Source organism: Saccopteryx leptura, chromosome 2 (assembly GCF_036850995.1).
Source record: "Saccopteryx leptura isolate mSacLep1 chromosome 2, mSacLep1_pri_phased_curated, whole genome shotgun sequence".
Lineage (NCBI taxonomy): Eukaryota > Metazoa > Chordata > Mammalia > Chiroptera > Emballonuridae > Saccopteryx > Saccopteryx leptura.
Genome location: NC_089504.1, coordinates 176899669 through 176971757, shown reverse-complemented (window position 1 = coordinate 176971757; position 72089 = coordinate 176899669).

Below are 72089 nucleotides of genomic sequence, written 5' to 3'. Positions count from 1 at the left end.
ATGGCGACACCCAGGATGGGCAGAGCATCGCCCCCGGGTGGGCAGAGCATCGCCCCATGGTGGGCGTGCCGGGTGGATCCTGGTTGGGCGCATGCGGAAGTCTGTCTGACTGTCTCTCCCTGTTTCCAGCTTCAAAAAAAGGAAAAAAAAAAAAAAAAGGAATAGCAAGTATAAAAAAGAATCAGTTGGAGATGACAAATATAATATCAAAAATAAAGACAACAATGAAAGGAATTAAAAACAGGATAGATAGAGCTGAGGATCAAATCAGTGACTTGGAGGACAACTGGAATGAAGGCATGAAAGCACAGAAGAAAAAAGAAGAAACTCAAAAAGTCTGAGGAAACTCTTAGAGAGCTCTGTGACAACATGAAGAGAAATAACATCCACATCATAGGGGTTCCTGAAGAAGAAGAGAAAGAACAAGGGATAGAGGCTTTGTTCAATCATATCATAACTGAAAACTTCCCTAAATTAATGTAGGAGAAACTCTCACAAGTTCAAGAAGCACAGAGGACTTCATTAAAGAGAACCCCAAAGAAACCTACACCAACACACATCATAATTAAAATACCAAAGCTAAGCAATTAAGAGAAAATATTAAAAGCTGCAAGAGAAAAAAAAAAGCTATCACCTACAAAGGAGCCCCCATAAGGATGACATCCGACTTCTCAACAGAAACACTGGAAGTCAGAAGGGAATGGCAAGAAATATTCAAAGTAATGCAGAACAAGAACCTACAACCAAGACTACTTTATCCAGCAAGGCTATCATTTAAAATTGAAGGAGAAATAAAAAGCTTCCCAGACGAAAAACAACTCAAGGAATTCATTACAACCAAACCAATGCTGCAGGAAATGTTAAGGGGCCTGTTGTAAACAGATCAAATTGGGAAAAGAATATAGCAAAAAAGAAATACAGCTTTAAAGAATAAAAAGGAAATAAACAACTACATATCAATAGTAACCATAAATGTAAATGGATTAAATGATCCAATCAAAAGACATAAGGTAGCTGCATGGATAAGAAAACAGGACCCGTACATATGCTGTCTACAAGAGACACATCTTAGAACAAAAGATACACATAGATTGAAGGTAAAAGGATGGAAAAAAACATTTCATGCAAATGGAAATGAAAAAAAGCTGGAGCAGCAATACTTATATCAGACAAATTGGACTTTAAAACAAAGGATATAGTAAGAGATAAAGAAGTCCACTATGTAATGATAAAGGGAGTAATCCAACAGGAAGATATAACTATTATAAATATCTATGCACCTAATATAGGAGCACCTAAATATATAAAGCAGACTCTGGTGGATTTAAAGCGCAAGATCAACACCAATATTATAATAGTAGGGGATTTTAATACCCCACTGACATCACTAGATAGATCCTCAAGAAAGAAAATTAACAAAGAAACAGCAGAATTATTGGACACACTAGATCAACTCGATTTAATAGATATCTTCAGAACCTTTCACCCTAAAGCAGCAGAATATACATTCTTTTCAAGTGCTCATGGTACATTCTCTAGGATAGACCACATGTTAGGGCACAAAAGTGCTCTCAACAAATTTAAGAAGATTGAAATCATATCAAGCACTTTCTCCGATAACATAGGCATGAAACTAGAAATGAACCACAAAAGAAAAGGTAAAAAATTCTCAAACACATGGAAACTAAATAGCAGGTTGTTAAATAATGAATGGATTAAAAATGCGATCAAAGAAGAAATAAAAATATTCCTAAAACAAATGACAATGAGCATATAACAACTCAAAATTTATGGGACACAGCAAAAGCAGTACTGAGAGGGAAGTTCATAGCACTACAGGCACACTTTAAGAAGCTAGAAAAAGCTCAAATAAACAACTTAACCCTGCATCTAAAAGAACTAGAAAAAGAACAGCAAGTAAAGCCCAAATGAAGTAGAAGGAAGGAAATAATAAAGATCAATGCAGAAATAAATGACATAGAGGCTAAAGAAACAATACAGAGGATCAATGAAACTAGGAGCTGGTTCTTTGAAAAGGTAAACAAGATTGATGAACCTTTAACTAGACTCATCAAGAAAAAGAGAGAGAGGACTCAAATAAATAAAATTTGAAATGAGAGGGGAGAAATAACAACTGACACAACAGAGATACAAAATATTGTAAGAAAATACTATGAAGAACTGTATGCCAAAAACTAGACAACTTAGATAAATGGACAAATTCCTTGAAACATACAATCTTCCAAAAATCAATCTGGAAGAATCAGATAACCTAAACAGACCGATTACACCAAATGAGATCAAAATGGTTATCAAAAAACTCCCAACAAAGAAAAGTCCAGCGCCTGATGGCTTCACAACTGAATTCTACCAACTATTCAAAGAAGAACTAACTCCTATCCTTCTCAAACTATTTCAAAAAATTCAAGAGGAAGGAAGATTTCTAAGCTCCTTTTATGTGGCGAGCATAATTCTGATTCCAAAACCAGGCAATGACAACACAAAGAAAGGAAATTATAGGCCAATATCTCTGATGAATATAGATGCTAAAATCCTCAACAAAATATTAGCAAACCAGATCCAACAATACATGAAAAAAATCATACACCATAATCAAGTGGGATTTATTCTAAGAAGGCAAGCCTGGTACAATATTCGTAAATCAATCAATGTGATTCATCACATAAACAAAAAGGAGAAAAACCATATGATAATTTCAATAGATGCAGAAAAAGCATTTGATAAAATCCAGCACCCATTCATGATCAAAACTCTCAGCAAAGTGGGAATACAGGGAACATACCTCAACATGATAAAAGCCATCTATGACAAACCCACCACCAACATCATACTCAATGGGCAAAAATTAAAAGCAATACCCTTAAGATCAGGAACAAGGCAGGGGTGCCCCCTTTCACCACTCTTATTTAACATAGTTCTGGAAGTCCTAGCCACAGCAATCAGACAAGAAGAAGAAATAAAAGGTATTCAAGTTGGGAAAGAAGAAGTAAAACTATCATTATTTGCAGATGATATGATATTGTATATAGAAAACCCTATAGTGTCAGTCAAAAAACTACTGGACTGGATAAATGAATTCAGCAAAGTGGCAGGATATAAAATCAATACTCAGAAATCAGAGGCATTTTTATACGCCAACAATGAACAGTCAGAAAGAGAAATTAAGAAAACAATCCCCTTCACACTTACAACCAAAAAAATAAAGTACCTAGGAATAAACTTAACCAAAGATACTAAAGACTTGTACTCGGAAAATTACAAAGCATTGATAAAAGAAATCAAGGAAGATACAAACAAGTGGAAGCATATACCGTGCTCATGGTTAGGAAGAATAAACATCATTAAAATGTCAATATTACCCAAAGCAATCTATAAATTCAATGCAATACCAATTAAAATACCAATGACATACTTCAAAGATATAGATCACATATTCCAAAAATTTATATGGAACCAAAAAAGAAAACGAATAGCCTCAGCAATCTTAAAAAGAAGAATAAAGTGGGAGGTATCACACTTCCTGATATCAAGTTATACTACAAGGCCATTATACTCAAAACAGCCTGGCACTGGCATAAGAATAGCATATAGATCAATGGAACAGAACTGAGAACCCAGAAATAAACCCACAGCTCTATGGACAACTGGTATTTGACAAAGGAGGTAAGGAAATACAATGGAGTAAAGACAGCCTCTTTAACAAATGGTTTTGGGAAAATTGGACAGCTACCTGCAAAAAAATGAAACTACATCACCAGCTTACACCACTCACAAAAATAAACTCAAAATGGATAAAAGACTTTAATGTAGGCCTTGAAACCATAAGCATCTTAGAAGAAAACATAATCAGTAAGCTCTCAGACATCTCTCGGAGCAATATATTTGCTGATTTATCTCCACGGGCAAGTGAAATAAAAGACCGGATAAACAAATGGGACTATATCAAACTAAAAAGCTTTTGCACAGCTAAAGACAACAAGAACAAAATAAAAAGACAAACTACACAATGGGAAAACATATTTGACAATATGTCTGATAAGGGGTTAATAACCAAAATTTATAAAGAACTTGTAAATCTCAACACCAGGAAGACAAACAATACAATCCCAAAATGGGCAAAATAAATGAATAGACACTTCTCCAAAGAGGACATACAGATGGCCAATAGGCATATGAAAAAAGCTCAACATCACTAATCATTAGATAAATGCAAATTAAAACCACAATGAGATATCACCTCACACCAGCCAGAATGGCGCTCATCAACAAAACAACACAGAATAAGTGCTGGCAAGGATGTGGAGAAAAGGGAACCCTCTTGCACTGCTGGTGGGAATGCAGACTGGTGCAGCGACTGTGGAAAACAGTATGGAGATTCCTCAAAAAACTAAAAATCAAACTGCCTTTTGACCCAGCTATCCCACTTTTAGGAATATATCCCAAGAACACCATAGAACGGCTCCAAAAGGAGAAATGCATCCCCATGATTGTGTCAGCATTGTTCACAATAGCGAAGATCTGGAAACAGCCCAAGTGTCCATCAGAGGACGAGTGGATAAATAAAGCTTTGGTACATATATACTATGGAATACTACTCAGCCATAAGAAATGATGACATCGGATCATTTACAATAACATGGATGGACCTTGATAACATTATATGGAGTAAAATAAGTAAATCAGAAAAAAACTAAGAACTATATGAATCCATACATAGATGGGACATAAAAATGAGACTCAGAGACATGAACAAGAATGTGATGGCAACAGGGGTGGTGAGGTGGGGGGTGGGGGGTGGGGGCGAGGAAGGAGAGAGGGGTGGGGGGAGGGGAGGGGCACAAAGAAAACCAGATAGAAGGTGACAGAAGACAATTTGACTTTGGGGGAGGGGTATACAGCCCAATCAAATGTCAAAATAAGCTGGAGATGTTTTCTCTCAACATATGTACCCTGATTTATCGATGTCACTGCATTAAATTTAATAAATAAAAAAAAGAAGAAAAGAAAAATAGAAGAAAAAAAAGAATATTTTTGTCGGACTCCATACTTCAAAATTTTCTACAAAGCTATAGTAATCAATGCTGTGCAGTACTTGCATAAGAACCAATAAATATTTATGTAAATGAAACAGAATTGAAAACCCAGAAATTAATCCCTACATCTATTATCAATTAATTTTTACAAGTGTGCCAAGACAATTCAATGCAAAAAAAAAAAAAAAAAGCTTTTTTCACAAATAGGGTGGTGAAACTGGATATCTACATGCACAAGAATAAAGCTGGACTGCTACCTCATAACCATATAAGAATTAATTGAAATGAATCAAAGGCTAAATGCAAGAGTTGAAACTATAAAATCCTTAGAAGAAATCATAGGCACATATTTTTGTGATCTTAGATTAGGCAATGGTTTCTTATATATGACAACGCACAAGTAACCAAAGAAAATAGACAGATTGTACTTCTTCAAACATAAAAATTTCTGTGCTTTGAAGGACACCATCAAGAAAGTGAAAAGACAACCTATACATTGATAGAAAATATTTTTAAATTATGTATCTGATTAGAAGCTTTTATCCTGTATATATAAAATAGTCTACAACTCAATAATAAAAAGTAAAAAGTGGGCAAGTAATTTGAATATCTGTTTCTGAATAGAATATTATCAAGTGCACAATAGTTACATAAAAATATGCTCAACATCATTGGTCATTTGGGAAATGCAAATCAGAACCACAATGAGACACCATTTTATACTCACTGGAATAGCTGTAATAAAACTAAAAACAAACAAAGAAACAGAAAATAAGTGTTAGGGAGGATATAGAGAAATTGGAACCTTTAACATTGCTAATGGTAATATAAAATGGTGCAGCCACTGTGGTGGTTCCTCAAAGTAGAAAACATTGAATTACCATGTAAGCTCGCAATTTCACTCTTAGATATATAAAAGAACTGAAAACATGTCCACACAAAATTTGTACATGAATTTTCATAGCAACACTATACAAAAAGTGGAAACATTCCAAATGTCTTTCAAATGATGAATAGATTTTTAAAATGTATAGCCACACAATGGAATATTATGTGGCCATAAAAAAGAATGAAGCTCTGAAATATTCTACAACATGAAAGTACTTTGAAACTTATGCCAAGCAAAAGAAGCTGCACATAAAGGTCACATGTTGTATGATTCCATTTATGTGAAATATCCAGAATAGACAAAGACAAATGTAGTTACTAAAGGCTGAAGGGAAGAAAGAATGAGGAGTGAGGGCTAATAGGTATGGGGTTTCTTTTGTTGGTGATGAAAATGTTCTGAAATTACAAAATGGTGATGGCTGCACAGCTTTGTAAGTCTACTAAAGTCCACTGAATTGTACACTTTAAAAGAATGAGTCTTATTGTGCATAGATTCTATCTCAATAAAAAAAATAATTAATGCTAGTTTGCATCGAACTATGTTACCATGATATAATTGAGATGTGGCTAATGTAATTTTATTTTATATAATTTGCATATTAGGCATATTTCTTGTGCTTTTTTTTTTTTTTTTTTTTTTTTTTTTTTGCTTTTATAAAAAAATACAATTAACCCTTTGAGGAGTGAGCTTTTTTCATGCTTGCTGATCCCTGGGAGTGTTTTTTTTTTTCCAAATAATAAAATTAGTACCAGTTACAGTTTTATTAACTTAAAATCATTTTTGCTTGATAACCAATTTATGGAAACAGGAAGAACATACATTTGCCTTTTTTTTAATGTTGCCTTACACATTTTTAAAATAAAAATGTTTGTTATGCAATTTTCATGTACCTCTCACCGGTAAATAAAGAAGTGTTATTAGCAGAATATCAAATATGTACTTGCATATGATGATATTCTTAGGACAACTTATAGGCATTTTTATTTATTCCTTATGTTTAAAATTTTTTCAAACTGGTATTCCTCAAAACATGGATGCAGGCAAAGTGGTTGTTACAATCAATGCACATCACCCTGTGTCCCTCCGTTTAAAGACATACATGTACAATCATACTCTGGATGATCAGGAGGCATGAGGATGTACATGAACGTTCATACTACTCAAAGGATTAAAAATCATTGGCATGCCTGACCTGTGGTGGCACAGTGGATAAAGCATCAACCTGGAAATGCTGAGGTCGCCGGTTCAAAACCCTGGGCTTGCCTGGTCAAGGCACATATGGGAGTTGATGCTTCCAGCTCCTCCCGCTTCTCTCCCTCTGTCTCTCCCTCTCTTCTCTAAAATGAATAAATAAAAAATAAAAAAAAAAAACAAAAAACAACGGCCTGATTCGATCAGTTTTTAAAAAAAAAAAAAATAAATAAATAAATAAAAATCATTGGCATTATTATTCTATACAGGGGTTCCTTCGGTTACAACAGTCTTGACATACTACATTTTGAGTTTACAATGCTCACTGCCATAAAAATTTAAAAAATTGTGATGTGAGTGTTTAGGCTTATGCCATTAGTGTTGTACTTATAGACTACTTTGTCCTCTGCTGAGGACCTCATTCATCTGGAGAAGCAGCTGATTGAAGAGGGGAGAGATACAAACCCCATAACCCAAGAAATTTACTACCAAGTGTTTGGCAGAAGGTTTTTCTATGGTAGGGGTTGGGTTGGCAAAAATTTCAGGCTGAGGACCCCAGCGATGACAGATTCAGTAAGGTCTACAAAGCTGTTATGGACGCCTTGTAATGCTATAAGTAGATTTTGGAAGAGAAGAACTCATCAACCTTCCAGACTAACCTAGAACAATTCTTTAAGAAAGTAGAGAGGCCTGCAACAGACCCTGTACCCTCTACATCAGCTACTTCTCCAGATGAAACACCTGTAGTACAGGTAGAATCATCTCCAGCATCTCCTGCATATTCCTTAGGCAATCCCAATTCATCTGACCCAGTATCCCCAGCACCTTCTGCAGGTTCTTCTGCCTCTCCAGCTTCCTCCTCTCAGTAGGTTACTCCCGTCTTGTAATGCCCTCTCCAGTGTGCAAGCCAATCACAGGAATAAAGGTAAGAAATTTTTTACACTAATTTTTTTGTTATTTTTTCTGTTATTACAGTACAGTGTATAGTACAGTATATTTATATCCTTTTCTTTTTTCTGTGGCTTCATTGTGTTTTTATGTTCTAGATTATGATTTTACAACTGTGTTAGGATAGGTAAGTGACTTAGGCTCAGATGTGTTTTGACTTACACCAAAATTTGGGTTACGTCACTGTCGTAGGGACAGAACTGTGTTGGAACCCAATGACCCCCTGTAGTTCTCACATTAAAAAAGGTATAAGAAAACCTCAATAGGCTATCTGAAACAGACAAAACTGATAAAACAATATGTAGCAGCTAATGGAAATTATAAAAGATATAAAGCAAAAATCTTTATAGAATATTACTGGTGTTTGGGGATAGTGTTTTCTATATATGCATGTGTGTGCATGTCTGTGCCAAGGGTATATGTGTGTGTAAATGGTCATGAATAAAAGATGGCTTTCTCTTCAATTTGAAGGATGTATATGACTAGAGATTTATCAGCAGCATGTTAACTGGTGGGTTAGTTCCAAAATAGAAGATCCTTTGGTGCTGTTTTGTTTTGTTTTTAATATGAGATTAATCAGTTTCCCAATATGTGCCACTTTCATAGGAGTCCATAAGGTAATGAAAAATTAAAGGTACAGAGTCATATTGCTAAAATTTTATATTGAATTGCCTAGTTTTAATAAGAAAGTCTTTTTATTTTGCTTTAAAATTTTCTTCTAAATAATATAATGATTAATATATTCACAGCAATTATTTCTATATTTTACCCACCTACACAATGCTCATTTTTTAAAAATCAGATAACTTGAGTTTATAGAAGATTCTCTTTAAATTAATCATTCTTTATTTTCAGCATCAAGTGTAAGTAAAGAAATATGACTCATTTTTAGTTATTTTAGTTCTGGAAAGGATACTATTTATGTAGTTAATGGAAAATTTCAATGTTTTCACAAATTTTTATCAATAAGTTATTATTGAATTTTTAATAACATGTTTCTTTATTCTGTACAATTATAGTCAAGCTCCATTTTTAATTAAATTATTCTTATTCATGTTAAAATTTTGGGACAAGGTCATGTGGGTTTCTAATATTTATTGTGGATAAATGTTTTTATTCTTCTTTCTGTTGGAGAAGGTAATCAAGAGAAGTTGACTCTCAAATTGAACTCAGGCAATTAAAAGCTTCTGATTCTAGTCTCTGTCCTTGGAATGCATGCATGCTCTGCCCATCATTTCCACAATGGGGGCTGTTGAAAGGCACAGCCTTTAGAAAGAAGGTGTTGTTGAGACCATCTAGAGTGGTGTTTCCCAACGTGGGGCCCACGCCCCACAGGGGGGCAATTCGAAATTCGATAGTTAAGGGGAGCAATTTGAAAATGGACTCAACACAACTTTAACTCTTTCACCCGGGCCATTTAAATGCAATGCTAGATATCGGTGCCAAATTTAACAAAAAATGCAATTCTTAAATAATTGCGGTAAATAATTATTAAGTATAATTTCATTTGACGATACCAAAATATCAACTGGGTGATTGGCGTCCTCAATTAAACTTCGTCCTGGGTTCACCGCGGAGCATGCTGTCTGCTGCGGGGAACCCCGGACGTTTTAAAAACCCCGCGGACGTTTTAAAAACTTGCTAAACAATGCAGTTATTCTCACCTAATTGGCCCATCGCAATTTCTGTAGTGTTTCACATCATTCAGTTGGTGTTAATTTGAAATAAGTGTCAGTCAAAACTGTTGTAAAAGCTCGTTGATTTAATAAATATGCATATATATATTGTATAGATATAATTGGTAAGTATTTGATTTTATTTTTATCAATATTAAACTCTTTATTAAGTACTCCTTGCATCAGGGCTAGAAAGCACTAATATTTTATAAATATTATTGGGGCTATAATAGTGCATGCACAACAATTTTAATTTTAGAAGCATAACTTTCCAGAAAATTTTGTCAAGTGGAAAAAATACAGATACCTTTTGATTTGCGGTGGTAGTGTAGTAAATGTGTTATATACATTTAAATAAATGTGAATTTTTAGTATACGTTTACTCTATGTCACATTGAATATATTTTAACAAATATTTTAATATTAGTTTTTAATTGATCTTATTTTTATTTCTTATAGCCCATAGTAAAATGAGTGGTGCAAGCAAGAAAAAAACTCGTCAATATTTGGAGGAATATTTAAAAATTTGGGTTCATACCCGCTGTTCACGATGAGCGGATTCCTTTTTGTCTTTTATGCCAGCAATGCTTACCAACAAATCAATGAAATGAGGTCATCTTGAGGCGCATTTGAAGGTGAAACATAGTGCTCATATTAATTCAGATTTGAGTTACTTTAAAACTTTAAAGAAAAATTTTGAAAAAAGAACAACATTAAAGTCTATTTACTGCTCATACTTCAACTAATAATCATGTTCTTGAGGCTAGTTATCAAATTTCTTTATTCATCGCTAAAACTGGAGAAAATCACACTATAGGAGAGAATTTAATAAAACCGTCAATATCAGCATTTCTTAAACGGTTCTTGAAAAAGATGACAAAGATGTAAAAGCTATGCCACTCAGTGACAATACTGTTAGCAGAAGAATAGACGAAATGAGTGAGGATATTGCAAAACAACTTATTGAAAAGCTGAAAACAAGAAAATTCTCCTTGCAAATGGATGAATCAACTTTGAGAGACAGTGAGGCAGTATTGATAACTTACGTAAGATATATTGATAAAGGACATTTTGCTGAAGAAATGTTGTTCTGTAAAAGATTAGAAAGCACCACTACCTCCAAAGATATATATAATAAGCTAAAAAACTACTTAGATGTCAATGATATACCAATGAAAAATATAACATCTTGTGCTGCAGATGGTGCTCCCAATATGATGGGCAAGAAAAATGGCTGCTTAAAATTGATGAAAGATGCAAATTCAGAAATGGTTCTTATGCATTGTGTTATTCATAGGGAAAACTTGGTAGCTAAAAACATCTCGCCTGTTCTGAATGAAGTATTACATACAGTAATAAAGTGTGTTAATGCTATTAAAGCTAGTGCCAAATGTGAGCATCTTTTCAAACTATTTTGTGAAGAACAAAATGAAGACCATGTGAGACTTTTACTTCATACTGAAGTAAGATGGCTATCTAAAGGAAACTGTTTGAAAAGATTTATGGAACTGTTTGATACTCTTAGTGATTTTTTAAGCGACAAACCTGAAATGAAGTATCTGTTAACAATAGATGGTAAGGCATTTGTGAGTTATTTAGCCGATATCTTTGAAAAACTAAATATATTAAATAAGCAACTTCAAGGAACAAATAAAACTCTTGTCAATGCAAAAGCGAAGATATTTGGTTTCATTACCAATATTGAGTTATGTCAGAAACATATTAACAACAAAAACTTTAAACAGTTTCATTGGCTCCAAAAATGTGAAGTAACTGATACCGCTTTACTTGTTATTGTCAATCATTTGAATATTCTATCGGCTGATTTAAAAGAAAGATTTTCTGATTTAAAACAAATTGATTTCCCAACATGGATGATGCAGCCAATGTTAGTGGATTTGTCTGATATATCAAATATGCAGTATCAAGAACAACTCGCAGAATTGCAAAATGATGAGTCAGTTAAAGCTTTATTTAATATCAAAGGAGCGATGGCATGGCTTTGTGAGGAAACAGAAATCAAATACCCAAATTCAACCAAATGTGCAAGAAAACTATTGCTACCATTTCCATCTTCATTTTTAGCTGAATGTGGATTTAGTGCTGTAAATGATTTACTGGTAAAAAAAAGAAATCAGCTGGATATAACACAACGTGGAGACTTGAGACTAAAGCTAACCAAATTGGAACCTAATATAAAATCTCTGTGCAGCAAGCAGCAAGCGCAAGGATCACACTAAATTAAAATAATAAATTAATATAGAAAAATCTGTATTAAAATTATTTGGAATTTAAATTTCTGGTTTTCATTATATGTTTTGAAATTTTACTTACTGTGTTTTGTTAACAATTTCATAGTGATTTCTTCCTAGAACCTATCATTTATGTTTATTAAGTGAACAAATCAATTTTTTAATGTTACAAATTATGTATGTTACATAGGTGGGGACATAAAAATTTTAGAAAGGTTAAGGTGGGGCATGGCACAAAAAAGGTTGGGAAACACTGATCTAGAGGGTATACAGGACTAAACTCAGTTAAGACTTGGATGAACTTTTAAGATTCTGGAGGGCTGATGTAAAGATCTACTTGTCCTGCTGTCGCCCAAGACAAGCCTTGTAGCAAGTTCCCTTGCTCACTATATTTGCCCCCTACCAATCTGGACTGGTCTGCCTGTTGCTTTGGTCTCTCACTGCCCTGTGAGTGAGGGTCACTTCAGATTACAGTCGGGAAGCCCCCAAGGAGATTACAAGGCAACGATGTCTACTTCAACCATGTGATTATTCCTACTGTTGTCTCTTTTGAAAGCTCTGTTTGCCTGTTCCAATGCTCTGTGCTGCCTACATTTGCTCTTAGAGAAATTTCTGGTTATTATAGAGGATTAAAACCAATTAAAGTGCATAATTCATTCAGAAAAAAAGTGAAGTAAAACTTGCATCTTTATTTTTACCAAAACAATAAGGTTTGATTTTAGTCATTCCTTGTGTTATTTTTATTATATTGTGCTTGTCTTTGGTTCAGGCATCCTTTGTGATTGAATATAAAATTAATGAGAAATAAATGACCATTATCTTTGGTGAAAAAAGTGGGGAAAAAACACAGACATGAAGTAAATTAAAGTGGGAGAAAGGAAGATTGAAAGACAAACTAGGATTGGTTTTTATTCACTTGAAAAAGAAAAGTGAAAAAATCTCATAATCTTTGCTCTGAATTAAAAATAAAAAATGTACATAGGAAATGGAATATATTAATGTGTGCTGAACTTATAATGGATTCCCATAAGTTTTTTGGGCAGCTAATAGATACCTTGACACCCAACATTTCACCACCATGTGTGAAGGTGAGGATGGGTCTCTAATGGGTTTCATAAGCTTTATTATTTGATCAAAACCTATTATAGGTCATGAATCATGGGTATTTATATTTTGTCTTATTTGTGTAACAGCTAAAGCTTTTTAGGAGTAAAAGACAAGTCAGGAAGTGAGGTGGGAGGAATGAACCAGCAGAGCACAGAACATGTTTAGCGCAGTAAAATATTCTGTGTGATATTATAATGATGGATATATGTCACTATACATTTGTCCAAACCCAGAGAATGTACAACATCAAGAGTGAACCCTAATGTAAACTATGGACTTTGAGTAACTGTGATGTGTCAATGTAGCTTCATCAGTTGCAACAAATTTACCCCTCTGGTGGTGGGTGTTGATAGTGGGGAAAAGTATACATGTGTAGGGGGTGAGGGGCATATGGACAATCTCTGTTTTTCTCTCAGTTTTGTGTAAACCTATAACTTCTCTGAAAATTAGTCTTTTTAAAACGACAATTTTACTAAAAACAATTTTTTTGCTACATTATTTTATAAGAAAGTGTAAGTTGTTTTTAATTGGTCAATATCTATGTACTACTTATTATATAAGTTGTTTTGCAATCTGACAAAATGATAAAAGTATTCTTGGTAAGGAGCTATCTAGTTTCTCTAAGTCCACAAAAGCATACTGCCTTTCAAATATATATTGGTATCTTTTGCTCCATTACCAATTACTCAAAACACAGCAAGTTCAAACAGCAGTTCAGCTGGTTCAGAGTCTCTTCTGTGGTTGCATCAAACCAGATAGAGCTGCAGTCATCTCAAGGCCTTACTGGGGCTGAATGATCAATTTCCAACTGCACTTATGGGGTTGTTGTCAGGGCTCTGTGAAATGGCTCTGGTTCTGTGAAAGATCAGTATAGTGAATGAAAAACAAAACACAAGTTGTGGGAAAATATTTGAAAAAGACATATCTGATGAAAGACTGCTTTCCAAAATTTACAGAGAACTCTTAAAGCTCAACAATAAGAAAACAATTAGATTTAAAAATGGATCAAAGACCTTAACAATTTACCAAGAAGATACATAGCATGTGAACAAGTATATTAATAAGCATATGAAAAGATGCCTAATGTTTATGTCATCAGAGAAATATGAATTAACACAATAATGACATGATTTTGGTTTCTCACCTTCCTTTGCAGCTGAAGCCTTTAGTTTCTTAATGTGTGACAGGATTACCTGAGTGATTTCATGATATGGCAGCTAGCTTTCTTTACCTCAAGAAGAAAGAGAGAGAGAAACAGGGAGAGAGAGAGGTAAACCAATCTTTCTGTAACTTAATCTGGAAAATGAAATCCCATTGCTCTGCCTACTTATTAGAGGTGAATTAGCAAGTCCAATTCACAATTAAGAGGAGGGCATTCACTATAGAGTGAGTATCAGGGACAGGATCATTGATCTTCCTAGAGGCTGCCAACATCCCGGAAGTCAAGGCAGGCAGAACTACACTCTTTTCTTTAAAGACAATAATATGTTCCAAGTTACCACTTTGACAACTGGATAAATACTATCATTATTTATTAAACAAGAGTGCACTGACAGGCTAAGGCCTAGGTTTGAAGAAAGAGACCATGAGTTCAGTTATGGTTATGGTTAAGTTGATTAGCGTGTGCTTAATTTGAGACGCTAGCTGGGGATGTTGAGTTGGCCTTTTGCTGGATATATGTGGAGTTCAGAGGCAAGTTTGGAATGAAGAAACTCAATTTCAAACTTGAAAGTATCCATCATATAAATGGTGAATAAAGATATGGGCATGAATAAAATCATGAGGGAGACAATAGAAAATAAGATGAGAAAAGGCATAAATTTAAAGCTTTGAATAACTCAAGATTAAAAGCCAAGTAAATGACAGTGATTTAGCAAAGGATGCTGAGATAAATTAGTTTCCAGGTTAATGATAGGGAGTAGGGGAATATGGATGGTGGTAGGTGGGGGTGGAGGATATTTTGGTGACACAGAAGCTCAAGGTAAAGTGTTTCAAGAAAGACAGAGTACAATTTGAAATACTGCTGACAGGATCAAATAACAGAAAAACAAAAATGTCCGTTGGCTTCCCGTAGAGGCCACATGGCTGAAGGTGTGGGAGAGCAGCACAAAGGAGTGAGGGAGGAGTGAGTGGTGGGCAAGTGAATCGGTGAATAAAGGCAACTTTTTCAAAGCTTTGTAAAGGAGAGGAAATGCAACAACAATCCAAGGGGAAGTAGAGTCTAAAGATGGTGGTTATTTTTTAATATGAAAGTGAATTATGTTTTTTTAAATGACTGTAGGAAGGGTGCAATGGAAAGAAACTAAAGAACCAAAAAGAAAAATATAGTGAATAGTGTGTGGTTCTAGAGAAACTGTGAGGGATGCGGGAGCTATAACAGATGGAGGGTGACATCCTGAACCATGATAAGATGAAATAAAAGCATAAGAGATGAGAGGTAAGGGTGCAGGAAGGTTTATAGATTTAATGGCAGAAAAGTGGAGGCTTGTTCAGTCTGCTGGTTTTATTTTTTTGTGAAATAAGAGAAGAGGTTATCTGTGTACGTGCTTGTGTGTACATAGAATGACATTAAAGAGAACGCACATGTGAAGGAGTTGTTGGCAAGTCTTTGAGTAGGTTGGGGAAGGAGGAAGTGGGCAGGATTTTGACTGGCATAGCTTCATCCTTCACAAAAAGTCATTCCCCAGCTCAAGTATAAAGCTGGAACATGGGTCACTCCACTCTCTTCCAACCTTTTCTTCCCCTTCATTCTTCTGTGTATCTCCCAACCTTTCAATCATAATGAAAGGAACCTAATAAAGAAAGCCCACCTAGGTGCTGGGGACTTGTGTAATAGTGCCACTCAGGAGTGTCTGCATTTAAAAAGAAGATGTTCAAGAGGCTACTACTCTTGGCTTAACCCAAGAGAGTGAAATGTTGACAAAGAAATATAGTTTATAATTTATACTAGAGTTTGTGAAGACAGCCTTACACTTGCAAGCTATACAATTTATATTAGCCTCAATTTTCTCAGGTACAAAATGTGAATAATCACACTTTATATTAAAGGTTTTATTGAGACTGGGCATGTTCTCCATTGAGTTCCTGACACTCAGCCACTCTTATTCTGCTCAGGAGAAACAGTAGTAGCCACTGCCATCAGCACCACTATGATCAATGTGCTTATCATTATTCATGTTGTATTTCTGACCGTCAAAGGAACTTTTTCTGAAATAATGCCATATAAATCATCACCCGTTCAAGAAGGAGTAAGTTTATTCATTCCTTAAACAAATATTTCTGAGTGCCCGTGTGCCTCCCCAAAATTCACAGTCAACTCAAGAGAGCAAAAATGTGAATAGTCAAGTATGATGTACCAAGTATGACACCAGGTAGAAAGAACAATGTGTTGTGGGAACACAGAGAGGGCAAAGCTAAGTGTGCAGGAGAAATGGAGGCGATGTCACAAAGAGGTAATGATTAAGATGGGTTTTGAAAGATGAGTAAGAGTTAGCTAGATAGAAAGGAGGTAATTACAGACAGTAGGAACACTGTGGTCCAAGGGCCACTGATTAAAAAAACCCCACTTATTATGCAGTTTCAAATCCTTCAGAATTTCTATAACTTCAATCTAGGACTTTTATATACAAATGCTCTTATTGTAGTAAGAGTTATGAAGCTGGTACTCCAGTGCATGTGGAGAACATGAAAACCTCCTCTGGCGAAGACTATTAGTTGCCCCAATTTTTAGATTTCATTTTTCAGTCTTTTCTGCTGTGGATAATAATGATTAATTTTAAAAAAACTTTATGAAGACTTGACATGTTATACATATCACCTGAACAAAGTTATATTTCTCAGTCTTCTCTGCTATTCATTGTGGCTACCAAGTGTAGGGCAGTGGTGTGGCAATTTCTGAGATGATTTCTTAAAGGGGAAGTGCATCCCCTTCTTCCTCCTCTCTTGCTCTTTGTAATGTTAGCTCACTTTGGGAATGGTTGGAACAGAAAGCTGGAAGCAACTTAGGGTTCAGAGGATGGCAGAGTAATGGATTTAATTCTTAAATGCCTATATACAGCTAGTGCTTGACTTATGACCACGATTGGTTCCGACAGACCAGTTGTAATACGATTTGGTCCTAAGTTGAGTAGGCTATATGTACAGTACTGTGAAATGATGTTATAAAAATCTTTAAGTCACGGCCCTGGCCAGTTTGCTCAGTGGTAGAGCATTGGCCTGGTGTGCAGGAGTCCTGGGTTTGATTTCTGGCCAGGGCACACAGGAGAGGCACCAATCTCATTCTTCACTCCTCCCCCTCTTCTTCCTCTCTGTCTCTCTCTTCCCCTCCTGCAGCCAGGGCTCCATTGGAGCAAGGTTGGCCCAGGTGCTGAGAATGGCTCCGTAGCCTCTGCCTCAGGTGCTAGAATAGCTCTGGTTGCAGCAGAGCAACGCCCCGGATGGGCAAAGCATCACCCTCTGGTGGGCATGCTGGGTGGATCCTGGTTGGGCGCATGCAGGATTTTGTCTGACTGCCTCCCCATTTCCAACTTTGGAAAAATACAAAAAAAATTTTAAGTCATATTTTATCATAATTTTCTTTCATTATTGTTATATATCATAATTTTCTTTGTTCATTTTATGCCATTTGTATCATCTCTACACTATTCTGTTTCTTATTTTTACATTCGTTAGGTTTAAGTAAAACACTGCATTACCAGTACAACTGGTTTAATATTTGCAAAGACAATTTCCTCTTGGTAGACATTTTGGGAGGGGTTTGATGAAAAATATCCAAGACACAAAACACAAATTGCTGTACCAAATCTGGGATAACAGTTGAAATGGTGCACGCGGAGATGGTAGTGCTGCCAGAAGTTGGTCCACACTGTTGTTTGCTCAGCTGGGCAATGCTTGCACTGCCAGACGCGGAGCAGTCGTGGCTAACGATTGTGGTCATAAAGTCAAATGGTCGTAAATTGCATAGGTCGTAAGTCGATCAATATTTGTATGCAAAATTAAATGTTATTTTATATTGTTACAACTGCTTTTTAAAAGAACTGTAACCAAACTGTTATTTAAACTAATACATCAGTTATCAATAAAACTCTATTCCTTTTTGTAAAGTTTTAGATTGGTTATATACATTTCTATGTTTTGTTGTTTTTTTTTAATAAATTTTTATTAATGATAATGGGATGACATTAATAAATCAGGGTACATATATTCAAAGAAAACATGTCTAGGTTATTTTGTCATTAAATTATGTTGCATACCCCTCGCCCAAAGTCAGATTGTCCTCCAGCTCCCTCTATCTAGTTCTCTGTGCCCCTCCCCCTCCCCCTAACTCTCTCCCTCCCTCCCTCCCATGTCCTCCCTCCCCTCACCCCTGGTAACCACCACACTCTTGTCCATGTCTCTTAGTCTCGTTTTTATATTCCACCAATGTATGGAATCATGTAGTTCTTATTTTTTTCTGATTTACTTATTTCACTCCGTATAATGTTATCAAGATCCCACCATTTTGCTGTAAATGATCTGATGTCATCATTTCTTATGGCTGAGTAGTATTCCATAGTGTATATGTGCCACATCTTCTTTATCCAGTCTTCTATTGAAGGGCTTTTTGGTTGTTTCTATGTCTTGGCCACTGTGAACAGTGCTGCAATGAACATGGGGCTACATGTGTCTTTACGTATCAATGTTTCTGAGGTTTTGGGGTATATACCCAGTAGAGGGATTGCTGGGTCATAAGGTAGTTCTATTTGCAGTTTTTTGAGGAACCACCATACTTTCCTCCATAATGGTTGTACTACTTTACAGTCCCACCAACAGTGGATGAGAGTTCCCTTTTCTCCGCAGCCTCTCCAACATTTGCTATTACCCGTCTTGTTGATAATAGCTAATCTAACAGGGGTGAGGTGGTATCTCATTGTAGTTTTGATTTGCATTTCTCTAATAACTAATGAAGCTGAGCATCTTTTCATATATCTGTTGGCCATTTGTATCTCTTCCTGGGAGAAGTGTCTGTTCATGTCCTCTTCCCATTTTTTTATTGGATTGTTTGTTTGTTTGTTGTTGAGTTTTATGAGTTCTTTGTAAATTTTGGATATTAGGCCCTTATCTGAGCTGTTGTTTGAAAATATCATTTCCCATTTAGTTGGCTGTCTGTTTATTTTGATATCAGTTTCTCTTGCTGAGCAAAAACTTTTTATTCTGATGTAGTCCCATTCATTTATCTTTGCCTTCACTTCTCTTGCCATTGGAGTCAAGTTCATAAAATGTTCTTTAAAACCCAGGTCCATGATTTTAGTACCTATGTCTTCTTCTATGTACTTTATTGTTTCAGGTCTTTTATTTAGGTCTTTCATCCATTTTGAATTAATTTTAGTACACGGGGACAGGCTATAGTCGAGTTTCATTCTTTTGCATGTGGCTTTCCAGTTTTCCCAACACCATTTGTTGAAGAGGCTTTCTTTTCTCCATTGTGTGTTGTTGGCCCCTTTATCAAAGATTATTTGACCATATATATGTAGTTTTATTTCTGGGCTTTCTATTCTGTTCCATTGGTCTGAGTGTCTATTTTTCTTCCAATACCATGCTGTTTTGATTATCGTGGCCCTATAATATAGCTTAAAGTCAGGTATTGTAATGCCCCCAGCTTCATTCTTTTTCCTTAGGATTGTTTTGGCTATTCAGGGTTTTTTATAGTTCCATATAAATCTGATGATTTTTTGTTCCATTTCTTTAAAAAATCTCATAGGAATTTTGATGGGAATTGCATTAAATTTATATATTGCTTTGGGTAATATGGCCATTTTAATTATATTTATTCTTCCTATCCAAGAACAAGGAATATTTTTCCATCTCATTGTGTCTTTTTCTATTTCTCTTAATAATGTCTTGTAGTTTTCGTTATATAGGTCCTTTACATTCTTTGTTATGTTTATTCCTAGGTATTTTATTTTTTTTTGTTGCAATCGTGAAGGGGATTATTTTTTTTGAGTTTGTTTTCTAATATTTCATTGTTGGCATATAGAAAGGCTATGGATTTTTGTATGTTAATTTTGTATCCTGCGACCTTACTGTATTGGTTTATTGTTTCTAATAATCTTTTTGTGGAGTCCTTCGAGTTTTCAATGTATAGAATCATATTATCAGCAAAAAGTGATACATTTACTTCTTCTTTTCCGATATGGATGCCTTTTATTTCTTTGTCTTGTCTGATTGCTCTGGCCAGAACTTCTAGCACCACATTAAATAAGAGTGGAGAGAGTGGACAACCCTGTCTTGTTCCTGATTTAAGGTAGAAAGTCCTCAGTTTTATGCCGTTTAATATGCTGTTGGCTGATGGTTTATCATATATGGCCTTTATCATGTTGAGATATTTTCCTTCTATACCCATTTTGTTGAGAGTCTTAAACATAAAATTGTGTTGTATTTTATCAAAAGCCTTTTCTGCATCTATTGATAAGATCATGTGGTTTTTGTTCTTTGTTTTGTTGATATGGTGTATTACGTTAACCGTTTTGCGTATGTTGAACCATCCTTGAGATTCTGGGATGAATCCGACTTGATCATGATGTATTATTTTTTTAATATGTTGTTGTATTCGGTTTGCCAGTATTTTGTTTAGTATTTTAGCATCTGTATTCATTAGAGATATTGGTCTGTAGTTTTCTTTCTTTCTGCCATCCTTGCCAGGTTTTGGTATGAGGGTTATGTTGGCCTCATAAAATGTGTTTGGAAGTATTGCTTCTTCTTCAATTTTTTGGAAGACTTTGAGTAGAATAGGAACCAAGTCTTCTTTGAATGTTTGATAGAATTCACTAGTATAACCGTCTGGGCCTGGACTTTTATTTTTGGGGAGGTTTTTAATAGTTTTTTCTATTTCCTCCCTGCTGATTGGTCTGTTTAGGCTTTCCGCTTCTTCATGACTCAGTCTAGGAAGGTTGTATTGTTCTAGGAATTTATCCATCTCTTCTAGATTGTTGTATTTGGTGGCATATAATTTTTCATAGTATTCTACAATAATTCTTTGTATATCTATGATGTCTGTGGTGATCTCTCCTCTTTCATTTTGGATTTTATTTATTTGAGTCCTGTGCCTTTTTTCCTTGGTGAGTCTTGCCAAGGGTTTGTCAATTTTGTTGATCTTTTCAAAGAACCAGCTCCTTGTTTTATTGATTTTTTTCTATACTTTTTCTGTTCTCTATTTCATTTATTTCTACTCTGATTTTTATTATCTCCTTTCTTCGGCTGGTTTTGGGTTGTCTTTGTTCTTCTTTTTCTAGTTCCTTAAGGTGTGAAGTTAAGTGGTTTACTTCGGCTCTCTCCTGTTTGTTCATATAGGCCTGAAGTGATATGAACTTTCCTCTTATTACTGCTTTTGCTGCATCCCAGAGATTCTGATATGTCATATTTTCATTTTCATTTGTCTGTATATATCTTTTGATCTCTGCGCTTATTTCTTCTTTGACCCATTCATTTTTTAGAAGTATGTTGTTTAGTTTCCACATTTTTGTGGGTTTTCCCCCCTCTTTTTTGCAGTTGAATTCTAGTTTCAAGGCTTTATGATCAGAAAATATGCTTGGTACAATTTCAATTTTTCTAAATTTTCTGATATTGTCTTTGTGGCCCAATATGTGGTCAATTCTTGAGAATGTTCCATGTACACTAGAGAAAAATGTATACTCTGTCGCTTTGGGATGAAGTGTCCTGTAGATGTCTATCATATCCAGGTGTTCTAGTATTTTGTTTAAGGCCACTATATCTTTATTGATTCTCTGTTTGGATGACCGATCTAGAGCTGTCAGCGGTGTATTGAGGTCTCCAAGTATGATTGTATTTTTGTTAGTTTTTGTTTTAAGGTCAATAAGTTGCTGTCTTATATATTTTGGTGCTCCTTGGTTTGGTGCATATATATTAAGGATTGTTATGTCTTCTTGATTCAACTTCCCCTTAATCATTATGAAATGACCATTTTTGTCTCTGAGTACTTTTTCTGTCTTGTAGTCAGCATTATTAGATATGAGTATTGCTACACCTGCTTTTTTTTGGGTGTTGTTTGCTTGGAGTATTGTTTTCCAGCCTTTCACTTTGAATTTGTTTTTATCCTTGTTGCTTAGATGTGTTTCTTGTAGGCAGCATATAGTTGGATTTTCTTTTTTAATCCATTCTGCTACTCTGTGTCTTTTTATTGGTAAGTTTAATCCATTTACATTTAGTGTAATTATTGACACTTGTGGGTTCCCTACTGCCATTTTATAAATTGCTTTCTGTTAGTTTTGTATCTTGTTTGATTCTTCTCTTTTGTTTTTCTATCATTTGTTTTTGTTTGTTTGTGTTCCATACTTCTTTCCTCTGTTGCTACCTTTTTTAAGTCAAGTGTTTTTGTGGTGGTTTTTTCAAGGGTGGTTACCATTAAGTAATGAAAAAGGTACCTACCATATTCATTGTAGTACCCTATCTTATGAGTATTTCTGCACTTCATCGTCCTTTGCTACTGTTAATCTCCATCCTCTCCCCCCTTTTTTTCCTTTGTTGTCACAGTTTAAGTTTGGTTTTATTGTGTTCTTGGTGGAGCTGTTACTTGTGGTGTTGTTTTCTTTTGTTCTTTGAATCTGGTTGGAAAACCCCCTTTAGTATTTCCTGGAGTGGGGGCTTTCTGCTGATAAATTTTCTCATTTTTTCTGTATTTGTGAATGTTTTTATATCTCCTTCGTACTTGAAGGATAGCTTTGATGGGTATAGTATTCTTGGCTGAAAGTTCCTCTCTTTCAGGGCTTTAAATATTGGGGTCCACTCTCTTCTAGCTTGTAGAGTTTCTGCTGAGAAATCTGATGATAATCTAATAGGCCTTCCTTTATATGTTGTACTCTTCTTTTCCCTGGCTGCCTTGAGAATGTTTTCTTTCTCATTGGTTTGTGTCATCTTTATTATGATGTGCCTTGGAGTGGGTTTGTTGGGGTTAAGAAAACTTGGTGTTCTGTTTGCTTCTTGAATTTGAGGCTTTAGTTCTTTCCACAGGCTTGGGAAGTTCTCGTCTATTATTTGTTTGAGTATATTCTCCATTCCATTTTCTTTCTCTTCTCCCTCTGATATACCTATTATTCTTATGTTATTCTTTCTGATGGAGTCAGACAATTCCTGGAGGTCTTTCTCGTTTTTTATTATTTTTGAGTTTCTTTCTTCTTCTCTCTGTTGTGCCTCAAGTTGTTTGTCTTCTATTTCACTAATCCTATCTTCTATCTGGGCTGTTCTGTTAGCTAAGCTTGTTACCTCGTTTTTCAGCTCATGAATTGAGTTTTTCATTTCTGTTTGATTTGTTTTTATAGTTTCAATTTCCTTGGTAATATATTCTTTGTGTTCATTGAGTTGTTTTCTGATCTCCCTAAATTGCCTTTCTGTGTTTTCTTGTATATCTCTGAGTATTTTTAAGATTTCTATTTTAAATTCTCTGTCATTTAGCTCCAAGGCTTCCAATATGTTAAGTCTTTTCTCCATAGATTTTTCCACATCTCTTTGTGTTACCTCTCTTTCTTTTGTATCCATAATATTCAATTTCCTCTTTTTTATTGGCATCTGAGGGTGGTCTTGTTGATAGCACACAGGCGAACTCCCTCCGCGGCTTGAATGAACGTCCCTGTGGTAGTTAGCTTTCTCCACACCCTCGTCTCTCAGATTCAAGTGATAACAGTCCTTTCGCTTTCAGTTTGTGTGGAACTCCGGAATGCTCCAAGGATAAATTTTTCTGTTTCTAGTTGATAAATTTGTTGTGATTTTGGGGAGATCTGTCAGACGCGCTGCTCACGGCGCCATTTCCGTGACGTCACCTCCATTTCTATGTTTTTATTTCTACTCAAAGAGTTGTCATTTTAGTTAGTAGAATTTTTTCCTTCTAAATGACATTGTAATAATTATTTGATAAAGGCAAATAAATAAAAAGAGAACTCATTTTACTTTTACATGAACAATTAAATATGTGTTTCTCACTCTGAGCTTCTCTAAAATTGTAATTAACTCCCTGTCTACCCATTCTGAATCTTCCAGCCTGAGAGCTAAATTCTTCCCCTGGATTATTAATTCATTCAATCCCCTGACAACTTTATGATGTAGCTGCGGTTATCAGCCCCATTTTAAAAGCAACTCACAAACGTTAAGTAATTGACTAATGCCTCACAGCTGGAAAGTGATGGCACACTTTTAGCCTAGGCAGTCCGACTCCACAGCTTAACTATTAAATGCTCCTCTCACCACTCCACAGGTATGAATAGTCCTAGAGATTCTGTAATCAGGGCTTGTCCTTGGAAGAAGAAATATAAGTTGAAACAAGCAAGTAAATGGCTTGGCATGAGACATTCTTGCTGATCTATTACTTAGTTCTTAGATTTTCTTCCTTGTTTCTGAGATATTTATAGACTGCATTTCTATTGTGTCCTAGGTTACTGAATTTTCTGTTCCTCTACCCAAAGTAAGTTTTCTGTAACCCTGCTCTGCCGTCAGACACCTGGAACCTGATGTGGTCTGGACCGTTTGCTGTCCACAATTGTCGTTTTGCCATTTTCCTTCTACTACCCTGCCATTTTCAGTATTATTTTTACAGAGACAGAGAGAGAGTCAGAGAGAGGGATAGATAGAGACAGACAGGCAGGAACAGAGAAAGATGAGAAACATCAACCATAAGTTTTTTATTGTGACACCTTAGTTGTTCACTGATTGCTTTCTCATATGTGCCTTTTTTATTGTGACACCTTAGTTGTTCACTGATTGCTTTCTCTATGTGCCTTGACCATGGGGCTACAACAGATCAAGTAACTCCTTGCTCAAGCCAGCGACCTTGGGTCCAAGCTGGTGAGCTTTGCTCAAACCAGATGAGCCTACGCTCAAGCTGGCGACCTCGCGGTCTCAAACCTGGGTCTTCTGCATCCCAGTTCAATGCTCTATCCACTGTGCCACCACCTGAAGAGCTATTTTCAGTCTTAACTGCAGATTCCTGCTCTATCTCTTTCTTGGTTGCTGTGGAAAAGCCAGTCTCTGGTTTGGACATTTTGTTCTAATTCCATACATTACACTGGCTTTTGGATCTCTAGATTTTTAGTACCTCTTGACCTTATTTGCAGAACAACATTTTATACACTTAGGACTGTGAACACTGAATTTGGTGGATGGTTTGGTTCTACACTAAAAGTACAGTTGCCTTTGTCACTATTGGTCACAATCTAGACATCCATTGGTTGGATGCATTCAGTCATTTATTTCTTCACCAAGTGTTCACTAAGCATTAGTCATGTGCCAGGAGTTGTGCTGCTGAGATAAGACCATGAATAAATTTGATTCCTGCCCTTATAGAATAGTTACAATAAACAGAAGTTATAGTAGTAAGCAGTAGTGTCAATAGTAAAAGATGTTTCCAGGAGGAAATAAAAAGTATAAAACTGTAAGGAGAGGACAGAACAAGGAAGTAATCAACTGTCTGCAGTGAGTCGAGTTTGAGCGGGGCTGTGAAAGTTATATGGTTCACCAGGTTGACAAGGGACGGGAGGGTATTACAACCAAAGAAGCAAAATTACCAAAGGCACAGAAGCATAACCAAAAGCTTAGGCTAGGACAAAGGGAATAGTGAGAGATGATATGGAAGAGGAATTTAGGGTTACATCAGGAAATGCCTCATTATGCCACGCAAAGTGGTTTGGGCTTTGAAAGGATTTAGGCAAGCCAATAACATGACGAGATTTGCCAGGTTTACCCACTCTTTAGGCTTCTTGCACGTCAACCTGCCATCAGTCTGGTAAGCACTGAGCAATGATTAATGAGCTCTGTGACCACCCAGAAAACATTCCTGGCAGCTGCAGGCCCCAAGATACATTTAGCAGTCTGCTTCCCTGGCAACACATAGGTCAGAAATAAGTGTATTTTTTTGAGAGTTCTGGGCTGCTTTAGTCATATCTCTTTTTATTTGCCCTGTTACTATATTATAGATGGTTCCTTCTTCTTCCTATGGATTATCTTCAGGGGTTGAGGTAAAGATTAATTGGTACAAAGAAGGTTTGTATTTCCTCAGTTTTGAGGTGAACTGAGATTGTGCACACACCAATTTCCATTAGCAAAAAGTGCAAGAATGTATGATTTTTCTGGTAAAATAACAATACTTTATTAAAATGGAAAATGACAATATGTTCTTGAGAATGGCATGCTGACAGGCCTTCAGATATCTTCAGCCAGCAAGGGACATTCATAGGGAGGTCCTGGAACTACCCTCCCGGACAGCAAACCTCAGGTTTATTGGAGAAAGCCAACCACACTTGGTAAATCCAGCCACTTTTATTTCCATGAGTATTTAACTGCATGTGTCACTTTGCTTCTTCTGACAGTATTGAAACATGTAGCACATTAGTTTCAGGGACTTACCAAGACAGTGCTATTCAGACAGAATCCTTTGGAGCAAATAGGAAATACTCAAGTCTAATTTTTGGAAGTTGGAGAAATGATGTCATTCTGAAACACCAGAAAACTGTACAATATTCTGCTCATTGGGGGCTTTCTAATCTAGTTTACAAGAGATGCTCTTTGTTGCCATATTTTCAAACATGAGAACAACATTTTCCTCATGATTTACAGTGATTGAAATTCCCACTACCTCAACTCAGGCCAAAGAAAAATTGTACAAGCAAGACAATATTGTTCCAAAAACAAGATACACATTTTTTTATTCAATGCAGCAATAACAAGAATTGAGTATCAAGACAATTATTTCCCTGGATTTAAAAAAAAAAAATAAATGTAGAGGCAGTTACAAGTAGATATGAAATGTTGTCTAGCAGAAGCAGCAGGGAAGATTTCACATTAAATAGTAACTATTTCTGAGACATTTTGGATGTCTTCTTGCACCAGTAATTGGAAATTAAATATTACCATATAAAGAAGAGACACCTGCTTGCAGCTTTGTGTTCTATTATTTCTGCTTCTATCCTTTGATGTTTGATTTCCATGTGCCTGGAATAATTCATGAGAATTACTTTAAAATTTCAGGGATAAAAGCAATGAGTAAGAGCTTGCTACCTGGAAAAATATTACATAGCTGAATTCTGAGATTAAAAAGAAACTTGGAAATCTTTCCCCTAGCACTATCTGCTATAAAGCTGGTATACAAAAGTGATGTTTTTAGAGTCAGAAGTCCTAGGCACAGGACTCCATTTCCATTGCTAACTTTGTGTATCTTTAGACACTTCATTCACTTTTCTAAAACTGTAAAATGATGTGCTGGGGGATGGTGTTTAATAATCAGTAAGGACCCTGCTAGATTTAATGTTCCATAATAACTTATGTCTTAGATTAAATACACATGTACTTAAAAAGAAAGGCAGAAATGAAGTGTACTTCTATTAAAACATTTAAAAATAAAACTTTGGAACAGAGTGAGGCTCATATGCAGGACTAGAGAAGAAACTGAGCCACAGCTTTGGGACAGTGAAGGTCTGTACCTGATACGGTCTGCACCCTGCCTCCTGGGTACCTGGCACTTGCAGAGGAGATTTTGACTCAGAAAGGACTCTTTCCTCCATCTCACAGACCTCAATTTCATGAATAATCCAGATCTTTGGGAACCCACTTTGTCTGCCCTGGAGAGCCAAGTCATTTCTGGCCTGAGAAGAAATACTGAAATTGAAGCTTGAGTAATGAAAGAAAAATATATCCTCCTAAGGTTCTGGGATGGGTGGGGCTTCATGGAGGTCCAAGGATAGAATTCAAGTCGTTCTAACTAAAAATTCTTTCATTTAATTTTTATTACATTGGAAATCATCCTTTGGCTAAATTGTTTTCAAATTAATAAGATCTAATTATTAACATATTCATTAAGGCAACTGGACAGTGGCTTGAAGTACTATTGTTGACAGTTTAATGAAATATGCTTGTCATTGTTGCCATGTTATAATGTCTAGAATAACTTTTCTTTGAAAAATATTAGGAAAAATATATTCTACCATAATGACTATAATTATCTCATTACAGATTGCTCATGTGAGGAAAAGCTCAAGTGAGAAAATGCCAAAGAAAAAAAGATACAATGAAACATGCAGATCATTTGGTTTTTACATTCATTACCAAACATTCTGGGACTAAGTGCTTCTTGGTTAGTAGTGTTCTTGCCAAAAGAAGCATAAATTCCACGAAGCATGTTTCCAATGTATATTAATCTACGTGGCTTTCAGGAGAAGAAAGCTCATTTTGAAAATGTTGAAATTTTACACATTTTTCATTTACAATCATGAGAAATTTAACAAACTAGTTCATGCACAAAAAGGAAATTACTACCATGGCATTAGATTCTTTTATTGAACTTAAAGGAAGAAATTACCTGGGTCACAGAAAAACTAGAACAAGAGACATTAACACTATTTGAACTCTTCATTCTTTTTCTACTGTGCTCATTTCTATCCATCTGACTTCATTAAACTGCTTCTGCAGATCAGATGCAGGATAATTTTTTAAATTAATTTTAATGGGGTGACATTGATAAATCAGAGTACATATGTTCAGAGAAAAATCTCTAGGTTATTTTGACATTTGATTATGTTGCATTCCCATCACCCAAAGTTCAATTGTCTTCTCTAATTGGTTTTCTTTGTATCTTTCCCCTCCCCGAAACCCCTTCCTCTCCTTCCTCCCACCCCATAACCCCCATATTCTTGTCCATGTCTCTGAGTCTCATTTTTATGTCTCACCTCTGTATGGAATCATATAGTTCTTAGTTTTTTCTGATTTACTTATTTCACTCAGTATAATATTATCAACGTTCATCCATGTTGTTGTAAATAATCCGATGTCATCATTTCTTATGGCTGAGTAGTATACCATAGTATATATGTACCAAAGATTTTTAATCCACTCATTCACTGACGGACACTTGGGTTGTTTCCAGATCTTCGCTATTGTGAACAATGCTGCCATAAACATGGGGGTTCATTTCTTCTTTACAAACAGTGCTATGATGTTATTGGAGTATATTCCTAAAAGTGGGATAGTGGGAAAGGGCAGTTCAATTTTTAATTTTTTGAGGAATCTCCATATTGTTTTCCACAGAGGCTGCACCAGTCTGCATTCCCACCAGCAGTGCAGGAGGTTTCCCTTTTCTCCACATCCTCGCCAGCACTTATTCTGTGTTGTTTTGTTGATGAGCGCCATTCTGACTGGTGTGAGATGATATCTCATTGTGGTTTTAATTTGCATTTCTCTAATGATTAGTGATGTTGAGCATTTTTTCATATGCCTATTGGCCATCTGTATGTCCTCTTTGGAGAAGTGTCTATTTATTTCTTTCGTCCATTTTTTCATAGTATTGTTTGTCTTCCTGGTATTGAGTTTTACAAGTTCTTTATAATTTTTGGTTATTACCCCTTAACAGAAGTACTGTCAAATATATTCTCCCATTGTGTAGTTTGTCCTTTTATTCTGTTCTTATTGTCATTAGCAGTGCAAAAGCTTTTTAGTTTGATACAGTCCCATTTGTTAATCCTGTCTTTTACTTCACTTGCCTGTGGAGATAAATCTGCAAATATATTGCTGCAAGAGATGTCAGAGAGCCTACTGCCTATGTTTTCTTCTAAGATGCTTATGGTTTTACAGCTTACACTTAAGTTTTTTATCCATTTTGAGTTTATTTTTGAGAATGGTGTAAGGTAGTGGTCTAGTTTTATTTTTTTGCAGGTAGCTGTCCAATTTTCCCAACACCATTTGTTGAAGAGGCTGTCTTTACTCCAATGTATGCTCTTACCTCCTTTGTCAAATATCAGTTGTCCATAAAGTGTGGGTTTATTTCTGGGTTCTCAGTTCTGTTCCATTGATCTATATGCCTGTTCTTATGCCAGTACCAGGCTGTTTTGAGTACAATGGCCTTGTAATATAACTTGATATCCGAAAGTGTGATACCTCCCACTTTATTCTTCCTTTTCAAGATTGCTCAGGCTATTCGTGTTCTCTTTTGGTTCCATATAAATTTTTGGAATATGTGTTCTATATTTTTGAAGTAAGTCATTGGTATTTTAATCGGTATTGCATTGAATTTATAAATTGCTTTTGATAATACAGACATTTTAATGATGTTTATTCTTTCTAACAATGAGCACAGTATATGCTTCCACTTGTTTGTATCTTCCCTGATTTATCAATGTTTTATAATTTTCCAAGTACAGGCTTTAATCTCCCTGGTTAAATTTATTCCTAGGTACTTTACTTTTTTGGTTGCAGTGATGAATGGGATTGCTTCCTTGATTTCTTTTTCTGACAGTTTATTGTTAGTGTATAAAAATGCCTCTGATTTCTAAGTATTAATTTTATATTCTGCCACCTTGATGAATTCATTTATCAGGTCCAGTAGTTTTATGACTGAGACTTTAGGATTTTCTATATACAATATCATATCATCTGCAAATAATGATAGTTTTACTCCTTCTTTTCCTATTTGGATGCCTTTTATTTCTTTTTCTTGTCTGATTGCTGTTGCTAGGACTTTCAGAACTATGTTGAATAAGAGTGGTGAAAGGGAGCAACCGTGCCTTGTTCCTGATCTTAATGGGATTGCTTTTAATATTTGCCCATTGAGTATGATGTTGGTGGTGGGTTTGTCATAGATGGCCTTTATCATGTTGAGGTATGTTCCTTGTATTCCCACTTTGCTGAGAGTTTTGATCATGAATGGGTGCTGGATTTTATCAAATGTGTTTTCTGCATCTATTGAAATTATCATGTGGCTTTTCTCCTTCCTTTTGTTTATGTTATGAATCACATTGATTGATTTGTGAATATTGTACCAGTCTTGCCTCCTCAGAATAAATCCCCCTTGATCATGGTGTATAATTTTTTTCATATATTGCTGGATCCGGTTTGCTAATATTTTGTTGAGGATTTTAGCATCTATATTCATCAGGGATATTGGCCTATAATTTTCTTTCTTTGTGTTGTCTTTGCCTGGTTTTGTAATCAGAATTATACTCGCCTTTTAAAGGAGCTTGGAAGTCTTCCTTCCTCTTCAATTTTTTGAACAAGCTTGAGAAGGATAGGAGTTAGTTCTTTGAATATTTGGTAGAATTCATGTGTGAAGCCATCAGCCCCAGGACTTTTCTTTTTTGGGAGTTTTTTGATAACTGTTTCAATCTCATTTGTTGTATTGGTCTGTTTAGGTTTTCTGATTCTTCCAAATTAATTTTTGGAAGATTATATGTTTCAAGAAATTTGTCCATTTCATGTAGGTTGTCTAGTTTTTTGGCGTACAGTTCTTCATAGTATTTTCTTACAATATTTTGTATTTCTGTTGTGTCAGTTGTTATCTCTCCACTCTCATTTCTAATTTTATTTATTTGAGTCCTCTCTCTCTTTTTTTCTTGGTGAGTGTGGTTAAGGGTTCATCGATCTTGTTTACCTTTTCAAAGAACCAGCTCCTGGTTTCATTGATCCTCTGTATTGTTTCTTTAGCATTTATGTCATTTATTTCTGCTCTGATCTTTATTATTTTCTTTCCTCAACTACCTCTGGGCTTTACTTGCTGTTCTTTTTCTAGTTCTTTTAGATGCAGGATCAAGTTGTTTATTTGAGCTTTTTCTAGCTTCTTACAGTATGCCTGTTATGCTATGAACTTTTCTCTCAGGACTGCTTTTGCTGTGTTCCATAAATTTTGAGTTGATGTATGCTCGTTATCATTCATTTCTAGGAATTTTAAAATTTCTCCTTTGATCTCATTGTTAACCCATTTGTTATTTAAAAACATGCTATTTAGTTTCCAAGTGTTTGAGTATTTTTTAGTTTTTCTGTTGTGGTTGATTTCTAGTCTCATGCCATTGTGATTGGAGAAAGTGCTTGATATGATTTCAATCTTCTTAAAGTTGTTGAGACTGCTTTTGTGCCCTAAAATGTGGTCTATCCTAGAGAATGTACCATGAGCACTTGAAAGAATGCATATTCTGCTGCTTTAGGGTAAAAGGTTCTGAAGATATCTATTAAATCAAGTTGATGTAGTGTGTCCTTTAAGTCTGCTATTTCTTTGTTAGTTTTCTTTCTTGAGGATCTATCTAGTGATGTTAGTGGGGTATTGAAATCGCCTGCTATTATACTATTGCTATTGATCTCGCCCTTTAAATCCATCAAAGTCTGCTTTACATATTTAGGTGCTCCTATATTAGGTGTGTAGATATTTATAATGATTATCTCTTCCTGTTGGTTTGCTCCCATTATTATTATGTAGGACCTTTTTTATCTCTTACTATAGCCTTTGTTTTAAAGTCAATTTTGTCTGATATAAGTATTGCTACCCCAGCTTTTTTTCATTTCCATTTGCTTGAAATGTTTTTTTCCATCCTTTTATCTTCAGTCTATGTACATCTTTTGTTTTAAGATGTGTCTCTTGTAGACAGCTTATGTATGGGTCCTGTTTTCTTATCCATGCAGCTACCCTATGTCTTTTGATTGGATCATTTAATCCATTTACATTTAGGGTTATTATTGACATGTAGTTGTTTATTGCCATTTTATTCTTTAAAACTATATGCCTTTTTGCTATATTCTTTTTCTCCTTTGATCTGTTTACAACAGGCCCCTTAGCATTTCTTGCAGCATTAGTTTGGTTGTAGTGAATTCCTAGAGGTTTTTTTTTGGTCTGGAAAGCTTTTTATTTCTCCTTCAATTTTAAATGCTAGCCTTGCTGGATAAAGTAGTCTTGGTTGTAGGCTCTTGTTCTGCATTACTTTGTTATTTCTTGTCATTCCCTTCTGGCCTCAAGTGTTTCTTTTGAGCAGTCGGGAGTCATCCCTATGGGGCTCCTTTGTAGGTGATAGTCTTTTTTTCTCTAGCAGCTTTTAATATTTTCTCTTTATCACTTAGCTTTGGTATTTTAATTATGAATTCTCTTGGTGTAGATTTTTTTGGGTTTCTATATTATGGAGTTCTCTGTGCTTCTTGAACTTGTGAGACCATTTCCTGCCTTAATTGAGGGAAGTTTTCAGCTATGATATGTTTGAACAAAGTCTCTATCCATCATTCTTTTTCTTCTTTTTCAGGAACCCCTATGATGTGGATGTTATTTCTCTTCATGTTGTCACAGAGATCTCTTAGATTTTTCAGACTTTTTGAGTCTCTTTTCTCTTTTCTGCTCTGCTCTGTGCCTTCATTTATCTTGTCCTCTAACTCGCTGTTTCGATTTTCAGCTTCATCCATCCTGCTTTTAATTCCTTCCATTGTGCTCTTCATTTCTGATATTGTATTTGTCATTTCTGACTGATTTTTTTTTATTATTTCAATGTCCTTTTTTATATTTGCTATCTCTTTATTTAGGTGTTCGTAATGACCATCTATTGTTGTTCTAATATCTTTGAGAATCCTAACAATTGTTATTTTAAACTCTGCATCTGGTAATTTGGTTACATCTGACTCATTCAGGTCCTTTTCTGTAGTTTTCTCTTGATTCATTTGTGTTGCATTTCTCTGCCTCCTCATTTTGTTGTGTAAAAGATGGTTTCAGCCACTGGTGTCCACTGGGTGTGGCCTCTGTGTTCCCTAGGTTTGGTCTGTCTGCAGGCCCACCACCCCCTCTGCTGTTGCTGCCTAGGGCTTTTGGGTATGGACATTGCTGGTGCCTGCCCACTGGGGCTGTTGCTGTGGTTTTTGCCTCTCCTTCATGGGAGTGGCTATGATCATGTGCTGAGTATACAAGTCTCAGTGGTCTTTGCCTTCACCACCCCCCCTCAGGTGGCATTATGCTTGGCCCTGAGGGCAGGGGTGAGCACCTTTGCTCAGCTGCGGGTCTCCACCTGATTCTGGGCTTTCGCCCTGCCCCTGCAGGAGGAGCCCACTCATGGGATGGCTGCAAGCCTTGGCTCCACAGGGTGGGCAGAAGAACAACATTTTTCTTGTTTATATTTTAGATGATGGAAAATATTCTCCCAAACACACTCATGTTTTTCATAATATAGATAAGTTCAGTAACCCAGAAAAGATCTGATTTTTCTCTATAGTCCAGTTCCAAAATTCCTAGGCAGGGATCCAATTGACTAGTGTGAGGGGAGGTGTCTATGCATAGACAATTGTGAGCAGAGTTAATATTGTAGAAACACAGTTACTACTGATGCTACTAGTGGGTAAAAGGGATAATGTAAGGTCTTAGAAATGTATTGGTATTATTTGCCATTACTGCATAGAAAGGTACTGTATACCCTTACCTTGCTCCCAGCCCCAAGGTATAGGTACAGTGTTCTTCTCTATACACAACTCCAAAAATATCTTGCTTGAAAATTCTCTAACTTTTCCAGGTGAAAACTCAAACAGTGGGATTTGGGCCCCATATTATACTTTCCCTGCATTTTGATATAATGATCCAGGCAATAATTCTCTGTAGCCAGGATTTTGAGTGATGCTTAGTTTTATTTCAGTCTCAATCACTTATCTATATGGTTCCTCACATTATGTAACATATCCAATAAACAATGGTGAGAAGAAAAGCAACATAGAAATGGCAAGACATAAGTGAATAAAAGAATGACAACATTATACATTGATCACTAATTCAGAGCATATCTTGATGGATAGGGATACAAGGTAAATTATAGGATGAGCAAATAAATGTCTTGTGCATGCAAGTTAACATTCTTCTTTGGAAGTGAAGTGAATTCCGAATTCCTAATTATTCCACCACTGACTGGGAGGGTTTCCTAAATTTCTCTTCAGGAACTGCATTCAAGGTTGGATTAATCACTATCATAATTTACTTCTTGCTAGTGCCTGTACTTGGGTCCTGCCTTACTGGGTTTTCTGGAAACACAGAACTTGGTCACATGTCGAATTTCATTTTTGAGAATTCTATTTTTAAATAACTAATGAAAAAAATATTGTTTACTTGTATTCATTGAATCCCTAAGCCTGAACTGGGACTTGTGAGCTCTCTAAGCACAGGTTTATTCGAGCTCCAGCTGAATGTATTTTCAAAGGGAAGGTCATCAATGTGTCAACCCTATAGTACTGGTATTTGGGAGGGTGTCTTACATTTTCTGTGACCTCCCAGGTATGTGCATTCGATTTCTAGAATTCAACTTGTTCAAATTGCAGAGTGGAATATGAGTGAGAATTTGATTCTTGCTATTCAGCAAGGTAAAAGATGATCATACCTCTCCACCTGCAGGCTGGTCAGAAGCAGAGGTGACAAACATGTGCTATTGTCCTTGAGTGGCTTCAGACGAGCCACCTTGAAATGAACATTATTTTTCTTGTAAAAAATCCTCAATGAAACCTGAGTAAAGTAGCCAATAATTCTAAAATATCCTGACATTGACTATGAAGCCCCCTAAAAGTCTTGGACATAGCTACAAAGAATATGAGATAGATAACCAACTGCTCTGCTACCACAGCTATAACAATTCTCCTCCTGGTCCTAGATAAGAGATTCCCACTATCCTCACTCTACCGCCACTCAGCCAATGTCTGCATTTATAATTCTTTCTTGGGTAAACAAATGGTGTACATCTACACAATGGAATACTACTCAAACAATTAAAAACAAACAAACAAAAACAAAAAAACACCTGAATGAAGATTTGACTCGATGCCAAAGTATGGATGTCAAAAACATTATGCTGACTGGAAAATATAAGACATGAAAATACATACTGCATAATTCCATTTATATTAATTATAAGAGGAGGCAAAACTAATTTATGTTCATGCCAGTCTGAAGGCGATTGCCTCTGAGAAGGGGGTGGAGAACTTCCTGGAGGGGACATATGTCTTGTTTTTGTTAGCTGTTACATAGATGCTTACAAATGTGGAAACTTCTCAAACTGAGCACTTAAGATCTATGAATTTGTAATTATATGAATCATATCTCAATGTTTTAAAAAGCAATGATCTTTTCATTAGAAGTAACATAAAACTTATGTCAGTTAGCTTCAACATAAAAAAAAATGTGGGGTGGGGGCCAGATTGTATATAGACATTTGAGAGCATTTCAAAGAAGACAAGAAGAATGTATTTGAGCCTAAGGAATGAATTGAAACCAGGTATTTGAACGATCTCGGGACTCTCAGTCTCTCACTAAGGCTAATCTTAGCACATCTGCTTTATTTTCCTTTCTTCTCTGTACCTTCCTCTATTCCTTAGTGGAAAACAAAGATGACAGCAGTTCCTAAGTGTTACGTGTAACAGGATCATTCAATCCTTTATTCATTCAGCAAATTTATATTGATATTGATTGCCATCATATTTCTAATTGAGGGGTAACGAGGTAAGAAGTAAGTAAATATACCTTAATATAATTTCAAGTAATAATAAGACATAAAATAAAGGGAAAAGATAATAAAAGTCCAAGTGACTTGAGTGGGGAGGGGAGGGTGCTGCTTTAGATAAGGTCGCAAAGGAAAGCTGAAACTTGAGTGATGAAAAGAAGACTGTCACGGGAAAATTGGAAAACATTTCAATCTTTAGGAGGAGAAAATGTAAAGTTTTTGAGACTGGAATGAACATGCCATATTTCAGAGGTAGTTCAGAAGTAGAAAGAATACTGAGGCTGAATGAGGAGTAGAGTGATAAAAAGTGAGGTCAAAAAGGTAAGCAGAAGCTGTCCTTGAGGGCTGTGCAGACACAGATAAAGATTTAGTTTTCATTTTAAGAGCAATGGAAAATCATTGCATGGTTTTAATCAGGGGAGAAATACAATCTGATTATATTTTTAAACCTAAGATAATAGACTCTGAGTAGGTAGTTCTGATATCTTTTACTTAAATTGATGCTTTTAAGTTCTTAATTATAGATCCATATTCCCCCAGAGAAAAGAACAATTTTTCCAGTGTGGATCAGGTGTCTGTTCCTTAGTTCAATGGCTGTGGCCATTGAAGAGAATCATGTTACAGAATCACGGTAGTGCCGACTAAACTATATGTTTAGAGAAAGAAGAAATTTTAGGAAAACTGTGATAGACAGGCAGTCTATAAGTGCTCCCTTTACATTCCCATGTGAAAACTGAAGTTCTCTGTGAGTTATTTGTTGTACTGCCAAGGAGATACGTGACATAAACTGGAGAGGCTTCAAGGAATCCATGCTTTGGAAATAGGAAAAGTGGTCTCTGCCTTGGTCTGTGGTTTGTGTCTCTGTCGACATCATCCACTGCAGCAGTGTGGCTGCTTTGCTTAATATCTTAGAGGAATTGGCCGATGTACCATTTTTCTTCAGTCTGAATTGGATGGAATAACTGATGCCTCCAAATGTAGATAGTTACAGCTTTCTTCCCTACAGTTTATTCAATGGCATGGGATCAGGTTTGTGTTGTTAACTGCTGCATCCAGAGTGAATGGCATATAGTAGGTGCTCATTATATTTGTTGAATATATAAATTATGGTGCCATTAAAATTTATTACTCACTTTTGTTTTATGTCTATTCTGGAAACTGCAAGGAAATTGATGTCTCTGGGTTGTTAAAAAGAAAAATACAGTGTCTTTAACTGGAAAAAAATGTTGGGACACTATGGTTGGAAATGTTTGGCAGCGCATGTGGGTTTTTTTGTTGGCTGAAGATAGAAGCTCTACACATCATCATGGTTCATTGAAGTCATTATCTTCCCTATTCTCTGCTATATCCTTAAAGCCTAATAGAGGTCCAAATACATAGCAAATCATTAATAAGTATTTACTACATTACTTATTAAAAATATGTCAAAATGTAATGATGTCAAAGATTTTTGCCAATTAGGTTGAAATAAGCCTTTTTTACTGCTAGGCTATTGTCACCTTTATGGAAGATAGTATTTCTTCAAGAAGGTTGAAGAAATTGGAAACAATATAAATTTCTTTTTTTACAATGTGCAAAAATCTATAATTTTCCAGAGGTCAAGTCTCAAAGGCCTTCGTTGAACCTAAAGAAGAAATTTCACTTTCACTGAGTATTAAAGAAAGTTCTAAGTTTGACAAAAGGAGGCTCATTTATAGACCTGGATTGTTTGGTGGCTATTTGGCCATGCTAATTCAGCAACTTTCTGTTTCAATGCCCTGCAGTAACTAACATGCTGCTAAAGTAATCTCTTTCAACAAAATTGTTCCAAAAGAAAATGAAGGCAGAGTGTTCTGTGAGCTGTTCTAATACCAAAATAAAGAATTTTGTAAAATGCAGGTTCCGAAGCAACAGAAGGAATTGTGGTAAATATATATATATATTTGTATCTTACACATTTCAGAAGAGGTTATCAAGAACTTTCAAAGAATCCTCAGTGAGCCTTTGACTCTAGAATGTTAAGAACATTCTAGATGAAGCAAGAATAAAACCTTATAGACATAGACAACAAAGGAGGATTGCAGAAGGGAAAAGGGATGGGGGAAAAGGAGGTTGCGGGGGAGATAGATGGTGATGGAGGGAAACTTGCCTTGGGGTGGTGAACACACAACACAATACACAGAGATGTGTTATAGAATTGTACAACTGAAACCTGTATAACTTAATTAACCAGTGTCACCTCAAATAAATTCAATAATTTTTTTTAAAAGTACTACTGTTACCCCATTTAATTTACGGATGAAATCACACAAAGTTTGAAAAGGACTCTGCTACAGCTTCTGTCGATAATGTCCATTTTCCTGTCCTATGAGGGGCTATAAATGAAGCTGAAGAAGAAAGAAAAATAGGCTTTGGGCCAGGTACCCTGCATACACACACACACACACACACACACACACACACACACACACACACACATATATGCAATGTTGTCGTGACCAAGTTTTGAGGTTCTGCTGGCTAGAGAGTGGTCGCTTCCCCTTCTTGAGCAACTGATTAAGTTCACACCCCAACCACTCACCTTAAGCTCTCATACTCCAGGCCACTATGTAATAGCCTTAATTACCCTCAGGCCATATATCACACAGCAAAGAACAGACTCTGTGAGCTGTCACTTGAATATTCAAATTAGCCCATCCACAGACAGCCCATAACACCTAACTACCCCCACCTGGCTTCCCATACAAAAGCTGCCCTCTACAGTGCAGCATGCTGTACTGTGTCCCTGACAACATGGAGCTGTAAGTAATTAAGAGTTCTGCTTTTTACCTATCCAAATGTCATCATGCTGTGTCCCTTCATGAAAATAGTCTTTAAGTCTTAGCACCCTTACAGTAATCCAGTGAAAGTGTCACGGTTTCTGTTTTGCAGATGAGCAAACAGCCTCAGAGAAGGTAATAAAGTCACCCCAGTTTAGCAGTCTGTTATTGGTAGAGCTGGCACCACAACCCATATCTGTTGTTATAATTCTACACCTGGTCCTAGAGTGAGTTTTAAATTTAAAAATTTATATAACCCCTAAATAGTATATATTTCAATGATTGTTCTAGATTCCTTAGATTTCTTTCTTTTTTTTTTGTATTTTTCTGAAGTTGGAAACGGGGAGGCAGTCAGACAGACTCCCGCATGCATCCGACCAGGATCCACTTGGCATGCCCACCAGGGGGCGATGCTCTGCCCATCCGGGGCATTGCTCTGTTGCAACCAGGACCACTCTAATGCCTGAGGCAGAAGCCATGGAGCCATCCTCAGCGCCTGGGCCAACCTTGCTCCAATGGAGCCCTGGCTGCGGGAGGGGAAGAGAGACAGAGAGGAAGAAGAGGGGGAGGGGTGGAGAAGCAGATGGGCGCTTCTCCTGTGTGTCCTGGCCGGGAATCAAACCCGGGACTCCCGCACGCCAGGCCAATGCTCTACCACTGAGCCAACCGGCCAGGGCCCCTTAGATTTTTAACCACAACTGAGAGAGAGAGAGAAACATAGAAGCTGAGAGAAAAAATATCTATGTAATATTTGGTTAAGAAAAAATGACTGTTGTAGGATTGGGTAAAAAGGTGAAGGGATGAAGCATACAAAACTCATAGACAACAGCACAGAGATTACCAGAGAGAAGGGGGCTTGAGGTAGGTAGAAGAGGGGATAAATGGTGATAGAAGGAGACTTGACTTAGGGTAGTAAACACACAATACAATATATAGATGATGTATTCTAGAATTGTACACCTGAAACCTATATAATTTTGTTAATCAATCTCATCCCAAAATGTTCAGTAAGAAAGAAAAAACAAAAATATGACTGAAAAATATATAAATATCAATAATGATAATAATGAATATTCATTAGTAATCAAATAAGCTTATATCACTTTAATATTTATCATGAAATAACATATTTTTTCTCTTTATAAATCAAAAACAAAGAAATAAAAGATATCAGAAAGTTGTAACTAAAAGGATACGTATCTTGGCCATGCAGAGGTATACTAGCACCAGCACTTACGAGCTGGCAACCTATTGCCAAATTTTTAGGAAGTTTGCAAGCCAGTTGTTGTAGAGTTGGGAACTCGTGATTGACCGTGGTAGAAATACTTACACCATGGCATTTGGCAAACATTACAAACCAGGGCTTTAATTCTGTACCTAGAGAAACATATAAGCATATCAATGCCACCATATACATAATGGTGGAAAAAAGAAAAGATTGATACTTAACTATTGGAATTGTTACTCACTGTGATTGTAACTCATATTTTAAGTGAAAAAAATCTTTTCTCATTTCTCACAATAGTCTGTGAGTTTTCTGAGATCAGGCCTGAGCATTCCCTAACACCTAACTCAGTTTATGACACATAGTGGCCACTCAATAAATACAATTGAAGAATAAACACAACTCAACTCAGAATTGATTTATAGAAATATAAAAATAGGTCAACCCAAAGGAAAATATTTTTGTTTATGTCAATAAGGTTAATTATGTCTTTCATGGCATTGAGGATTTACCACCTACTTCCTTTTAAAGAGGAAAAGAATAAGCAAAGCTTGACCCGAAACAGGAGGAATTGATGGATATAGGACATGCTTAATCAATATGGCAAGTCGACATTGATTGGTTCTCAAACAGAAGTAGCCATATCCAGCTCAGAGAGAAATGAATGCTTCATCTGTAGTCACCTGGGGTCTCCAGAATTCATGGCCCCTGCATTCCTTCCACATCACACCTACCTGCTCTCTGCTCTGCCTCACACTGCCACCCCCAGCAACCATCTCCAAACTCTGAAAGGTCATAATGAAAAATCTTTGTTCCAATGACCTGCCTTCTGCTTCTGTATCCTTAGCCCTCACAAAAATTTTAATAAAAGTCTTTTTATCTGAAAGTATTTTTTCCATTTCAATTTATGAAATTTGGTTTCTTGCAAAAGCCAGACTGCTTTTGTGTCCTTACTTAAGGTGTTTTCTGAGCAAGAACAGTCTGTGTGCATGGATGTTAATGACTAGATCAGTGTCTTAGGAAGTTAAGTCCATTTGTCACATAAGAAGAATAATACTCATCAGAGAACGCTAAAGAAAACTAGGGGCCCTGGCCGGTTGGCTCAGTGGTAGAGTGTCGGCCTGGCGTGTGAAAGTTCTGGGTTCGATTCCCGGCCAGGGCACACAGGAGAAGCGCCCATCTGCTTCTCCACCCCTCCCCCTCTCCTTCCTCTCCGTCTCTCTCTTCCCCTCCCGCAGCCAAGGCTCCACTGGAGCAAAGATGGCGCGGGCCCTGGAGATGGCTCCATGGCCTCTGCCTCAGGCGCTAGAGTGGCTCTGGTCGCAACAGAGCGATGCCCGGGATGGGCAGAGCCATCGCCCCCTGGTGGGCGTGCGGGGTGGATCCCGGTCGGGTGCATGCGGGAGTCTGACTGCCTCCCTATTTCCAGCTTCAGAAAAATATAAAAGAAAAGAAAAAAAGAAAAACTAAGGAAGGGGTAGAGAAAATGACCAGCTATCTAAAGTAAGGGGAAATGCTGCCCGTGATTCTAACTGATAAAAGAAATCAATTAAGCATTAAATAGCAAATATATGGCAGAGCATAAATTATAGCCAGAATGTATGTTTCTTTTGTCCCTAGAAGTTAACACACAAAACCCCATGACCTCCCAAAACAATAAATTCAGTTCTGGTTATGATGCTTGTTTCCTTGTGAATGTGGAGCAGTTTCTCCAAGTGACTCAATTGCATGAATCTTATTAAAGTAAGGTCGCAAAGAGCTGAGGCAAACTGCAGCCGAAAGTAGGAGGAATGAAGAGCAAGGTGTGGAGGACTAGGAATTGAGCAAGTAGCAGTGCAGAAAGGAGATTATGTAGTTAATACTAGTTGTCTTTCTTTTCTAAAGTGCCTCAAAATTTATCAGCAAAACCTCTCCCTCTGCCTGCACTTTCACATAGCAATTATAGCAATTTCTTAATCTCAGGAGGATGCCAGTATCTTCAAAAGCAACAAAACCTGTTTTAGAATGATGTTATAGGCTTGTAAAATACTTTTTAAAGCCCTCCTAATAGTGCCAACTAAAGCAGATTCCACTTTAGAGATACTATCATATTGTATATATTTGACATACTTAATTAGAGCAAGAATTTAAAATACAATTTATTTCTGATGAAGACAAAACAGAAAGTATGTTACATGATGATTGAAAGGAAGCCAAGAAAAATAGTTTGTTTGTTTGTTTGTTTTTAGTACTTTTTGCTGTTATTAGAAGCCATAAAGCTCGGGAGGGGGATATATAATCTTAAATCTGAGTAGGATCAAATAAATCTGATGGCTTTCTCTATGTGAGAGGTGGGACGATGGCCTAGAAACCTGTTTTGTTTGACAGGATGAGATATAGAGCATACCAATTTAATTGGTATAAAGATTGAAATAGTTGCACTGAATTATCCCTCTGGGGCGATTTTAATGCCAAGATATCATAGATTTCCACCCAGCTAGATAAAACTTCTTGAAAAGGGCAGTTTCTGTCCTGAACACCAAGACTAAAAAAAGTTAAGAAAGAATAAATTCATGCAAACTTAGAGTTGTTGAAAGTTTAAAAAAATATGTCTACATGTACAAAGTGGCCCATGTATTCTAATTGGATAGAAATTCCACAAACCTCTTCAGCAAGAACCCCATCTCAATCAGGCATGAAAATGCATAGTCATATGAAAATAAAACAGAAAATAGATCTTAAAGGAATTGCATTCCCTGAGGTGGTTTGATGAATCTCTGAAGGTAAGCCAGGTCCCTTCACTTTGCATAGGATCAGCAGAATCTATGGAAGGAACTTGAAAGATTAATGACATTATAATTCAACGGCATAGGGATTGCCAACCATATTTCATTCATTATCCACTAAATTAGTGAGACAAGGGACTGCCAACAGGCAGCAAAACAATGTAAAGGGAGATAAAAGCCCATGCAGAGTTACTTGCTCACTAATCACTCTAAAAAGAAACCTGTCACTGCACAGTGCAATACATACATCAGAGTGAGAAATTTTGCCAAAGATTCCTAAAATAACTTAAGCACAAAACATTTTTATGAAGTTCTATTTTCCATAGAAACTGCAGACATGCTCTCCTTACTCATGCATAGAACAGCGATGGCAGTTCCATGAGTAAGGGCTGTGCCTTTTTTAGTGGGAACCCATCAATTTCCAATCCCTGATTTTATTTCAGCACCACAACAGCACTCTGAGATATGAATATTGTCCTGGTGTGAAAGAGAAAGACAGGAGGTCTTATAGAATAACAATGGCCCTCCAGCCGGCAGGCAGGGAGCTAGAACCCATGTCCTCTAGAGGCCTCTCCGAGCTCCCTTAGAAAGTGCTCTAAAGTGGTGCTTCTCAAATTGTCCATGGTGAAAAACTTAAAAAAAAAATTCAATGTGTCACTTCTGTGATGATGCACTGATTAATAGAAAAAAGGAATTCCAAGGAAAATGAATTTTTAATAAAGCAGACATACAGATTTAAATATTTTAGAATTAAGTTTAAAAGATGTAAAGATACTATGTCCAACTGCTATAAAAATAAATGTTTAACTTTGGTTACCATGGCAAACTAGTAACAGATGGTTCCTGGGCCAACATCAGTCCATAGTCCACATTTTGAATCAATAGTATTGTGATGAAGAGCTGGTTCGATTTGATGTTGACAAATCATGAAAAAATACGGAAAAACTCCTACCAGTTTCAAAATGAACAGAAAGATGAACTGAACCCAATTTCAATCAGCCACTCATTTGTTACCTGGATTGTCCTCCATGGAACATTTCCAGAAGGTGTCAACATTTGGAGACTACATGGTGTAAAAGAAGGATCTGAGCACAGCCTGTTCTTAAGACAACTGCCTCTGCACATCCAGGTGTTGCTGTAGCCCCTCGTGTGCTGGGGTGAGATAGAGCCCGAAAGGGGGAGGAACACGAGAGCAGCCAAAGTCGCATTGTTCTACAGGAGTGTCTCAGCAGGCGCTGGCTCACACCTCCAGGACAGCACTGCGGACCCTGATGCAAAGCTGTGCTTACCTGGTAGAGCCTTAGTTTTTACGTAGTTTACACGTTAGACATCAATAAAAGTTTTCCTGAAAATATTTTGTTTAAACTTTAGATAAAATTTAAAAAATATATTTGCTGTGTATATCAAAATACAATATTCTAACTATTTTGATTTGGGCTGACTTGACAGAACTTTTTTTCTTTTCTAAAACACGTTCGACTTCCTGCTCATGTCACTATCCTGTTTTGTTCCTCCCATCGATATAAAACTTTTTGAAAAAAATACTTTTTACACTACTTATCACTTTCTATTGCACTTTTTTAGAAAACCGATGTACCCCAAAAGTGGAGAAAATTTGCTAGACCCTGAAGCAGCAACTTTAGAAATTAAAAGTTACATGCTTGACAATATTAATAGAGCTTATGAAGGTACTTAATTTATAAAAATGGGAGATAAATCAAAATGATGTACCAGATGGTCACTGTAGCACTGTTTATAATAGAAAAAAATTGAAATTTCATAAGAAAGGGATCAACTGAAAAACCCCCAAAACATTCATACTGCGGTCTATTGTGTAGCTGTTTGAAGAAAGAGGCAGAGCTATATAGACAGTCACTTACTAAATTGGAAAAAAAGCAGGTTACAGAATACCATAGCAGATGACATGTTTCGTTTAAAAATTATAAATAAAAAAGTATTTTGCACAAAATATCATAGTGCAAGCATAGATAATACCTGTTTGACTACGTACCAAACTGCTCACCGCAGTTATCAATGAGGAGTTGGGACTGCAGGAAACTTTGCATTTCTACTTGTGACACTTCTTTATTGTTCACATGTCTGCAGTGGTGATTTGAAGTTTTTCATTTGTATAAAAAAGAAAGTAGAGATACATAAATACAAAAACCAAAGTGGGAGCAGGTTAGATACTAATATAATCTGCTTCAATAAATATTGTTAAAGCATATTTTTTATTTTTTATTGAATTTATTAGGGTGACAATGGTTAATATAATTATATAAGTTTCAGGTGTACAATTCTATAATACATAATCTGTATATTGTATTGTGTGTTCACCGCCACAAGTCAAGTCTCCTTCCAACACCACTTATCCACCTTTACCCTGTTCTACCTCGCCTCCATCTCCCTTTCCCTCTATTGTTCTCTGCATCTATGAGTTTTTCTCTTAATCTCTTCACTTCTTTTATTTACTCTTCTATTACTCATAAACTTATCAAATTCTCTCTCTCTTTTTTATTGTCATCATTTTTCTGAAACTGTCATAGCTAAAGTTACCAACTACTTCTTTACTACTATATACATGAATTCGCTTTAAACATCTCTTCTTTAATATTTCTGAAATATATGACATTGTTAACCAGTACCACATTTAAAAAAAAAAATTTATGAAATTGAAAGAACTCAAAAATAAGCAAGGACTCTGACCCATCTCTCATGAGCCCTTTCACTTTTTAGTTTTTCTTATAGCTACATCCAAACTTATTTTACAAACACTCATGTTGGGCTCATAAATGTAAGATACTGTTTTAAGCACTTTACACATACTGACTAATTTAGCCTTTGTAATGACCTTATGAAATAGGTACTATTATTAGTCATTTAAGATGAAAATTAAAGTTTCTACTGAAGTCTTTTTTTAATTCAATTCAAATTTATTAGTAAAGAGATGAGATAAATATAAATACTTAATAAACATAATTTTCAGAAATACTTTTTTCAGGATTAAGGTTTTACATTAAATATGGAAAATTCTTTAGCCATATCAAGAAAAATTATTTTTTACAAATTTATGTTTAAAAATTTTCAGTTAAAAAAATTGAACATCATAAAAAGTTTATATAAGAATATGATATTTTGTATGTGGAGAGTTAAAATTTGGGAATAAACTTAAAGTCATCACTTTTTATACCTCAGTAGTATTCCACTGTATATATGTACCACATCTTCTTTATCCAATCCTCTATTGAGGGACACTTTGGTTGTTTCCATGTCTTGGCCACTGTGAATAATGCTGCAATGAACATGAGGGTCCGTGTGTCTTTACGCACCAAAGTTTTTGCATTTTGGGAGTAGATACGCAGTAGAGGGATTGCTGGGTCATGTGGTAGTTCTATTCTTAATTTTTTGAGGAATCACCATATTTTCTTCCATAATGGTTGTGCACCAGCAGTGATTGAGAGTTTTTTTTTTCTCCATAACCTCTCCAACACTTGTTATTACCTGTCTTGTTAATAATAGCCAATCTAACAGGTATGAGGTGGAATCTCATTGTAGTTTTAATTTGCATTTCTCAAATAGCTAATGAAGATGAGCATCTTTTCATATATCTGTTGACCACTTGTATGTCCTCTTGGGAGAAGTATCTGTTCAGGTCCTCTCCCTATTTTTTAATTGAATTGTTTGCTTGTTTGTTGCTGAGCTTTGTGAGTTATTTATATATTTTGAATATTAGCCCCTTATGGGAGCTGTTGTTTGGAAATATCATCTCCCATTTAGTTGGCTGCCTGTTTGTTTTGTTGTCAGTTTCTTTTGCTATGCAGAAGCATTTTACTTTGATATAATCTCATTTATTGATTTTTGCCTTTACTTCCCTGGCCTTTGGGGTCAAGTTCATAAATTGTTCTCTCTGGCCAAGGTCCATGAGTTTAGTACCTATGTTTTCCTGTATGTAATTTATTGTTTCAGCTTATATATTTAGGTCTTTGATCCATTTTAAATTAATTTTTATGCAGGAGGACAAACTGTAGCCAAGTTTCATTCTTTTGTATTTGGCTTTCCAATTTTCCCAGCACTATTTATTGAAGAAGCTTTCTTTTCTCCATTGTGTATTTTTGGCTCCTTTGTTGAAGATGATTTGTCCATATATGTGGTTTAATTTCTGGGCTCTTGATTCTGTTTCATTAGTCTGTATGTCTGTTTTTCTACCAATACCGTGCTGTTTTTATTTATCGTGGCTCTATAGTATAATTTGAAGTCAGGAAGTATGATACCTCTGGCTTCATTCTTTTTCTTCATGATTGCTTTGGCTATTCAGGATTTTTTATGGTTCCTGGTGATTTTTTTTTCTTTTTTTTTTTTTTCATTTTTCTGAAGCTGGAAACAGGGAGAGACAGTCAGACAGACTCCCGCATGTGCCCGACCGGGATCCACCCGGCACGCCCACCAGGGGCGATGCTCTGCCCACCAGGGGGCGTCGCTCTGCCTCGACCAGAGCCACTCTAGCGCCTGAGGCAGAGGCCACAGAGCCATCCCCAGCGCCCGGGCCATCTTTGCTCCAATGGAGCCTTGGCTGCGGGAGGGGAAGAGAGAGACAGAGAGGAAAGCACGGCGGAGGGGTGGAGAAGCAAATGGGCGCTTCTCCTGTGTGCCCTGGCCGGGAATCGAACCCGGGTCCTCCGCACGCTAGGCCGATGCTCTACCACTGAGCCAACCGGCCAGGGCACCTGGTGATTTTTTGTTCCATGTTTTTTAATGACATTGGGATTTTGATGGAGATTGTATTAAATTTGTCTATTGCTTTGGGTAATATGGCCATTTTAATGTTAATTATTTCAATCCATTAACACGGAATATTTTTCCCTTTTATTGTCTCTTTAATTTTCTCAATAATGTTTTGTAGTTTTCAATATATGGGTCCTCCTCATCCTTTCTTAAGTTTATTTCTAGATATTTTTTGTTGTTGCAATTTAAAAGAAATTTTTTTAGTTCATTTTCTGAAATTTCTTCATTGGCATATAGGAAAAGCTTTCATTTTGTCACCATTTGGTATAATATTAGCTGATGGTTTGTCATCTATGGCCTTTATTATGTTGAGGTACTTCCCTTTTATACTGGTTTTATTGAGTGTTTTAAACATAAAGCAATATTTGTATCTTATCGAATGCCTTTTCTGCATCTATTAATAGGATCATCTGACTTTTGTTCTATGTTTTGTTGATGTGGTATATTATGTTTATCAATTTCCAAATCTTTGCACATTTGGTACAATTCACTAGTATAGCCATCTGGTCCTGAACTTTTATTTTGGGGGAGGTTTTTGATAGTTGTTTCTATTTCTTCCCTCTTTAGTTTTTTCACTTCTATATGACTCTGCCCCCTCTCTGCTTTGGTTCAGTTTCCCCCTCTGCCCCTCTACTTACTGCTCCACCTGGCAAAAGGAGACCCAGTCACTCCAGGTTTTCCTCTCCATACCCCTCAGACAAAACCCAAACAGCCCGAGCTTCTTTCCTCCCTATAGTCTGGTAGAGAATAAAGAGCCCAGTCACTTCGGGTTTGGTTCCTCTCTAGAGTCAACTGAGAATGTAGATATTTTACTTTCTGTCCTCCTTTTCAACCAGTTTCACCTTTAGTCCAAATGGTGAATGGATCTTTCAGGTGTGCCTGAGAGCCTAGCTGGGGTTACTTCGCTGCATTATAGTTGTTCAATTTCTTGAAATTTTTAAAGGGAGAGATCAGATGTATCTTTCATGCTGCCATTACTTTAACATCATCCTCCTTTTTTTTTCTTCTCCAGTCTAGATGGTGATTATCTAGACCTGCCCATCTTGGGAGTTCATTTCACTGCTTTTTTGTGTACTGAATCTGGTGTCATCTTTTTTCTTAATTTTGTATTTCCTTTGGCTCTTAGAAAAATGTATGTGAAAAGATAAAAATTCTATGACTCTTCACGGATCTAAAATTATCTTTAATCTGCCTATATTTGGAGTGATATTTTGGCTAGATATATAATATTAAATTGAGAAATGAGTTCTTTTAAAAATTTTAAAATGTTTTTACTTTTTTTTTTTTTTTTGTATTTTTCTGAAGCTGGAAATGGGGAGGCAGTCAGACAGACTCCCGCATGCGCCCGACCAGTATCCACCCAGCACGCCCACCAGGGGGCGATGGTCTGCCCATCCGGGGCGTCGCTCTGTTGCGACCAGAGCCACCCTAGCGCCTGAGGCAGAGGCCATGGAGCCATCCCCAGAGCCCAGGCCTTCTTTGCTCCAATGGAGCCTCGGCTGCAGGAGGGGAAGAGAGAGACAGAGAGGAAGGAGAGGGAGAGGGGCGGAGAAGCAGATGGGCACTTCTCCTGTGTGCCCTGGCCAGGAATCAAACCTGGGACTCCTGCACACCAGGTCGACGCTCTACTACTGAGCCAACCAGCCAGGGCTATCTTTTAAAAGCCGTTGTTGCTCATAATAATTTTGATACTGGTCAGTTTTTTAACCCATGGTACATGATATGTGTTTTCTACTCTGGAATCTGTTAATCACTTTGCTGTTTCAAAATTTTGTGTGAAAGGTTTAGTGTAGGCAGAATTCTAAAATGTCTCCCAAGATTTTTCAACACCTTGATTTATATGCCCTATATAATCCCAAATTCTGAGAATATGATGGGTTTTACTTTCATTACTACATTATATTTATGGCATAGTTGACATTAAGATAGAGAGATAACCAAGAGCTTAAATCAATTACATGAGCCCCTTAAAAACATAAAGGTTGTTTGTTATTGTTGCTATCATCTGATTTGTTTTTCCTGGTCACAGAAAAGGAAGCCAGAAGCTGGAAGCACAAAAATGATTCAATACGCTATTGTTAACTTAAATATGGAGGGATCACTTGGTAAGAAATGCAAGTGATCTCTAGATACTGGGAGCAGCCCTCGCTGACAACCAGGAAGAAAATAACAATGGGCCTCAGTCCTACAGCTACAAGGAATAGACACTTGCCGACAAGAATGAGCTTGTAACAACCAAATTAAGTTGATAAATGTCAAGATGTGATTAATAATACAACTCTAGCCCTGGCCAGATAGCTCAATTGGTTAGAGTGTTGTCCTAAAGCACAAAAGTTATTGGTTTGATTACTGGTCAGAGCACATCCAAGAACAGATTGATATTTTTGTCTCTCTCTCTCCCTTCGTTTCTCTCTCAAATCAATAAAATAAACATTAAAACAAGTATTTTAATAATAAAACTCAATTCCAAATATAGAGTTTGATTATTAATTCAAATGGATTCAACTGATGGAATTATAGACCAAGTAAAAGAAATTATTTTGAGCAGCAACTCGTTTCCTTAAAAGAACTCTGAAGTGTTTTTTCTTACAGAAGTCTCAGGAAAGAAAAATGGACAAGTGAGTGTTGAAATTCTCCAGTGCCTTTCTCTAGTAAAAAAAAAAAAAAGGCAGAAAAACTAGGTTGACCAAGAAGTTCAGTACTCAGAGGAGATCTCTATATTCTTCAGCATGACCCTGGAGCAAAAGGACAAAAGAGAAATGTTTGTACACACAGATTTCTCAAATGTTTCAGACAGTGTTAGAAGTACAGCCCAATTGTCCTAAGGCAAGGGTCAAAAAACTATGTTCCTTTACCCTATCTGTACTAACTGCTTTTCTAAAGTTTTCTTGAAACTCCCCCATGCCCATTTGCTTATGTGTTGTATATACTACAATACATATATATGTATTGTATATATGATGTTAGCCCCACAGCATCAAAGGTGAGTATGATGAGGACTGTGCTACCATATTTACATATCCATCTTCTAAGGAAGGAGGCCATTTCTGTGAATCAAATGCTCCTCAGAATTGCAATATCATGTCTCTCTTAGCAACTATGTGCATCTCTTTGCTGATAACTACCACAACTTTAGTGCTGTGAAGGTAAACACTTACTTTCAAAGTTAAAGAAGTATGTCTGTCTGGATTCTTTAACAAGTGTCAAAATTGCTTTCTTGAGGATTAAATAAAAAAGATATGGGCTTGACAGGGCAGTGGTGCAGTGGATAGAGTGTCAACCTGGGATGCTGAGGACTCAGATTCAAAATCCTGTGGTCACCAGATTGAGCGAGGGGCCACTGGCTCAGCTGGAGCCCCCTGGTCAAGGCACATATGAGAAAGCAATCAATGAACAACTAAAGTGCCACAACTCTGAGTTGTTTGTCATCTCTCTCCCCTCCTATCTGTCTCTTTCTCTCTATCTCTCTCGTGCGCAAAAAAAAAAAAAAATGGTATTTAAATGCAAATATTAAATGTACAGTTTTCTAGTTTGGATAAATTTTAACACAGTTACTGTTTTCAATTCATATTATATATATATATATATATATATGTCTTAAATATATATTTTTTTCTTCAGGTAGTGATAGTTTCTGGAAGTATGTTTTTTTTTTTTTTTGTCTTACTAGTAAATAAGTACTAAGGGGAGTGTTTTATGCATTATCCCAAAGTAATACCTTAAATTGAATTTATTAAATCCAGTACCTTAAACACCTTTGATTCATCACCTAATCTACATAAATCAAGGTTCTGCAAAAAACTAATTGAAGCTATTTTCCCATTTGTAGCTGAAATAAATATTTTTGCTGTGTAACTCCATTTCATGATAAAATTCTTGTCAGCAATTTCCCTCCTAATATGTAGTTGTGATAGTCCTGAAAACACTTTTAATTTTGTTAAGACCAAAATGCTAAAAGATGCAAAATTTATAAACCAAAGGTGAAATTCTCAATACACAGAGAAAAATTTATATCATGCTATTTATATTACTACATTTTGTCTGTTTAATTTTTTATACAGATTTGTTTTGCTTCAAGAGGAAAAATAAACAGTGGCATACTTTTAGGAGGGATTTTGAAGCACATAGTAAATGCCAGTTAAAGAAATATGTTATATTTTTACATAAAAATATTATTTCACTTAAGTACTAATCTTTTCTATTCCTCAGTCTAATTTTGGCAGTAAAAGAACAGCAGTTGCAGTATCACAATTTTAATCTCTATTTGGGATTAATATATAAATTCATTTAAATTTAATGGCCCTGCTATTGTTATGTCATATTATATTAATACCATTATCTTGCAGGGAAAAAAAACACAGGTTTTTAGAATAAGAAAATGTCCAAAGCCACAAGCTCTTAAAGTGGTAGTTATCTTATAAATCTGTTCTGTCTGACCAGGGAGACTCCTGCAATATTCATAAGACAGTCAAGATCAACAAAAAGCATCAAATCAATGATAGAAATTTAAATTAATAAGAATTGTTATAATGAGTAATAATTTTGTCATAAACATATTTATAAAATGCCTGGGTCAGTTAGTGTTAGAAGGGAGAATTTAGTTACCAATTAACAGAGTTTTCATTCAATCCTCTTTTCCTTCTAATTAAAAATAATAACAACAGTGAAATAACAATATCTATTTATGTGGAACATCAAAGGAGACAAAGCTATTTCACCTCCAAGTAACTCAACTTCTCCAAGACCAATAGGAACTCATACAACTCAATTGCAAATAACAAACAAACAAACAAACAGAAATAATATCAATAATTTTAAAACGAGCAGAAGACATGAATAGACACTTGTTTTTCAAAAGACATATAAATGCTCAACAGATACATGACAATGTGTTCAACATCACTAATCATCAGAAATATGCAAATCAAAGCCACAATAAGATATCACCTCTCACCTGTTATAATGTCTATCATTAAAAAGTCAAAAGATAACTGTTGGTGAGAATATGGAGAAAGAGAACTCCTATGAACTACTGATGAGAATGTAAATTGGTGCAGCCACTATGGAAAACAGTATGGTAGTTCTTCAAAATATTAATAATAGAACTAACCATATACTCCAATGATCCAACAATCCCATTTCTATGTAAATTGCCTGAAAGAATCAAAATCACTATCTCAAAGAGATATCTGCACCATCTCCATGTTCATTGTAGCATTATTTACAATAGCCAGGACATGGTAAAAACCTAAATGTTCATCAACAAGTTGAAAAGAAAGAGTAGTATACATCTGCAATGGAATATTATTCTACCATAAAAAAGGAAATCCTTCCATGTATAACAACATGAGTGACTCTTTTAATGGCACTATGCTATGTGAAATAAGTCAGACAGAGAAAGACAAATACTAAACAAACTCACTTGTCTGTGAAATCTAAAAAAAAACAAATTTTAAATTCATAGAAACAGAAAGTGGATCGGTGGTTGCCAGTGGTGGTAGATGGAGGGAATGGGTAAAGGTAGGTGGTTAAAAAGTGTGACTTCCAGTTATAAATGAATAAGTTTGGTGATGTAATGTACAGCACCATGACTATAGTTAATATTGAATTGTATGCTTTAAATTGCTAAGTGTGCAGATCTTAAAAGTTCTTATTCAAAAAAAGGTAACTGTGTTAAGTGATGAATATATTAATTAATTTTATTGTGATCCCTTTATAATATATATATATATATATCAAGCCATTGTACCATATACCTTAAACTTACACAACGCTATCAATTATATTTTGATAAAGCAGGAAAAAATAAAATTAGCCATTTTACAAGAAACCTAAAATACCATGATTTTCATAGTTCATAGATGAAGGAAACTAGATAGAACTTATCCTAAATTTAACAAACTAAAAATTTTACATTATAACAAGTTAGAAGAAAAAAAATCTTTACTAAATTTCAGTAACAAAAACTACAAATTTAGAGCAGACTGAATTATTTACCTCATCTCTCTATAAAAAGATTATAGAAAATAATTTTACCATATAAAGAGCCAGCTAAAAATTTAGATCATAGAGATGTGTTAGGCAGTTCACTAGTAAGTAAACATGTTTTAAGGCTTTTTGTCATGTTCGTGGTATTTTTCAGCTTTTAGAAATTAGAATTTTATTATGATTTATTACTTCATTGTAAATAAACATTCAATTTGTTATAAAAAATAATAAAATCTATTTTTACCCACAACCAGATTTTTATTATACTTTATATTAAAAAGTAATAAAACGTAGGTTGTGGGTAAATATAAAATCACACAAAAATTAAAGACATGACCTATTTTTTAGTAATTCTCAGGCTGTAAATGCACATTGCCTGCTCAGATATCTCTCATCTGTAAAGAATGAGTCAAACTGAAACACCTAGAGCTATGTATATTTTTAAAAACTTTTTAAAAGACAAGATTTAAACTGAGTCACATATGAAAGAAGAATAAATCAGGTATAAGATACTAGGTAAAGCTATATTATATAGATCTTTTACCACTCTGTTTAACTTCACTGGAATTTAAAAATGACACCATCCTCAGTCTTGTAATATAAATGTAGTAATATAGTTTAAATAAACATGCTTTACTTACTGCTCATTCTTTTATCTTTCCTGGGGGAAAAAAATAGGGTACTACTTGGTTACTTCCTTCTTGCTAAAATGTTATGATAAACAAATAAGCAAAAAGCTTTCTTGATAAGAGATCCAGAAAAAAAGGATGCTTGTAATTAGCACATTTTAGGAAATATTTTAGTTCTTCAAACACTTTTTTCTTGAAGTATTACACATATGCCAAACATGTAAATTTTAAGTGCACTGTTCAAAGAAATTTTACAAGGTGAATAAATACTTCTATAATAGGTACCTTCTGTCCTGACCAGGCAGTGACACAGTGAATAGAGAGGTGGGCTGGGATGCGGAAGACCCAGGTTCGAGACCCCGAGGTCACCAGCTTGAGCATGGGCTCCTCTGGTTTGAGCAAAGCTCACTAGCTTGGACCCAAGGTCACTGGCTTGAGCAAGGGGTCACTCACTCTGCTGTAGCCCCATGGTCAAGGAACATATGAGAAATTAATCAATGAACAACTAAGGTGTCGCAACAAAAAACTGATGATTGATGCTTCTCAACTCTCTCCATTTCTGTCTGTCTGTTCCTGTCTATCCCTCTCTCTGACTCTCTCTCTGTCTCTGAAAAAAAAAAGTACCTTCTGTGCTACTTAATGCAGTCACATGTGGCTATTTAGATTTAAATTAATTAAAATAAAATACAATTAAAGTTCTTTTTCATCTCCAAGCAAGATGGAATAACAGGGACCAAATTTACCTTTTCAAGTGAAACAATTGAAAAAACAGAAAAAATGTAGGAAATAAATAGTTTTCATGATACTGAAGTTCAGGCAACATAAGAAAGTGAGTTCATTGATATCAAAGTAAATTTCAGACAAGTAACACTGAGGAACAAATTATTTATAATTTTTTGTTGCATAAGGTTTAGAACTGTTTTTATATATTTCTGCATTGCTGATTCCAAATCTGAAATCCATTTTTTGGTGCATGCTCTAGTTTTTATGCAATTTTAATTTCTTTTTGTTACAGTTAATGGCATGCTTTGGTTTTTAAATTGGAGTTAAAGGGCAACGACTCTTGGATTGAACATAACCACAGGCAATTAATGTTTTACAAACATCACTTTTACATAATTGTAGTTGTTTTTAAATGTAAAAAATTATTATCTGATAAAAACACCCTCTTATTTTGTTTTAGGATTGAATCATGGCTTCTTCATGTAGGCGTGAATGTAAGAATAGTTCAGACATCTTCTGTTATATATGTGGCTGTTACACACTTCAACGTCAAAGGTGCAATATTTCATCATTTGTGACACATGCATATATTGCCTATTTTCAAGTTCCCCTTGGCGATCAAGACAAGAATTGGGCTCCTCATATTGTGTGTCATAATTGTGAGGAAATGCTTCGTGACTGGACAAAAGGAAAACACAGAGGAATGCCTTCTGGTATTCCCATGGTTTGGCGTGAACCTAAGGACCACAGCAGTGACTATTATTTCTGTCTGATCCATACAAAGGGCATCGGCAAAAAAAAAAAACAGCATATGATCACATATCCTAATATTCCTTCAGCAATACAACCTATCCCACATTCTGAGATACTTCGGTTCCAGTTTTCAATGGTTTTATTTCTTCTAAGGATGAAGAAGTGAACATGGCGATCAAGTGTATTTTGATAAGATGCATGAGGAAATGGTTGTAGAATCTGAAGGGTCTTCTTCTGATGCCAAGCAGTCATTAACCCCTCAGCAGTTTAGCCAACCTGAATTGAATGACTTAGTAAGAGATTTGGGCCTATCAAAGAGAGCAGCTGAGTTATTAGCCTCCAGGCTTCAAGAAAAGAATGTACTTCACCAGTCAGCTAAAGTATCCCATTTCAGCAAGCATGAACAAATTTTTGTGGACTTTTTCTCCGAAGACAAACACTTTGTTTACTGTCATGATATCAGTAGTCTTCTCAGCCAGCTAGGTGTTACCACTTACAGTCCAACAGAATGGTGGCTATTTCTTGACAGTTCTAAACAGACTCTGAAATGTGTTCTCCTACACAACGGTAATGTTTATGCAGTGGTTCCAATTGGTTATTCAACTCATCTACGACAAGATTATAGTGACATAAAAATTGTCCTCGACTTTCTGAAGTCTGAGGAGCGTAAGTGGATCATTTGTGTGGATCTTAAAATGATAAATTTTCTGCTAGGACAACAGAGAGGTTTCACAAAGTATCTTTGCTTTCAGTGTTTGTGGGACAGCCGAGCTTAGGAGAAACACTGGACACAGAAGAAATGACTGAAACATGAAGTTTTGGAGGTAAAGATGCAAAATATTGTGAATGAACCTGTAGGTAATTGACACAGGATCGTTTTCCCCCACTTCACATCACACTTGGCTTAATGAAGCAGTTTGTTCAGGCTTTGAGTAGAGAAAGTGAATGCTTTCAACATATTATTTCTGCTTTTCCTGCCTTGTCTTTTGAGAAGATAAAAACAGGTGTATTTGATGGACCTCAAATTTGAATCCTAATATGTGATGAAGACTTTGCAAGGAAGATGAATAAGGAGGAGAAAGCAGCATGGCAGTCTTTTATGGCAGTTACAAAGAACTTCCTTGGCAACAAAAAAGCAGAAAACTATGAACTTCTGGTTCAAAGGATGCTGTTGACTTTCCATGACACTGGATGTAACATGAGCATTAAGATTTACTTCCTGAACAGTCACCTTGATAAGTTTGCCGAAAATCTTGGAGCTGCTAGTGATGAGCAGACTGGAGCATCAAATGAGATTATACTCAACAAGTACTCAAATGCAAGAGCTACAAACGCAACTTTTTGCCTGAATAAAATTTAAATAAGTTTTGCGCAAATTTTATGATTAACATAAGTGTTTTAAATGTTCTATTTTGAAATTGTATGCAAATTCTGATGCAATCATATCTTTTAATGTATTAGTGTATTTACTGCATTATATAAATTATTATATTTTCACAAAGATGATGCCCAAGAAGACATTCTACTTCATTATGTTAAACTAAATGTTGAAAATTTTATAGTAAGACAAAAACCTAAAATATTGAATTTCAAAAACAACTGTAGCTTACAGAGAAAAACTAATGTCAGATTTGAGGTCAGCACACTTGAATTAGGTAAGAACGAGTTTTTATGGATGCAACAAAAATTTTGTTCCCCAATGTTATCAAGGAAAAAGAGGGTAATTTGCTATAGTTAGAAGGGTTAATTCATCATGAAGATATAAATGTTTATGTTCTTAATAAATGAAATCAAAATAAAGGCAACAAATCAATAGAATTGAAAAGAAAAATAGACAACCCAATAATATATTTGAAGAGTCCAACACTGTCGTCTCTCTATTATTGGTAGAACCAGTAGACCAAATAACAATAAAAAAATGAAGAGTATAGAAGACCTGAATGATACTATTAACCATCTTAACCTAATTGAATATTATAAAATACTCCAAGGACAACATAAGAATACACATTCTTCCTAGGTGCCCACAGTGCATGCCCAATTGAGATCATATTTTGACCCAGAAAATAAGTCTCAAGTCTTACAAACCTCAAATCACACAAATTGCACTCTGTGACCACAAAGGAACTAAATTAGAAATCAGTAACTAAAAAAATTATGTAGAAAATCTCTAAATAATTGAGATCTCAATAGCATACTGCTAAATAACTTGAAGATTAAAGAGAAATAAAAAGGAATTTCAAAAGTATTTTGAACTGAAAGAAAATAAAAATAGAACATATTATTATGTGCAGGCTGCAGCTGAAGTGGTACTTACAAGAAAACTTATAGCACTAAATACTTTATTAGAAAAGAAAAAAAATCAATGACCTGTGTTTCTACCTTAAGAAACTAAAAATAGAACAAACTAAATGCAAGATAAGTCAAATGAATTACATAAAAAAAGGCAGGGTAGAAAGTAATAAAACAGAAAAACAGTTTTTTAAAAAGAATAAAATCTAAAGACTTTTTTTGAGAAGCTTGATAAAAGTGAAAATCCACTAAATGAAATAATCAAAAACAAAAATGAGAAGACAAAAATTACTAATGCTAAGAACGAGAGAGCTGATATCACTGCAGATTATATAATTACTTAAGAAGAAATAAGAGACTATCATTAAAAAAAAACTGTATGGCAATAAATTCAACAACTTAGATAGAATAGACACATTTTTTAAACGATACAAAGTAACAGAGATCACTTAAGAATAAATATTTGAGCCTGACCAGGTGGTGGCACAGTGGATAGAGAGTCAGACTGGATGTGGAAGACACAGGTTCAAGACCCCGAGGTCGCCAGCTTGAGCGTGGGCTCATCTGGTTTGAGCAAAAGCTCACCAGCTTGGACCCAAGGTTGCTGGCTCAAGCAAGGGCTTACTCAGTCTGCTGAAGGCCCATGGTCAAGGCACATATAAGAAAGCAATTAATGAACAACTAAGGTGTCGCAATGCGCAGCAAAAAACTAATGATTGATGCTTCTCATCTCTCCATTCCTGTCTGTGTGTCCCTGTCTATCCCTCACTCTGACTCCTCTCTGTTTCTGTAAAAAAATAAAAAATAAAAATAAAAAAGAATATTTGACTAATTCGACATTTGTTTCTTATTTTTTTTAAAGTCTCTGAAAATAAAGAAAAGGAACTCCTTTAATCTGATAAAAGACACCTATGATAAACCTACAGTTAACATCATATTTAATAATGTAAGACTGACTTCTTTTCCCCTATGATAAGAACAGTGTTAAATGTGAATAATATAACTTTGTAATTCAGTAAACATATGTAAATGAGAGTTTTATTCACATGCTGATTGTAAGCCACTTATAGAAATTTAAATTCTCTTTACAGCTTTAAAAAAAAACTCCAAAGATGGTTATGTCCTTTAGAAATACCAATTTCCAGCACAATCACAAGTTATATTATATAATATTTAAAAGGGTAATAAGATTTTAACAGTTATATTATACAGATTAACTAACTTTTTTTAATTCCAGATAGAATTGGCTTTCATTGTATTCATTATGCCTTCTTGGAGTACTACACACATTTCAAAATGGCTTCATATACATTTTACCAGTGGATATGTTCAACAGTTCTATAACAAAGTTAAGGCAGGTATTTCCATGTTATTACATATGATTGTATCTGCTTCAAGGTATAGTAATATTTGTGTCACCAGAAGTGTTCAAGTTGAGGTTGAATGACAGATTATCCTCAGTGGGCCATTCTCCATCTTCAAAAAAAAAATACAATTGACCACATAAAAGTCAATGTCTTCTTTGTTGCTGACAATGACCTTTTAAAAGAAGTTATTTTTTATATAGGTCACATGTAGCATAAAACTTAAAGCTTTCAATTTTTTTCTTTAAAATTACAGAGCTATCATTTTATCCAAAAATTCATATTTCACCAGGTATTCTTATTGAAATTATTCCTTCATAATTCATCATTTTCCTTGGTAATTTAAAAAATATGCCCTCATTGGGAGGGATCCCAAGATATCATTGGAGTAGGCAGATGTTCCAACTGCCACCTCCCAGGACCAAATTGGATTACAATTTGATTTAAGAACAATCACCTTGAAAAATCAACTTTGGACTAAACAAAGAGGAGTCTATAACCAAGGATCATAGAAGAAGCCAAACTGAGACTGGAAGAAACAGCAGAGATGCGGAAAGGGCTGCCCCACTGTCAGGAGCGAGTGGTGGTGGAGGGTCCAGAGGAATTCACTGTGGGGAGGTTTGCTCTGAAAGGGGAGGGTCCTCAGCCTCAGGAAAGGTGTCCCAGTGTGGGGAAAAAAGCTGTGTTAGACTTGCTCATAGGTTTACTGGCTGCAAGCCTTTTGTGCTAATAGTGCAGGAGCACATGACAGCACTGTTGTAAGGATGTAAATACTTCCCCTCAGGAGGGATAAGGAAGATCCTGCCCCACCACTGAGAGGTGCATTTGAGTTTCTTTTTCCCCTCCCTGATTCCTTGCCCTCTGCTGCGAAAAGCAACTTTCTTCTTTTCCCTTGGTTTTCTTTTGACTAGCCTGTCTTGGTGAGCCTCTAATAAATTGGACTGATCTATCATCCTCCAACTCCACTGTTTCTTTACTGTCTTCTGAAATTCAATGAGAACCTACATGGCCACTGCAGCAGCCACTGGCTTTACACCCAGCCTAGAGCCTCAGAGCCTAGAAAAGGCACCCCCACAGCATTTAGGGTGAAAAGAGCTGAGGTTTCTCTCTTCGAGAAAGAGATGGAGCTCTCAGAGAATCAGGCTCCACCTTAAAGGGCCAGCACAGAGAATTTCATTCTCAGCCACTCACCCAGGGCTCCAGTGGAGGGAGGGCTAAAAGAACTAGAGTTGTGTGAAGAAAGTGTAAAGTTGGTGGCCCAGGGAGAAACACTGTGGGAGACGGCTGCTGGAGCCCCTGTGCTAAGCCATTCTCCAACACCACTGTCACCATCTTTCTTGGGTGGTGCAGTCCCTTCTGAGTGGCATCAGTCTGGGGAAAACAACTGCCCCTCCCTCAGGAATTCCTCCTGGGTCATTCTGAAAAGTCATCCAAGAAACAGGTAGTATGTCAAGAACTCAGTTTTCTGGCATTGAGGCTGGAACTTCCCTCCACCCTCCTCCCGAATCTATCACTGGTGCTTCTACCTCATGGGAGACTCCGTAGAAACTGTTCAGACTGTGAGCAGATCACATCTCTGGATTTCAGAGGACACACCCACTGGACTCCTGGGGACCACACCTACTGAGGTCTGTGAAAAAAGTCTGGACAGACTGACACCTCGGGCCAAGGACAGAGTCACACCCACCACCCTTCCTAATCCCTGAATTACCCCAGGCTCTAGACTATACCAGAGGTTTTTTCAGTGACCAAGCCCAACAAGCAGCCAGTAGACAGATGCTGCAGGAGTTGAGGTTCAAGGAACCTTATTCTTTTTTTTTTTAAGGAACCTTATTTTTTTGCAGGCATTCTCCCATGCCCAGTATGGGTAAAAGCCAGCCTATCTGTGTGGCTTGGTATTTCTATGTGCACCTAGGACCAGCAAAGGTAGTAGCCACAAACTCTGGATTGTTTGTAGTTCCAAGAAGGTCTCTGAGGGCCAATCATAGGTAGTGTTCCCCAATGATCTGCACTGAGTTCCCTCCAGTGAGGCCCAGGGCCAGCACATCTAGTGGCCAGCTGCAGAGAGCATTAGTTTAGGACTTAACAATCTTTGCTGGCAGTGTGTCCTAAGGGAGGGCACATCAGATACCGGGCCCAGGTAAGGCCAGTCCACTTTCTATAGTCAGCACCAACAGCAGCTCATGTGCACTGGGCAGGGTGGAACTTTACAGTTAGTGGGCCTGGGTGCTGTATATTCTGCCCCACTGGGCTAGGTTCCACAGGGGGAAGGGAAAAAGGCTTGAACCATGAATATTCAAATTGAGGGTCTCCATAAGCTTAGTGTTGGGTCTGGTTGAGGGACTTAGCCAACTTCTGTGGGGGCACAGTCAGCCCCAGGGGAGTACTCTATCAGTCTTCCCCCATAAGACCAAGGACTCCCTAGCTAGACAAACTTTGGCAGAGAGGACTGTAGGCCCCACCCAATCTAAACCTGCTACACACATTGCTAGGGAGAAATAGAATTGGAGTATCCAGCAGTGTCTGAGGGATTAGGCTCTAGAGTAAGGGCCACTTTCCCTGTACTGAGCTCCTCACCAAGAGACCCCTGAAGTAGGGCGTCTCACTAATGTTGTATTCCCAACCTCAACTGCCCTAACCCACCAAGCTTGCAACCTGTAGAGGGGTTGGTGAGGTGAAGCCTGTCTGAGCCCACACTACAGTCTTTCTACAGAAGACTCTGTGGAAAGACTATGCAGCTGCAAGAGGATGTAGAACAGCTGAAAAGTGGAGGCAAATCTTAAGGAGCTTGGGGCTTTTACTAAGCTACTGTCATCTCTAAGAAGGAGGAAGCTGATCCTTATACACAGGTTGGCTCCTCCCACACTACACAGGAACAGGAAATGCAGACACAAACAGTGAACAGAGCAGTAGCTCCAGAAAGGTAGCCAACAGCAGCTTACAAACAACAGCTGAGACCAACCCAAGAAGATCTAGAACAGGGGTTGGGAACCTATAGCTCGTGAGCCAGATGTGGCTCTTTTGATGGCTGCATCTGGCTCGCAGACAAATCTTTAATTAAAAAAATAATAATGTTAAAAATATAAAACATTCTCGTGTATTACAATCCATTTATTTCCTACCGCTCGTGTTCATGGTTGTGGGCAACTGAAGCCAATCACAGCTGTCCTCCGGGACAACACCAAATTTTTATTGGATAATGCATAACATACATGGATAGTTGTATGGCTCTCATGGAATTACATTTTAAAATATGTGGCGTTCATGGTTCTCTCAGCCAAAAAGTTTCCCAACCCCTGATCTAAAACCAACACAACCAGTAGTGGGTGGCAGATAGCATCAGTATTAGACTCAGCTACCTACACAAGCAGGAAGCCCAAAGGAGGAGTCCAGCAGGCACCAGACACATGGAAAATAAATACACCCAACAGGACAGACACTACACAGTGCCTAATACACATGATCAAGGCTGACCCTTTTTTGTTGTTGTTATTCCTTAGGATAAGTGGAGAGGCAAAGAAACAGACTGCTACATGTGCCCTGATGGGGATCCACTGAACAAGCCCCTTACCAGGCATTACTCTGCCCATCTGGAGCTTTTGCTCTGTTGCTTGCTAACTGAGCTATTTTAGCACCTGAGGCAAAACCATAGGACCATTCTCAGTGCCTGGGACCAACTTGCTCCAAATGAGCCATGGCTGTGAGGGGAAAAGAAAGATAAAAAGAGAACAGGAAGAAGGGGAGGGTTGAAGAATCAGATGGATGCTTCTCCTGTGTGCTCTGACTAGGAATTGAACTTGGAATATTTAAATGCTTGGAACATCTGAAAACTTTACCACTAAATCAGTCAACCAGAGCCAAGGTGGAACTTTAGAGCCAGCCAGACTGAAGGGATAACAGCACCCGTGAAAAGACCAACTGCACTCAATACTCAAATAAAACTGGAGGGGTAAAATTAACCTTACAAAACATTCCTAGCCTGACCAGGCGGTGGCACAGTGGATAGAGCATCAGACTGGGATGCAGAGGACCTAGGTTCAAGACCCCGAGGTCACCAGCTTGAGTGCAGGCTCATCTGGCTTGAGCAAAAAAAGAAAAGCTCACCAGCTTGGACCCAAAGTCGCTGGCTTGAGTAAAGAGTTACTCAGTCTGCTGAAGGCCCATGGTCAATGCATATATGAGAAAGCAATCAATGAACAACTAAAGTGCTGCAATTAAAAACTGATGATTGATGCACCTGTTTGTCTGTCCCTATCTATCCCTCTCTCTGGCTCTCTCTCTGTCTTTTTAAAAAAATAAATAATTAAAATAAAAAAAATTTAAAAAAAAGAAACATTCCTAGAGCAACATATTTAGGTGGCCTGGAGGTCAGTAACACAGAGCCTATTTTTCTTATACAGACACCACAACAAATTTTCAAGTCACATAGTGCTACCTAATACACAGACAAAATAGGCAGAAAAAGAAATATGACCTAAATGAATCAATAAGAGAAATCCTCAGAAAAAGAACTAAATAAAATGAAAGTAACTAAACTACCAGATTCAGAGCTTAAAACATGATCTTTAGGATGCTCAAGGATCCTAGAGCAACATTGGCTAATCATGATGAAAACTTAAACAAAAAGATTGCAAGCATCAAAAAGGACATTGAAATAATAAAAAAAAATTAATCAGAAATGACAAATACAATATAAGAAATGAAATCTGCACTAGAAGGAATCAACAGCAGGCTGGATAAAGCAGAGGACTAAATCAGTGACTTAGAGCAGTGTTTTTCAACCAGTGTGCCATGAGACATGGTCAGGTGTGAGTATAAATACATTTAGAAACTATATTATTAACTATATGTATAATATGTACTGTGTTAGAGTGTCATTTTGTGTCATTTTGGTAGGTGGTGTGCCCCAAAATTTTGTAAATGTAAAAAATGTGCCACGCCTCAAAAAAGGTTGAAAATCACTGATTTAGAGGACAAGGTAAACATAAGCACAGAAGCAGAGCAGCAAAAAAATAAATAAATAAATAAAAAAGAAGCTCAAAAAGACTGAGGAAACTCTAGACCTCTGTGGCAACATGAAGAGAAAAAACATCTGCATCATAGCGGTTCTTAAAGGAGAAGAGAACAAACAAGGGATAGAGAACCTGTTTAAAGAAATTATAGCTAAAAATTTCCCTAAATTGATGAAGGAAAAAGTCACAAAAGTTCACAAAGCACAGAGTCCCATTAAAGAGGAACCCAGAGGCCTATACCAAGACACATCATAATTAAAATGCCAAAGAGGCAAAGAAAGAATATTAAAAGCTTCAAGGGAAGAGCAGTTAATTACTTACAGAGGAGCCCCATAAAGATGGCATCTGACTTCTCAACAGAAATACTCAAGGCCAGAAAGGATTGGCAAGAAATATTCAAAACAATGGAAAATTAGAACCTACAATCAAGACTACTTTATCAAGCAAGACTCTCATTTAAAATTGAAGGAGAAATAAATAGCATCCCAGACAAAAAAAGGTTCAAGGAATTTATTACAACCAAACCAGTACTGCAAGAAATGTTAAGGGGCCTGCTATAAAAAAAAAAAGAAAAAAGAAAAAAGTTTTTGAGAAAAAGAGGATGGTAGGTTAAAGAATAAAATGGCAATAAATAAGTACATGCCAATAATAAACTTAAATGTAAATAGATTAAATGCTCCAAACAAAATACATAGGGCAGCAGAAAAAAGGACCTGTATATATGCTGTCTGCAAGAGACCCACCTCAGAACAAAGGATACACATAGGCTAAAAGTAAAGAAATGGAAAAAAGTATTTCACACAAATGGAAATGAAAAGAAAGCTGGGGTAGCAATATTTATATCTGACAAAATAGCCTTTAAAATAATGCGATAGAGTGACAGCAGAGAAATGGCACTGTGAGGGGTGCTCCCTATATCTCCTCCTGAAATTTTAACAAATTCAACAAGAGACAGAGAAACAATCTCAGAAGCATCTGCAATATACACACACCAGACAAAGGTATGATTGGGTAAAAAGGTGGCTAAATATATAATCCACTCTGAAGGAAATAAGATGGAAAATGGAGTATTCCACCTTTCTCACTGATCTGAGGAAGGGCCACTTTCACCTAGAACCAAGAGAAATGAAGGATTAGTGGCAGAGAGAATAAACTGGGCTAAGGCAGATGATCAAGCCAAGGAGATAGCATTACGACTCAGCCTTAGATCACAGACACGGGGCTAGCACAGGTGGCAGATTCCAATGAAAGTAGCCAGAGAAGATTGCCCATGCAGGCCAGTGCCAGAGCAGCTTTGGGCTTTGTGTGCTCCTGGTTCATGATCATGGGTGGTGTGTGAGTGGTTCCACCTAACATCTCTGGCGTGAGTATGCATGTTTGTTGTCAGAGAGGCTAGGCTGGAGATTGTCAGCAGTGGACTTCTGCATGGGCTGTAGCCAGTGTGTCTGTGTGCTCCCAGCTCCCGGAACAACAGCACGGGAAATGCACAAAGGCCAGGATCACTAGGCCAGGACCTTTCTGGGTGGGGCGCCTCCGCGAGCCAATACAGGTCACAGAGTGCATTCCTGTGGAGCAGACATCCGAGTGCACTGCAGAAGTCATGGAGGCTGGGCTGCAGGTTACCAAACAGGGCACAAGGGAGAAAAGACTGTGGAGATTAGAACTGTGGAGTGCTAAGGTGAACTAGACAGGCCTGGGGGCCCTTAGAAAGGTGTCTGATCAGCAATATCCTCCCTGCCCTGCCTACTTTTTCTGGCAGCTCTGGTTGGCACAGCCTTACCCAGAACTGTGCTTTGAGTGGTGCTAGAGGAAGAACTTGGAAGCTCTTAGAATCTCTTGCTCCACAAGAAGTGGCTGGGGCAACTTCACAGCTGAGTTCCCAGGCACCTGGCTTAGAAGGGAGAGACTTGGGGAGAGGCACCTGGAAAACTGACTGACTCTCCCATTGTCAGTGCCTGCAAACCCTAACAAGTACCGCCTACCAATGGGATTGACACCCAGCTTACATCATCACCACAGTGACATATCAGCAAATCTCTACTCAAGAGCCCCACAGGGGCAAAACCTATAGTAAAGCATCACCTGCCAAAAAGAAAAAGAAAACAATGAAGAAGCTACCTCTCAAAACCAGGAAAGAATTATATTTTTAATAACTTCTTTTCATTTATTTCTTGTTGTTTTATCTTTTTTTTCCACTTTGGTCATTTTATCTTCTTTCCATCTTATTCTTTCCTTTTCATTTTGAACTTTATTATCTATAAGTGTTACATTTTTTATTCTTGTATTTTTTAATGAGTGTTACATTTCAAAAACCTAAACTTTTTTTCTTCTTTTCTCTCTCTTTTTTCTCTTACTTTTTCTCTCGTTCAATCATCATTTATGCACAAATTATTGTATTCTGAATTCATATTTTTTGTGTGGCATTTTGTGTGTTTTTTACTTCATTTTTTATCTCTTTGTCATTTTTCCCCAGCTCTGGCTCACCATTCTATGTAGTTTTTGTTCCACTTATCATAATAATATTTTCATTTTTTCACAGTATTTTTTCAATTTTAATTTTATTTTTTTAATCATCTCTTGTTAGTGTTATTAACAATACCACTCTCAAATGCCACTAAGGATAAAGAAATCAAATATCATGGATACAAAAGACAGAGATGTAGCTTAGATAGATGATAAAAAAAATCTCTAGAAAAAATTTTAATTGCTTGGAAACCTTGAAGTTAAATGACAGAGAATAAAAATTTGAAGTCCTAAAAGTACTCAGGGAAATACAAGAAAACATGAAAAGGCAATTTAAAGAGCTCAAAAAAACAATTCAATGAACAAAAAGAATACATCACCAAGGAAATTGAAACTATGAAAAGGAATCAAACAGAGATGAAAAACTCAATACATGAACTGAAAAAACGAGGTAACAAGCTTAGTTAATAGAACAGGCCAGATAGAGAAGAGAATGGGTGACATAGAAGACAGGTAACTAGAGACACTAGAGAGAGAAGAGGAGAGAGACTCACAAATGTAAAAAAATGAAATAGCCCTACAGGAATTGTCTGACTCCATTAGAAAGAACAACATAAGAATAATGGGTATATCAAAAGGAGAAGAGAGAAAAAATGGAGTGGAGAACATATTCAAACAAATAATAGACGAGAACTTCCCAACCCTGTGGAAAGAATTGGAGCCTCGAATCCAAGAAGCAGACAGAACACTGAGTTACCTTAACCCAAACAGACCTACTCCAAGACACATCATAATGAAATGATCACAAACTAATGAAAAAGAAAATATCCTCAAGGCAGCCAGGGAAAAGAAGAGTACAACATATAAAGGAAGGCCCATTAAGTTATCATCAGATTTTTCAGCACAAACTTGACAAGTCAAAAGAGAGTGGATGCCAATATTTAAAGCACTGAGAGAGAGGGACTTCCAGAGAAGAATACTATATCCATCAAAGCTATCCTTTAAATATGAAGGGGAAATAAAAACATTCAGAGATATAGAAAAGATAAGGAAATTTATCACCAGAAAACACCCACTTCAAGAAATACTAAAAAGGGTTATCCAACCAGATGCAAAGAACAAAACAGAACAAAATTACAGTAAAAGCTCCATCAAGATCACAATACAAACAATTAATCTGTGACAACAAAAACAAAAAGGGGGAAGGACAAAGATTAACAAGAGCAAAGGAAGATGGAGTGCAGAAGTATTCATGATATAATGTACTACAATGAATATGATATATATCCTTTCTATTACTCAATGGTAGCTACCCCTGAAAAAACCACCACAGACACAAATGGCTTAAAAAAAGAAGAAACAGAGGAAAGAAGTATGGAATATGACCAAACAGAAAAACAAAAAAGAAGAACCAAACAAGATACAGAGCTATCAGAAAGCAATATATAAAATGGCAATAGGAAACCCTCAAGTGTCAATAATTACACTAAATGTAAATGGATTGAACTCACCAATAAAAAGGCACAGAGTAGCAGAATGGATCAAAAAAAAGAAAATCCAATTGTATGCTGCCTTCAAGAAACACATCTAGCTACAAAGATAAAAACAAATTCAAAGTGAAAGGTTGGAAAACAGTTCTCCAAGCAAATACCATCCAAAGAAAATTAGGTGTAACCATACTTATATCTAACAATGCTGACTACAACACAGAAAAGGTAATCAGAAACTAAGATGACCATTTCATAATGATAAAGGGGACATTGAATCAAGAAGAATAAAATCAAGAATAAAAAATAAAAACCAATAAAAATACAATCATACTTGGAGACCTCAATACACTGTTGATGGCTCTAGATCATTCATCCAAACAGAAAATCAATAAAGAAATATTGGCCTTAAACAAAACACTTGAACAACTGGATATGATAGACATCTACAGGACATTTTATTACAAAATGCCAGAATATAAATTTTTCTCCAGTGTACATGGAACATTCTCAAGAATTGACCATACATTGGGACACAAAACTAAATTCAGAAAGATTAAAATTATACCAAGCATATTCTCTGATCATAAAGCTTTGAAACTAGAATTCAACTGTAAAAAAAAAGTAAATAAACCCCCAAAATGTGGAAATTAAAAAACATACTTCTAAAAACTGAGTGGATCAAAGAAGAAATAAGAGCAGAGATCAAAAAATACATACAGACAAATGAAAATGACAATATAACATATCACTCTTTGGGATGCAACAAAAGCAGTAATAGGAGAAAGTTCATATTACTATAGGCCTAAATGAACAAACAAGAGAGAGCCCAAGTAAACAACTTAACATCACATCTTAAGAAACTTGTAAAAGAAGAACAAAGACAACCCAAAAACAGCCAAAGAAAGAAAATAATAAAAATCAGAGCTGAAATAAATGAAATAGAGATCAGAAACACTATAGAAAAAAATCAATAAAACAAGGAGCTGGTACTTTAAAAAGATCAAAAAAATTGACAAACCATTGGCAAGACTCACTAAGGAATAAAGAGAAAGGACGCATATAAACAAAGTTCAAAATGAAAGAGGAGAAATCACCACAGATATCATAGATATACAAAGAATTATCATAGAATACTACGAAAAACTATTCAATATATGCCACCAAATTTAACAATCGGGAAGAAATAGATAAATTCCTAGAACAATACAATTTTCCTAGACTAAGTCATGAAGAAGTAGATAGCCTAAGCAGACCCATAGGCAGGGAGGAAATAGAAACAACTATTAAAATCCTCCAAAAAATGAAAGTCCAGGGCCTGACAGCTATACTATTGAATTATATCAAACATACAAAGAAGACTTGGTTCCTATTCTACTCAAAGTCTTTCAAAAAATTGAAGAAGAAGCAATACTTCCAAGCATATTTTATGAGGCCCATGTAGCCCTCATCCCAAAACCTTGAAGGACAACACAAAAAATACAACTACAGACCAATATCTCTAATGAATACAGATGCTAAAATATTAAACAAAATACTAGCAAATCTAATATAACACATTAAAAAAATAATTCATTATGATCAAGTGGGATTCATCCCAGAATCACAAGCACAATTCAACATATGTAAAATAGTTAAAGTAATACACCATATCAACAAAAAAAGAACAAAACCATATGATCCTATTAAAAGATGCAGAAAAGGCATTCGATAAAATACAACATCATTTTATGTTTAAAACACTCAACAAAATGGGTATAGAAGGAAAATGTCTCAACATAATAAAGGCCATTATTGACAAACCATCAGCTAACATCATATTAAATGGCATAAAACTGAAGACTTTTCCTCAGGAAAAAGACAAGGTAGCCCACACTCTCCACTGTTATTCAGCATAGTGCTAGAAGTTCTAGCCAGAGCAATCAGACAAGAGAAAAAAATAAAAGGCATTCATATTGGGAAAGAAGAAGTAAAAGTTTCACTTTTTGCAGATTATATGATCCTGTACATCAAAAACCCCAAAGACCCCACAAAAACACTATTAGAAACAATAAACCAATACAGTAAGGTCACAGGATACAAAATTAATATACAGAAGTCTATTGGCTTCCTATATGCAAAAAAATGAAACAGAAAATGAACTAAAAAAATAATCCCTTTTGTAGTTGCAACAGAAAAAATAAAATACCTAGGAATAAACATAACAAAAATGTAAAAGACCTATATACTAAAAACTATAAAGCATTGTTAAGGGAAATCAAAAAAGATACAATGAAATGGAAAAATATTTCTTGTTCTTGGTAGAAAGAATAAATATAGTCAAAATAACCATATTACAAAACCATATTACAAAAGCGATATACAAATCTAGTGCAATTCCCATCAAAATTCCAATGATATTTTTTAAAGAAATAGAACAAAAATCATCAGGTTTATATGGAACTATAAAAAACCTCGACTAGCCAAAGTAATCCTAAGGAAAAAGAATGAACCTGGGGGCATTACAATACCTGACTTCAAATTATATTATAGAGCCACAACAATCAAAGCAGCATGGTACTGGCAGAAAAATAAACACACAGACCAATGGAACAAAATAGAGAGCCCAGAAATAAAACCACACATATATGGTCAAATAATCTTTGATAAAAAAGCCAAAAACACACAATGGAAAAAAGAAAGCCTCTTCAATAAATGGTGGTGGGAAAACTGGAAAGCCACATGCAAAAGAATAAAACAACTACAGTTTGTCCCCTTGCAACAAAATTAATTCAAAATGGATGAAAGACCTAAATATAAGACCTGAAACAATAAATTACATATAAGAAAACATAGGTAATAAACTCATGGACTTTGGTTATAAAGATCATTTTATGAATTTGACTCTAAAGGCAAGGGAAGTGAAGGCAAAGATAAATAAATGGTACCACATTAGACTAAGAAGCTTTTGCACAGCAAAAGAAACTGGGAACAAAAAAAGACAGCCAACTAAATGGGAAATGATATTTTCAAACAACAGCACAGATAAGGGCCTAATATCCAAAATATACAAAGTCCTCACAAAACTCAACAACAAAGAAGCAAACAATCCAATAAAAAAATGGGAAGAGGACATGAACTGACACTTCTTCCAGGCCAATACAAATGGCCAATAGATATATGAAAAGATGCTCATCTTCACTAGCTATTAAAGAAATGCAAATCAAAACTACAATGAGATACCACCTCATGCCTGTTAGATTAGCTATTATCAACAAGACAGGTAATAACAAGTGTTGGAGAGGCTGTGGAGAAAAAAGAACCCTCATTCATTGTTGGTAGGAATGTCAAGTAGTAAAGCCATTATGGAAGAAGGTATGGTGGTTCCTCAAAAACTGAAGAATAGAACTACCGCATGACCCATCAATCCCTCTACTGGGTATATACCCCCAAATGGTACGTAAAGACACATGCA